The sequence below is a fragment of the Panthera onca genome, chromosome B1 (assembly GCF_046562875.1).
Source record: "Panthera onca isolate mPanOnc1 chromosome B1, mPanOnc1 haplotype 2, whole genome shotgun sequence".
In the NCBI taxonomy this organism is placed as follows: domain Eukaryota; kingdom Metazoa; phylum Chordata; class Mammalia; order Carnivora; family Felidae; genus Panthera; species Panthera onca.
Window position 1 is genome coordinate 60,048,340 of NC_138342.1, and position 72,089 is coordinate 60,120,428.

At 40.3% G+C, this 72,089-nt stretch overlaps 1 pseudogene; it reads right to left on the bottom strand.

Annotated features, from left to right (window-relative positions):
• Positions 1-6,770: 6,770 nt before the first annotated feature.
• LOC145715423 (uncharacterized) lies at positions 6,771-37,824 on the bottom strand (annotated as a pseudogene).
• Positions 37,825-72,089: the final 34,265 nt, after the last annotated feature.

Sequence of the window (72,089 nt, forward strand, 5' to 3'; positions counted from 1 at the left end):
GCCCTTAAAACAAAAAGTTTATTAAACCATTGCAGTGGAGTAGAAAGAAAAAAAAAAAACAACTTACTTTCATAACAGAAATAATAATCTTAAATTTATTGAGTACATAGTTATCCCACAGATCATTCTGAGTGCTTTACACATAGTCACTCATCGAATCCTCATAATTTCCTTCAAAAAGTAAATACATTTTATAGATAAGTTATGCTAGGTTCAGGGGCACCTGGCTGGCTCAGTCAACGACGCATGCAACTCTTGATCTCAGGGTTGTGAGTTCGAGACCTGTGTTGGGCTTAGAGATTACTTAAAATAAAATCTTTTAAAAAATTAAAAAAGGGGCACCTGGGTGGCTCAGTCAGTCAACCATCCAACATTGGCTCAGATCATGATCTCACAGTTCATGAGTTGTATCCCCACATTGGGATCTGTGCTGACAACTCAGAGCCTGGAACTTGCTTCGGATTCTGTCTCCCTCTCTCTCTGTTCTTCCCCTGCTCATGCTCTGTCTCTTTTTCTCAAAAATAAATGTTAAAAACAAAAAACAAAAAACAAACAAAAAAAAAACTCAGGGGCACCTGAGTGGCTCAGTAGGTTAAGCCATCCAACTTCAGCTCAGGTCATGATCTCATGGTTTGTGGGTTTGACCCCGCATTGGGCTCTGTGCTGACAGCTCTGAGCTTGGAGCCTGCTTCTGATTCTGTGTCTCCTTCTCTCTCTGCCCCTCCCCTGCTCGTGCTCTCGCTTACTTTCTCTGAAAAATAAATAAAAGCATTTTTAAAAAAAGGCTCAGAGAGATTAAGTAATTTGTCTATGGTCACACAGCTAGTTAATGATAGAGTCACGTGTTCTGGCTTCAAAGCTGACCCATTTAAACTCCCTTCCTCTACTACTTCTCCTATAGTAAAGTTTAGTTTAGGTCTAAACTGCATACTAATTTAGTGTGGTTTTAACTACCATTTGTAAGAAATCTGGTTTATTTCTTGAAGACTCAGATGACACTTTTATGTGTGCTGCCTTCACAAAACTTTCCAGGCTATACCCTCCCTTGCACCATGCACCATAGAGTTAGCCCACCCAAGGGAGAAGAAAGCTGGAATATTTATATGTAAATTGTATTTATAAATTTCAAAATAATTGGCTAAGAGTTGTTTCTGGGGTGGGGAAGATTAATTCCCTGGAACTTCTGGCCAGCCTCGTGTGTAGGCAAAATGAACTCCAATGGTCAAAGGAAGGCCTCAGGTAGTGAGATACAGGTGGGCTGTAGGTAGGACTGATATACTGAGAAACAGAAATGACTTAGGGTTTATAGAGGGGACACAGTACTCATCTGCTAAAACGGCTGGTTTCTGGCTGGGACACCTGGGTGGCTCAGTCTGTTAAGTGTCTGACTTTAGCTCAGGGTCATGATCTCACTGTTGATGGGTTCAAGCCCTGTATCGGGCTCTGGGCTGACAGCTTGGAGCCTGGAGCCTGCTTTGGATTCTGTGCCTCCCTCTCTTTCTGCCCCTTGCCCTGTTCATGCCCCCCCACCCCCTCTCTCTCAAAAATAAGTAAAGACATTTAAAAATTTTTAAAAATAAGATAAAATGGCTGATTTATTGTGCAACAATTTAGTTCTTATTTCTTGGCCACTTTGTCATTCATTCAATAAACAATTACAAATAATTATTAAACTAAATTGGGTACCAGGCAGGTATAGAGTAGTAAAAAGCAACATCTCATAAGTACTAAGGAAAAGCATTTGCAAAGTTAACCACAAAAGGGGAAGGGCAAAGTAAAAGATTTAGATGGTGCCAAACTAGATAATAATTCTATTAGTAATTAATAATTCACTTTGTTTGATAGATTTGACCCTTAAGTGTTATAACTAAAGTAATGACACTGGTTTCCCCCATGGCTTAGAAATCGACATAATTACTCAATAATACCTGATGCAAATACACTCACATTAATTTCTAATCCTTCAAATTACACATATATATTATGTGTAATCATTAGTTAGTATTTATTGAACATCTACTGTAAGCAGAGTGATGCTTTAGACAGTACAGCCCAAACTTCTTTCGGATTTCTCTGCGGAGAGCAATTATGTCGTAAATTTCTCTGGGTGTGTATGTGTATACGTGCTGGTGATGAGGTCATTGGCAGCTTGGGTCACGGAGTCATAATGCAACGCAATTAGAAAACTTTAAAATGAGGGGCTCCTAGGTGGCTCAGTCAGTTACGCATCTTGATCCCAGTTCATGATCTCACCGTTCAGAGTTCGAGCCCCATGTTGGGCTCTGTGCGGACACCTCAGAGCCTGGAGACTGTTTCAGATTCTGTGTTTCCCTCTCTCTCTCTCTGCCCCTCCCCTGCTGGCCCTCCATCTGTCTCTCTTTCAAAAAGAAATAAACTTTAAAAACAAAATTAAAAATGAACTTTAAAAGGACAGAAAAAAAAAAAACTACTCTATGTCCAGACTCTAACATAATATAAAATCTCTTGAGTTAGTTTAAGAAAAATTATAAAATACTTAGAACTGAATTAAAATTTTGCATCAAAATTTGTGAGGCACAGCTAAAATAGTACTGAGTAGACAATCTGTATATTTAAATATATTTATCAGAAAAAAAGAAGAGCTTAAAAGGAAAACAACTTAATCTAAACATTTAACTCAAAATTTTGAAAAAGACCAATAGAATAAATCCAAGGAAGATAAGAAGGAGATTTTTTTTTTTAACGTTTATTTATTTTTGAGACAGAGAGAGACAGAGCATGAACAGGGGAAGGGCAGAGAGAGAGGGAGATACAGAATCCGAAACAGGCTCCAGGCTCTGAGCTGTCAGCACAGAGCCTGACGCGGGGCTCGAACTCACGGACCATGAGATCATGACCTGAGCCGAAGTCGGACGCTCAACCGACCGAGCCACCCAGGCGCCCCAAGAAGGAGATATTTAAAATAAGGGCAGAAATAAATGACAAAATCATTGGAAAACAAAACCAAAAGGCTATTATTTGGAAATACTAATAAGATAGGCCTCTGTTAAAATTGATCAAAATAAAAAGAGGATATAAAAATAAGCATAGAAATAAAAATTCAAAAGTATATTCAAAAAATTGCATCATGAAAGTAGAGTTTGGGGCAGGAATGCATGGATGGTTCAACACCAGAAAATCTATTACTGATGTATAAAAAAAAAAAAAAGGCAGTTTACACAAAAGACAGTTAAAAAGCATTAAAACTTTTTTTCTTTTATTTTAATTCCCATATAGTTAAAACATTTTTTTTTAATTAAAGGCAGAGAAAGCTTTTAAATGCAAAATTTACTTATAATTTAAAATAATTTTGGAACTAGGAATAGAATGCTTCCTGAGCTTGGTAAAAGCTATATATACTCGAACTTACAACAGAATTTATACTTAGTCACATATCTATAGATCTGAGACAAGGATGCACATTATCACTACCACTAACCACTGCTTCACATAGTACAATAATTCTGATCAAATTTGTAAGAAAAGAAGCAGAAGAAATATAAGAATTTATGGAAGTGAAATAAATATTTTCTTGTTGCAAATAATATGATAGTCTACCTAGAATAACCAATAGAATTAATATGCCAATTATTACAATATATAAGATAATTTCATGGTATTGACAGACATAATGCAAAATTCCAAAATGAAGAGTATTCTTCTTCAATGACAGATTAGCTCAATATTAAAATAAAAAAAAATACCATTCATAATTTCTAGCAAACTATAAGATATATGTGTATGAATAAATACATGGTATTTCATTTAAGGAATAATTAGATATCTGTTAAAAGAAAACAAAAAAAAAATCTGTCATGGAGAGAATCTCTTCTTTCAGACTTCGGAATGTAAACAGGTTAATTTTCTTCCCAAATACTCTTTAAATTCAGTGAAGTCTTAATTAAAATTCCAGCTGGGTATTTTGAGGAACTTCCTACATCATATTCTAAAATTTTCTTGGGAAAATTTCATGAAAATCTGCAATTTTGAACAAATAGAGCAAAAACAAAGACTTGTTTATAAAGACATATACAAAGTAAATGTAAAATAGTGAGGTTTTATACAAAGTAAATGTAAAACAGTGAGGTTCTGGCATAAGCATGGACATGAGTATGAACAAATAGACTAGTGAGTTCAGAGATGACTAATTATGTGATAAAAACAGCACTATAAATTAGTAAGAAAAAAATGGACTGCTTAACAAATGTTGTAGAGAAAAGGGGTCCTCGAATGTGGAGAAAATTAAAATCAGATTACCTTACATCACAGTCAAAGGCAGATCCCACCAAAGATTAAATATCTAAACGTGAAATGCAACACTATCAAGTTAGCACAAAATAATGCAGGAAAATACACTTGTGAATTAAAGTCAGGGAAGGATTAAAGCAAAATCCTACAATTTAAAGACATGACAAGAAAAACTGTTTTTTGGTTGTGTCAAACTTCAGAAGTTCTGTTAAAAGAAGAACGTCATAGACAAATTCGACCGTTGACAGAATTGTAGAAGAAGTGTACAATGTCTGAAACCAAAAAGGGATTATAATACACAAGTAATGACTAAAAATTAACAAGAAATTACAAGACCTTCAACGTAATGGAGGGAGAGGATATGAGCAAGGAATTCCCAGAATGTGAAACCTAAGTGACTAATAAGTACGGGATCTGGACTAGTGCTAGCCCATACGTTGCTTTGGTGAAAATTATCAAATGTCAGCCCTTTCTGAGGACAGCTCTAGTTCCCTACCAGGGCACGCAGAGCATGGCTTGGATCTCAGCTCCCACTCACATTCTTGCCTGGGCACTCTTCTGTACATAGTGTCCATTCAAACATCATGGCCCTGCATATAAAAGGATGCTCAAACTTATTAGAAATGACAGAAAAACACATCCAAACAATCAGATACCACTTTGTACCCATGAGATTTGCAAAAATAGAGAGTTAATGTTGGCAGAAGCTGGCAGACGTAGATAACCTTAGACATTACTGACTGGAGGTTGGCCTGGAACTGTAATTATGGTGGTGCTTAATCAAGTTCAAGGTAAATACACCCCATTACCCAGGGTGACCATATCAGAGACACGGACGCCCACAGAGGGACCTGCATGAGGATGTTCATTGTGGTGTTGTTTACGATGTGGAGAATTAGAGGCGATCTAAGTGTCCATTACCGGATTCCACAAAAGTCAAATGGGGTGAGAACAAACTCGAAAACATGGTTCAACCATTAGAAACAAAGTAGGCACACTCATAGTAATTTGAGTAGATTTAAAAAACATCTTTTTAATGTTTATTTATTTTTGAGAGAGAGACAGTGACAGAGAGAGACAGAGTGTGAGCGGGGGAGGGGAAGAGAGAGAAGGAGACACAGAATCTGAAGCAGGCTCCAGGCTCCGAGCTGTCAGCACAGAGCCCGAACTCGTGAACCTCAAGATCATGACCTGAAGTCCGACACTCAACTGACTGAGCCACCTGGGCACCCCTCAAATGTATTTTTTTAGGTGTTAAAATTTTTAAAAATGGTGCTGAAGCAGGTTAAGACATAAACCGAGACAACTCCTATTTCCTTATGTTAATTAACACACATTTTACAAAGGTCACAAATTGCTTCAATTAAGTAACACTTACTTTAATTAAATATAAGAAGGTCACATAAAATACAAGGGTGAGGGAAGGGTGCTGGGAGCAGAGAGATGGCAGGGAAGATATTGAGAATTAACTGAATCAAACAACGGGAAGTCTGAGAAAAGTGTTGAATTTAAACCTCTGCACCTGAGGTCAAAAAAACAAAAACAAAAACACGACAAGGAATAGAAAAAAAAAATGTGCATAAAATGGTGAGAAATAAATGAAGGTAATAAATATGAGGCTTACATTATAACTTATGGGTGTGGGGGAGGGTGTTGTAGACCAAATGGGAGGCCTCACTGAGGACATGTCATTTAGTCCTTTAGAAGAGCAGTGAAAAGTGGGACACCCGGTAAATAAGACAAGAATTAATGTGGGAAGGTGGCCCCTGGAGGTGCTGTGATGGAAAAAAGTGAGGGTGGTAATTCTGGGCCAGATCCTTCTGGGGGGCGTTGGAGTTTAGATTCTTGTGTGAATCTATGAATCAGGGAGAGCTATGGAGTGACTTAAAAGTGGAAAGTCTCACGTTTTGATTAACATACCATATTGCTATGTGGAGAATGGAACAGAGAAGAACAGGGAAGGAGCAGAGAGATCAACATGAGCCAACACTTTCACTGGGGCGAAGGCCAGAGATAAAAAGGTAACTTGAACTAGGGCGGTGGTCGTGACAGTGGAGAGAAGTAAGAAACTGTTGGAAGAACACGAAAGACAGCCCGCAGGACACAGAATTTGGGGAAAATAGTAACTCCAGTTAAGTGCCTAAATCTTATCAGTAAAAAGAATAGAATCATGGGTTTCTCCTGCTATCCAGAAATAGAGCATTACCATAAAAACTTTCCTAACCCCAAATGGCGTAAACTGAAGAAGCAAGTAACATTCATTTATATGGGAAAAAAAAAATTTTGTGACTAAGACAGTTGAATGTGCGGTTTTCATATTTCACAATACAAATACAAGTTGCTTTTTTTTTTTTTTTTTCTGTCCCACTACTTCCTTGCCAAAACTATTCTCTCTTTGATAGGAAGGGGGAGCAAGACTTCCCTGTCAGGGTGTTAGAAAACAGAGTCACAGCATCATGATCTCCTGGTGAAGTAAAATGGATTAAAGATGTTCCTGTCTCTCCTTATGTGTCTTGTTGAGTCATTCCCTGCAGAGTGGGCACCATCACGGGACCGGCGGGAGGACTCATCACTGGGATACCAGGAGTCATTGGCACATGGCCTCCCATAGGTGCCCCTCATTCCAGAAGCAGGGCCCCCTGGCATCATCACAGGAGAAGGAGGGCCCATTGCTGGCATCACGGAAGGACTCCCCATGGGAGGTGCTGGTATCATACCAGGGTGAGGAGGACAGGGACACTGGGGGTGGTGGGCTCATTGCCCCTGCAGGAGGAAGAAGAGAGAAGGGAGTAGAAAGGATCTTTCCTTTTTGAAATGCTGTGGTTGTTTTGTCAGGTCAGACTCTGAGCCTACTCTTCTGTCTGTTTCTGGTAGTCGTTCACATTCTCTTTGTGTTTTCTACCACTTTGCACGGTGTGCCTTTCTCACAGATGGAGAGACGTGGGTGAAGTATGTGATGCAGGGTCACAATAAAACTTAGGCCTGTTGCTCTGCAGGCTGCTGGCCACTCCATCCCATGCCTCCAGGAAATGGTGCACCAAATGGAAAAATGTGTGTTTCCCAGACCCAAAAAATCACCTCTCTTAAGCTTCTCTAATACCTTAGGACACATCTAACAGATGCACAAAATAAATCAAGAGAAGCCCAGATGTTCACAGACACAGTTCAAAACTATGGTGGCTGGATGCTGAGATGCTGAGTGTAGTTGGGGGAAGGAGCTTAGTGGGGCCGCTCTCACTGCCCAGGATGTGTTCTGCCTCTGCAGTGTGGCTCATTACAAAACAAATGATGACTGCTACTTTTCCTTTTTGCCTTTATCTCTAACAGGGAAAATCCTTTCCAGCTTTCTCTCAGTGTAAACAGGTAGGTCTTTCTAATAGCAAAGTGGTATAAATCAAACTTTTGGAAAGCAGAGGATACCCATACTCAGTTATTAGAGAGAAAATGCAGTATCTCTATTGTTCCAATCCTTAAGGGTTGACTTTGCTGAACGCAAGTAAGGAATCCCTGACAATAGACTTTGCTGCCGCTGAATTTCTGGATCTCAGTCTAGGAAATCATTTAAGCTAAAACTGTGTCTGAATCTGTGGTGGTAGAGAATAGGGAACAGCAGTGAAATATGGGTAGTGTGCAGAAGTTGGACTAAGTGACCGTTATGGTCTCTTTCAATGTTAAGTGGCATTCATTCTATGAGAAAAGCAGAAATCTAGATAGGAGGAGACAGTGATTGAAACCCCAAACCTCTAGCCATCCTAGTTTGCTGATTTTTTTTCCTTTTCTTTCTTTTCTTTTTTTTTTTTTTTTTTTTTTTTTTTTTTTGCTGTGGGTCTAACTATAGGATCCTCTGGGATCACAAAATCCTTTGAACATAAATGAAACTGTTCCCCACTCATTTATACTTGGTTTGTGGTTTCCAATTACAGGGGCCCCACAGATTCCTGGAAGCCCATTCATTAACCACCGAAGAGGAAGAGTCTGTGGGCCAGGATTAAGAAACTCTGGATTAACAGGTCCTATGTGCCTTGATTTTTCTTTTTCTTTTTCTTTTTCTTTTTCTTTTTCTTTTTCTTTTTCTTTTTCTTTTTCTTTTTTTTTAAACCCTTCAAGATACTCAAAGCTTGTTTAGTAGTCTCAAAGGCTAAACCCCAGTTCTATTTGTATGCAAATAACAACTCCCTGCATCCTATCCCTAGCCCTCCTGCTAAATTACAAGAATATTTGGTGGAACACAAGACACAGGTTTCTCCATGCATGGGAAGAGGGTGGTTGGAGGAAATTTCTGAGACTGGAATGGCGGTTGGAAAAAATAAACGAGTTTAGCAGTTTCAAGTACCAAGAAGGTGATGAAGTGGAGGAGGAAATAAGTGCAGAAAGATTGGCAGGATAAGCATGGTGCCGGGCTCCGGAGGCATGAAGAAATCTTTCCTTGTAGTACCGAAAACGTGCAAAGCACCTTTCAGGGATGGACAAACAATTAATTCAAAGATCGGGAGTGCCGACTTGAATCCTGCTTCTGCCTAAACAAAGACCTTTTTACAAACTGTTTTCTAATGTTTTTATTTATTTTTGAGACAGAGACAGACAGAGCATGAGCAGGGGAGGGGCAGAGAGAGAGGGAGACAGAATCCAAAACAGTCTCCAGGCTCTGAGGTGTTAGCACAGAGCCTGACGCAGGGCTCGAACTCACAGACTGTGAGATCATGACCTGAGCTGAAGTAGGCTGCCTAACCGACTGAGCCACCCACATGCCCCCTAAACAAAGGCCTTTTGAGGTTCTGTAGAAATCAGTGAGTTCTTCCCACACCTTGCCTCTCTTTCCCCACTCATTTGGTGTATATTCTTTCCGGGTAAGGAGAATACCTAAAGTCTTAAGATTCTCATTCTGTAGGCTGAAGATTGGGTGGAAGTATGCTTTGCTGTTAAGAAAATAACTGGACATATATGCTCAGAATGAACCTAAGAGTCATCATGTTGCATATACAAATATGGTATTTCTTGGAAAGCGTTTTATATTATAGGAGTTTAGCTTTCATATATAAACATGAACATAGAGGTACATCCATACACATCCCAATTAGAGGTAACACATACTTATTTCATCTCAGAAATATTAACAAGGGTGCAATAGAACAAATCACTCTATGACGCTTAAGGTACCTCTGTGATCCTTACCCACAAAGGAGGAGGAGACATGAGCAAGGGCCTTTATTCTAGGACACTGGTTCCTAATCCTCTACCATACCATCCGGTAAACATAGAGGTCTTACTACTGCCAGCCCTTGGCTAGTAACTATTTAATCGATTGAATGATTCTAGGATCCCAAGAATGACCTGAAGTCAGTGGCCCATTAATTTTCAGGCACTTTTCTTAATCACGGGTCACCTGCAACTGCCTGGGCAACCTCGCTGAGTTCCCCTGAGGATTATTTCTAGGACATGACTCATTCCATGGACGCTTTTAGAGCCAATAATCTCAGGACTAAGGACAAGGACTAAAAATGTGGCTCACTAGGTTGCCTTCAACTAGGAGTGAGCAGGGAGAATCTTAATTGGCCAAGATTTGATTAGAGATGAATTGGGGACAAGGAAAACAAAATACCTAATTCAACCTCAATCAGCTGTCTCTGTCACTCCAGTCCCCAGAGGACTTCACAGAGACCAAGCAGCTGACTGAGCTGGACCACCATGGGCCCAGCGCTCAGGTATTTGATTGGCACCCTCTTCATCCTGTCCTGTCATGTGCTCACTGCAAGGGCCACTTGTGTCCCTTGCTGATCAAGCCTGCTGTATGATTCTGTATTTCTCCCTTCTGCATGTCAGTTTCCCTCATTTATAAAGGTACAGGCCCCTCCGCTGAGAGAAGATAATGCTTGTGTGGCACGTGCCTGATAGCTACTTTGGACAAGCACACCCTAAATACCCCCGTTAATCACTATCTTGGGAATATAGAGAGCCCATCCTCCCTCTATATTCCCATCAAGCGGAATGTGCAGAAGAACAAATTGTTCGAGGTCAGGGGCTCTGGGGGTTGCCAACCCAGAGCATCTTCTTTGTAAGTAATAATTTCCGGATGGCAGGCCTTGAATCCCCTTGGAACACCGGCCATGCAAGGAGAAGGGCTGCAGGGAGTTGCGAGGCTAAGTTGCTTCACTCTAAAATCTTGTTACAGGGGACCTGGGTGGCTCAGTCAGTTAGGCGTCTGACTCTTGATTTCAGCTCAGGTCATGATTTCACGGTTCATGAGTTCATGCTTGGGATTCTCTCTCCCTCTCTCTCTGTCCCTCCCCTCCACTCTTTCCCTCTTAAAAAATAACTAAACTAAAAACAAAAAAGGTTTGTTGCGCATAGATTCCAGCAGCAGATGCTTTGTCCAGATGCTCCTGGACTCCCTGTAGGTGAGTTCCCTCAAGAAACCTATGTGGCATTATTATTGCTGTCTCTGGATCTGTTCTTGGGCCTCACTGGACCATCACCCACCCTTGGATTAGAGTCTGCTGGGGTGTGCTATACAACACAATCTGTAAAATACTGTGAACTTCACAGAAAAGAATGCTGGAAAGAACACAGAACCCTGAGACAGGGAACTTGGGCCTGGTAAACAGGCTCTTTGGCCTCTCCTTAGCTGTAGGGCCTTGGGCAGGTCCTATAACACATAGCTTAGGTCTCAGCTGGAGATGAGGCCCTTAGAATAGATGTTCATGAGCTCTCTTTAAATACCGAAATGGTTATTTTGGCACAAATTGAGATTAGTTATTACCACTCAGAAAAGAGCCCTATAAAAATTCTAGAAAATGTAGTCAGTCTTCCCAGTTAGTTGGGGATCAAGTTCCTCTATATCCTTTCAAAAGGCAATTTCTGAAAGCTACCTACGTGAGAATTCTTTATTTTAGCTGAGCCGGGACTGTGACTCTTCCCTACAGTATATAGAAGAGCACTTAAGAGCCCATGGTATACACCCAATACATTTTATTTTTAATATGTGAGTAGATGTATAAATGAGGCCTTTTTAACCCATGCAGAGGGAATGAATGACTTCTTGACCATGTGGAATATGTTACAATTAAAGCTTGGACTGAAAGTGAAGTATAGTGAAATGAGCACTCAGTTTGCCATCAGATACCCTAAGTGGGGGGTCTGAATGGTCTCTGACAAAGCGTGTGGATCCTCTAAGCTGCAGTCCTCTCATTTGTAAATGGAGACAAATACCAATATCCACCTTATTTGCCCCACAGGATTCTGATAAGAATCAAATAATATCTGAAAATGCTTTGTAAACAACAGTTATAAAAACACATGATGTCATAATACCTGAACAGTCCAATTATTTGTGGTAATGGGTTAATTGCCCCTGTATTTCCTTCACTGTTAGCTATTAAGTGTTTCATTAGTAAGCTGTAGCTTTAACTCATAAATTAAGAAAACAAAAGTTTCCTACCAAACTTCATCTATTGTTTTTAAATACAATATAAATGATCACTTTCTCTGAAAGACATTTTAATCTAATGTGTAATGAATAATGTGTATGTGTATATTATGAATAATGTGTATGTGTATATTATGATGACATCAATATCTGAGCATTCTGCATTTCCTAGGGGCATCTGACAAGCCTTGAAAATCCATATCCTTGGTCCTTATCTGTGACTGACTGCCAAATTAAAAATCTCCAAAGGCCAACTTTTGTTTTGTTTTGTTTTTATTTATTTATCCCAGCTGGTGAGACTATTTATTCATTTCATTACAGAAGCATCAGAGTGTGATTTCTTGTATTGTCCAGTCCAGCTGGAGATATTATGGAAAAACAAGGAATATGTAAGGTACTACCTTTCTAAAATCAGAAGAACTAAATTTCATAGCACATTTAGTTTCAAAGATTTATTACCAGGGATGGTGGGCCCATGCTATCAGAAGCAAAGAATGAATGCATAACAAGAATAGCAGCCCAGGCTGGGGCGCCTGGGTGGCTCAGTCGGTTAAGTGGCCGACTTCAGCTCAGGTCACGATCTCGCGGTCCGCGAGTTCGAGCCCCGCGTCGGGCTCTGGGCTGATGGCTCAGAGCCTGGAGCTTGCTTCCAATTCTGTGTCTCCCTCTCTCTCTGCCCGCCCCCCACCCCGCCCCGTTCATGCTGTGTCTCTCTCTGTCTCAAAAATAAATAAACGTTAAAAAAAAAAAAAAAAAATTAAAAAAAAAAAAAAGAAAAAAAAAAAGAATAGCAGCCCAGGCACTTTAGAGACTAATTTTCTTCCCGGAAGTATATTAGAACTTAACCACTACAGTCTGTGTTGGCCTGCTGGGGAGCTCTATTCATAGCCTGATAGTACTTGAACTTCCCACTGAAAAGTGTCCTTACAGACAGCCTCACATTCCTTCGAAAATCCTCAATGATAGCAAATCTTCATACTTTTTTATGGATTACATTCTTGAAAGCAACCCAAATCATCAAAAAACAAATCTGGGGAAAATAGTGGGCGTTCAAGTTGGGCAACATGTTATCATTTTTGTGGTTGTTATTGTAAAAGATACATCTGGATACAGGAATAGTGACAAGATGGGAAACAAGTAAAATAGACTGTAATTAAGTCTTTTCACAACTAACAGGATCTCTCAGATAGTTTACAATTGTTATTTTATAAGACTTAATGACTATTAGATCTTCTTGATAAATTCTGTGTAAACAATAGGATCATGGAAAAACAAGCATAAAACATTATTGCCTGGATATGATAACTTTTATATTCTAGAATAGCAGAATCTACATAGATTTTTTTTTCCTGAAAATTTGCTTCCTGACATGTTTTAGTAACTAGTACTAAACTTGCTTTCTTGCTGTTAACAAGTAGAAAACTAGAAAAAAAAAAATGAAGCAACTCTTTCCAGACTATGGACAACAGATAGTGCAGGACTATGATCCTTTAGAAAAGGAGAAAAAATGAGATGAGCCTTGCTATCATTCTGAAATTCTGCCTGGAAGAACTTCCTGGATCCCAGCACAGGGAGGGAAAAGCAGATTATGGAGTTCTCATTAAACTGAGGAGTCAGAGATTTGAGTACAAGGTGGCTGGGACAGCCAAAGTTTCCTGGTTAGAGTACCAGGGAGATTTCAAGTCCAGAAATCTGCATAAGGTCTCCCTAAGCCTTTGACTGAATACTAATCTGTGCATAATTAGGATGAAATTCCACAAGACCCAGTAAAGAACAACTTCTGGATCTGTGAATGGAACAATTCCCAGGGCTCCAACCGGAATGGGAGACGGTCAAGTTCATACCATCCATTGTGGAGCTACCACACTGAACGCTCAACAGAGACTTCACTAAGACATGTCTTCTCTCTAGAGTAGAGGTTTCTCTAAACAAACCCCAATATATCTTAAGAACAAGTTGCAAAAGCACAAAACCAATTTAAAGTAATATAGCTGCATACTAAAAAGAAAATAAAATCTTAAAAGGAAGACGACAAAAATCTAGACATTCAAACGCATAATACCAAAATCCAGTCAAAATTTTTGGACATTCAAAACAGCATTGTTTTGCTCACATTCCTATAAAAAAATAGAACAAAAAATGTCATGTTTTCTGTTTGTGCTTATTTATATATTGACTTTTCCTCCTAATAAAACTTTCCTTCAGAATAAACCTTTATTTTACACTAAAATTAATGCTTCAGCTCTCTTGTCATAGTTAACAATCCATTTGAATGGATGATACCTCTGACAATCTTAGCATCTTTCTGGATTATCGGGTTTCTAACACTAAGGTACAACTGCATATGAACAGACTTGTGCGAACATGGACAGCAGATCATTTACATATACTCTGTGGCTCCCCAAACTCCTATTCTGGATGGTACTTTCTTCTAAAGGGTTTTATTTACATACCACCAAGATCTGTTTGACCCCAGTCAAAGATAACAATAAGATTCTGTTCTAAATAATATACATTACTACCAAAACATGAAGTACCGTGCCCTTCCATTCCTCTTTGCTATTTTGAAGGCTTCTGGCTTCCCCAGAAGCACAGTGGGACCATATAGGCTGAAGCACAATGCAAGATGTCGCTGGTATGATCATTTGTCCTAAACACTACCAAAGACTGGAGAAAATTAGCCTCTATTTCCTTGTTTTCTAGTCTTACCTCAAATAAAGTGCCAACAGATATATATTCCGTGATCTAGAAATATAATTTGTGAAGAATAAGTTATGCATCCGCTCTGTAAAAAAAAAAAAAAAAAAAAAAGTGTATAGAAGTAATTTTATTCAACTCATTTTAAAGAACACGTATTGATTACCTACTATATGCTGGAAGTCCTGATACACAGTGAACTTAAAAGCAAACAGAGCTTAGTGTTCCATTTTATAAAGGCAGTCCTGAGTTCCATGCATTTAACTCTCAACCTCCACTTCTGTGTGTTATAAATCAACATCCTTGAACTAGTTTTGATAAGCCTTCTTTGGACGCTAATGCATCCGTTGACACATATTTCACGTCACGGTGTGGCAGAGTTCCCTGTCAGTGGAGAATTCAGATAGGAGTTTATTGCCCCTGTGGTTAGCATAACAGGCCTTATTTGTGCTATTATTTAAAGGTTTTGTTGTAGTGGCTTCCGAACATAAAAGTGGGAGAGGCCTCAGAATTACATCGGGGGTTGAGTTAGGGGCGATTCAGTGAAGTTCTATGTGCTCTATTCTCATTTTGATTAGGAATCTCTGCTTCCATTCGTTTGTTGAACTGGGCTTCTACAACTTAAGAAAAATTAAAAATCACTAATACCGTTTTACATTTTTTTATCATCAGCTCATAAAATAAATGGAAAACGGATCAAAATCAACAACTTATCTAAGTCAAAGATAAGTTGACTTATGTTTTATATACAAATAATGTATATCCATTATTAGGCTGCCAGAGTGGCAAATTTTTAACACTGGTCAGACAGTTATTATGGTCAACCAGTACATTGCTTTTATTTGGGAGGAGAAAAAGCAAAATTAATAAGTACCATCAAAACCATATAATTTCATTCATACGTAGAATTTAAGAAAGAAAACAAACAAGCAAAGGGAAGAAAGAGAGAGTGAGAGAGACCAACCAAGAAACAGATTCTTAACTATAGAGAACAAGCTGATGGTTACCAGAGGAAAGGCCATTGGAGGGATGGGCATCTTCCCCCTTAAGTGCATTAAGGAGAGCACTTGTCATGATGAGCACTGGGTGTTGTACAGAAATGTTGAATCACTATACCCTGAAATGTTTATTTATTTCATTTGATGAAAATTGATGTACCCCTGAATTGATGTTATACTGTCTGTTAACTAACTGGAATTTAAATAAAATCTTTAAAAAAAAACAAACAAAACTATTTAATGAGGTGCCTGGGTGGCTCAGTTGGTTAAGCATCCGACTTCGGCCCAGGTCGTGATCTCACGGTTCGTGGGTTCGAGCCCTCCATCAGGCTCTCTGCTGAAAGCTCAGCAGAGCTGTTTCAGATTCTGTGTTTTCCTCTCTCTCTGTCCCTCTCCCACTCATGCTCTATCTGTTTCTCAAAAATAAATAAACATTAATAATTTTTTTAAATCTATTTAAAAGAAGAGGCATAATTATAAGTTTTGAGATATGTTTTTACTTTCTTGGAAAAAAACCTCACATAGCATATGTAAGTCCCTGTTTGATTTTGATAACTTCAAACTCATTTTATGTTTTCCTTTAAAGTAAAAGCAGGAGGGGCACCTGGGTGGCTCAGTCAGTTAAGTGTCCAACTCTTGATTTAGGCTCACGTCATGATCTTACTGTTTGTGAGATCAAACCCCGCATTGGGCTTTGTGCTGCCATTGGGCATTGAGCCTGCTTGGGATTCCCTCTCTCCTTCTCTCTGTCCCCTTCCCCCACTCACATGCAAGCACGAGCTCTCTCTCTCTCTCTCTCTCTCAAAATAAATAAATGCACTTGAAAAACAAACAAACTTGGATTTAAAGTAAAAGCAGGACATATTTTAACCAGGTAATGAAAAAGTGAATCAAAACTATCTTTATCGAAAGTGTGTCTTCTCAGTTGGAAACAATAAATCATCTCTTCTTAGGAATGATGTCCCACTAGAACTCCTTTTGGAATGTCATCCAACTGAGCTCTCTGGAAATCATGAAGATGATCAACACGCCTCCCCTGGAAGAAACAGCTACGGGAGAGGGGGGAGGGGGAAAAGCCCAGAGATGTAGGGAGACATTTCAGGGAAAGGCACTGTTTGAACATGTTCTGGGAGGGCCCAGCTGATCAGTTAGATTACCTTTCCAAACACAACAAAAGCTCTTCAGGGTAGAACTGCAGTCCCTGGGTAAAGCTTCCTATTTAAAAGCAGAGATTGCCTGTGGCATTGGGGCACACCCAAGTCCTCTGAGGACTGGTTTCAAAGCTCGAGGAGGTAACAAAAAAATGGGACTGAGGCCATCAAAATGAATTTTGATTTCATCAAAACTGTAGACCTAGCCTCTAATAGAGAGAAGAAAGAGGTAGGGGTGGGAGAGGGAAAGCGGGAGGAAAACAGATCAACTAGGAAGGAGGTGTGGGTTAAGAAAGCAATCTCACCAACTTGAACCAAAGTTGTCCAAAGAAACCACTTCAGTTCTAATCCCTTTTGTAGTTCATTGACTTTCCCGGCTTCTATTTTCTCCAATTTGTCTCACTATTTTCCTTCAGATAGCAAGGGAAGAGTATGCACTAGCTTTTTAAAGGGATGGTTTCCTCCAAAATAATAGTTTTATTGTCAGCCACATCTGAATTATGATCTCAAATCTGATCCCTTTCCAGCTAAATGACCTAGCTTAGCCCAGTAGACTTCCTCACTGGAAAACTGGAGAAACGATGGTTACCACCCAAGATGGTTGTGGTTAAATTCCCCGCACACAGCAGACACTCAATAAATATTAGTGAACTCATTGAAACCCTAAGCCAATGGACTGGCTGAACAGGTTTGCATTGTTGTTATTAGCTGCATGCCCGTGGACAAGATAGACCACTTTGTGAAACCTCAGTTTCCACAGCTAGAAAAAGGGGAAAGTTGTACGATGGTAAATGGCCTACTTTTGTGGTTGTTTGGGGGATTAAATGGAAAGGAAAAAAATATAAAATATATATTCCGGGACCTGACACAGTAAGAATTCACTGAATGTTAGCACTTATTACCTCTTTTCTCTATAAATGGCTACTGATGAAGTATTCTTACCAAGGACTCAGTTTTTACCCTTTGAACAGCGTAATAAATAGGGTCACCCAAGTAGCATATTACCTCACTGTATGATATCAAATGACACGTAAATGGTGATAATGAACTGAGGACAGAAGGTGAGTCAGAAATGCTCACGTTTCAATTATACTCACTGCCTGAAAATAGATGAAACCGAAAATAAGAATGAACACACACTTAATCTTCCTGCACAGGCATCAAGATCGGTGGCTTGCCTTTTAAACTGTCCCCGAGTCCCTAATTTATTTAGAAATCGAACACAAATGATAGAATTACTTCTTTATAATGTACTTCAGTGATTGTGAAAAAAGCAGGATTTCTTGAGATCTGGAAACTAAAAAAGACAGTAGCAAGATATTAGCAAGACCGAAACCACTCATAATCATGTTCTGATTAAAAATGATAATATTGACAAAAGAGAACTTTTCTCTACCTGGTTACTGATTAAAGATGGAAGGGAGGTAGGATCAGATCTTTGTATAGAAAGAATACAGCCAGAAGCTTGGTCTTTCGCTGAAGAACTACTGAGGCCTGGCTATGGTGGTAGGTGCCAGAGAGGCAGATATAAATAAGATACCATCCAGAAGCCCTCCCCTTTCAGAATACTAAAAATATAATAGCATATAATGGATACAATTATTTTTTTTATTTATTTAAAAAAAATTTTTTTTTAACGTTTATTTGTTTTTGAGACAGAGAGAGACAGAGCATGAACGGGGGAGGGTCAGAGAGAGAGGGAGGCACAGAATCTGAAACAGGCTCCAGGCTCTGAGCAGTCAGCACACAGCCCGATGCGGGGCTCGAACTCACGGACCGCGAGATCGTGACCTGAGCCGGAGTCCAACGCTTAACTGACTGAACCACCCAGGCGCCCCTGGATACAATTATTTTAAACTTTAGGAAGAAAAGTGCTACATACATACACAGTATTAACAAGCTTAATACATCTTTCTACCAGAATTTAATTTTAATAATCTAGCGATGACTAACTACAAATAATAAAATGGAGTCGCAAAGCCTAAAAGCTGAGCTTAACAGTGACAAATGCTCACTGTTCTCTGCTATGGGCCAGACACTAGCAGGAGAGAAAGGCTTGCACACAACTGCGTATAAACCAACTGTAGAGCTCATTGCTTAGCATTTAACTGTAACATCTGAGAGCTTGTTAGGAACACAGAATCTCAGACCCACTCTAGACCTAATGAATCCGAATCTGCCCTTTAACAAGATCCCCGGGGGAGGCATGTTCACATTGTGTTTGAGAAACACTGCTACAGCAGATGGATGAGCAGTGGGCTCTGGGAACTCGTAGGAAGGGATTCCCAGCTTCAAAAAGACAATGGCTTGAAAGCTGCGTCAAAGCCTGAAGGTAGCATATGACATAAGACATCAGCACACCTCTTCACACAGGTAGATATTTGCTTGGTGAAGAATAGGTAGATACATTACTTAGGAGTACCGAATTGACAGGTATATTAACTAGTACAGTACCACACACTGGTGAGAAAAATGACAATCAGACATATTTTTGAGCTCATATATGCATGTGCTTATTAGCATAGACTTACACATTATGGTCTTTAATAACATGTTTGTTGCTCATTTTTGTTCAGTGAAACGATTGATATTGGTGACCATCTGAATTATTTAGACTTCCACAGAAAAACTTTGTCAATTGTCTCTTCCTGATGTCCAGGATTACTGGGCTTTCCATTGACCTGATACTCAGAGAGACAAGGGATTTACACTTGATCTTAGCCAAAAGGCTGGGAAGCAATTCAGAGAGACAAGGGATTTAAATGGTAATATGCATTGGAATGCCTGGGTGGCTTAGTCAGATGAAGCGTCTGATTTCGGCTCAGGTCATGATCTCACAGTTCGTGAGTTTGAACCCAGTGTCTGGTTTTGTGCTGACAGCCTGGAGCCTGCTTAGGATTCTGTGTCTCCCCCTCGGGGCACCTGGGTGGCTCAGTCGGTTAAGGGTCTGACCTGCTCAGGTCATGATCTCATGGATCGTGAGTTGGAGCCCCGCGTCAGGCTCCGTGCTGACAGCTCAGAGCCTGGATCCTGCTTCGGATTCTGTGTCTCCCTCTCTCTCTGCCCCTCCCCTGCTTGTGCTCACTCTCTCTCTCTCTTTCTCAAAAAATAAATAACCATTTAAAAATAATAATAATAAAATAAATGGTAATACGCATTGAGAAAGATTAGGGAACAGACTTTTCCCTCTTCTGTTTGGAGAAATTGGCCAGTTACATGATTTAACATAACCAGGCTTCCAAAGACATATGGATCATGCTGTGGGCCAGACACAGACTGTGACTTGTAAAACAGCTGACTGGTGTTGATTCCAGCCCCATTCACCCCCACATCTAGCCCATTTTTGTGTGACCTATAATGAGAGATACATACCTTCAAACGCTATACTCTACTGGTTACCAGTGTTCACCTAGTGAAACAATTCTTCCCTTTCTTTTATTTTTTTTAATGTTTATTTATTTATTTTTGAGAGAGAGCACAAGCAGGGAGGGGCAGAGAGAGGGAGACAGAGACAGAGACAGAGAATCCCAAGCAGGCCCCATACTGCCAATGCAGAGCCTGACACAAGACTCAAACCCACGAACCGTGAGATCATGACCTGGGGTAACATCAAGAGTTGGCCCATTAACTGACTGAGCCACCCAGGTGCCCCTCTTCCCTTCTTTACTCATGGACAAAAATGGCTTCCACTCTTTCATGTACCATGCAGAATGTTGTAAAGATGGGCTGAGGGAAGCTATCAGCCAAGAGACAACAGTGATCCTTCTTTTGGGCAGCTACCCTTAAGCAGCAGGCTAGAGTACTCAAAGCCCAACTTAATAGAATGATAATAATGAATAGGTTTCCAGCCCTTTCTGGAAGCCAGGCTATGTTCTAAGCTTTACTTGCATTAGCTTATTTAATCCTTACACTGAGATGAAAACTATTATTGTAGTCAGCTGAGGAAAATGAGATCTAGAAAGGCTTAGAAATTTCAACAAGATGACTCAGACCTGAAATTTGAATTTATATTCTGAGTTTAATTGAAGACAGTATCAAGTAAAAGGGAAAAAAATGTTTGAAAACATTCAACTGAAGAGTGTTATCTCACACGAAACATATTCTCTACTCATGCATCTTGCCATGTTAGATTAGCCAGAGCAACATACTGATGGAAACTCGACAGTACTTAAAACTGTCACAGTGTTTAAAAACATCACAATATGAAATGGTATTGAGTATATCTTTAGTGCATTGATGCAAATAAGCAATAATATATAGGTAATCACAGAACTGGATTCCATTGAATCATAACAAAGCCAGTTTATATCAGATATGGCAACTTTCTTCTTTGCCTATAGCTTAGAGTAATAAAAACAGCCACATCGGTGGTGAATAAACTATCATCCAGGCATTTTTTGAATGTTTTATGTAACTTAATTTTACTTTTTTTTTTAATGTTTATTTATTTTTGAGAGACAGAGAGAGACAGACTATGAGCGGGGGAGGGGCAGAGAGAGAGAGAAAGACACAGAATCTGAAGAGGCTCCAGACTCTGAGCCATCAGCACAGAGCCCAACGCAGGGCTTAAACTCACGGACTGCGAGATCATGACCTGAGCCGAAGTCGGATGCTCAACCGACTGAGCCACCTGTTTTACTTTTTTTTACTTTTTTAGCAGACTTCAAACCCAGTTTGGAGCCCAGCGTGGACCTTGAACTCATGACCCTGAGATCAAGATCTGAGCTGAGATCAAGAATAGGAAGTTTAACCGACTGAACCACCCAGGCGCCCCATTTCTGAAGTGTTTTAGATGTATTATCACCTTACTGAATCACCATCACAGTCCTACGAGTAGGTATTATTCCCCATCTATAGATGAGAAAGATACAGTGGTAGAGAGCTTAAGTAATTCAAGCAAGCTGTCATGGTTAACAGTAAGTGGCAAAGTCAGATATTGAAGCTGGAAGTCTGATTCCAGAATATGTACCTTTAACAGCTACATACTACCACACATGAGAAATGAATCAAAGTGCCAGGTTTGGGCACCATGGTGGAGGGGAGTTTAGCTCACAAGGAGATTCTCAAAGTCTATAAAGAGTGCTAACAGAAAAAAGTGCCTTCTTAGAAAGAACTTCGCCCTGATGACTGAGCTGAGACAGAACTGCCCCTGTGGCCATGTTCTAGTTAGTGTTCTTCCAAATGTGGCCCTTTGAACCATCCAGTTGTATTGGGTCTTTGGATCCATGTGTTGATACGGCCATCTTTGGCTCCCCCACCAAGTTCTCATCACTTCTTGCCCTTGATAGTATTGGATTGGCAGCCTCTGAACAATTAATGGGGTAGGCTGTGGCATTTACCCCTAAAGAGCCTCACTGCTGGGATGTTTCGGTGGCCTTATCCCTCTTGCTTTTTCTCAATGTATCCCTGCCCTCTGGTACACCACCATGCAAATTCCCAACACTGATGGCATCTCAGGGCTCAGGAAAGACCAATCATATCTGGCCTAATGCCATGTTGCACAATTAATTTAAGGAACTGAAGGAATTAAACAATCTTTTCCAGGCACTGCTTTGACTCCCCTTCTAGCATAGCTCCCCCTCCCCTGTATCACCAATATTTCAGAATCCTTATCTTTTCTTCCTTAGTGTACTCTACTAGCTAGATAGACTTAGCTTGAGTACTTCCTTTCAGGTTCCCTAGGTCGTTTATGAGGTGGAGACAACTTCCTCTCTGAGCCACAGATACATTCCTTTGTTCCATAGACCAAGTTGTACTGCTCATAGATCTGTCAGACCTTTCATGGACAAAGCCATACTGACAAAGGCATGCTGGAATTCAGATGGGAGAAGGGAATCAGCCAAAACTAAGTTGTCCCAAGGGGGCTGGTCAAGGTAAATATTGACTGTGGAAAGCAGGTTCTAGGGAAGCTCATCATCCAGATTTGGGTCTGGTCTCAGTATCCCTGTCCATCGATCTGTTGGAAGAAGATGGGCTGGACGGAGGAACTCTGAGACATTTTATTGTTTTTAGCACTAGATGAGACTTTGGCCAGTTATGCAGGGAGGTGTCAGTTTGAGATGACCACAGGAACATGAGAAACAGAGAATCAGGTTTCAGCTGGGTCCAGCTTCCCACAGGGAGTCAGGGAAGCAGATACCGGGATGAAAGATGAGCCACATAACAATGTGGGTAGAGAGAAAGGCTGCTTGCCCGTCAGTCCTGGATTAATCCTTAAGCTTGATGAAGGACGGGAGAAACGAATCCATGCCCCACTTTCAGAGAATGGGAGCAAGCTCTCTTTGACCCAAAGCCTAGGTGGGGCTGAGTCCACATCTGGAACAAAACAGGAAGGAAGCCAGGGCTGGACAGTCCCCCAATTCACACTGTCACTGATAAGCTGGCCTTCTTTTCTACATACACAACCTCAGGGTCATACAGGCTCACTCTGAAGCCAAGCCAGAGATTTCTGAGTCCAGCCTCATAAACCTTCTAGCCCTCTCTTCTCATTTCCTGGCCCTTGGTTTAAAGCTTTCCGGGGGAACTTATTCGTGCACTCTAGATTTGGGTCTATTTATTTTACTTTTTTTGAGGGGAACACATACCATCTCCAAAAATGTTGGAGCTTCTTCTCCAGGACCTCTCTGTTTCTTCAGAGTTGGCTTTTTCTCCCCAAGCTAGCCAGCTTATGTCAGACTTGTACTGCTGTCTCCTGTGGACAGTCAGCACATCACTCCAATTCTCTTTTGTGACAATTCCTCTTCATACCTCGATGTCGGGATGGCATCTGAACGAGTATTTCCCAAACAGAAGAAATCACCTTTATTCCCAAAACTGCTGTGTTCTTTATTTCTGTTCACCGCTTACTACATCTATGTTTCTTCTCTCCTTTCTTTATTGAATATTGAATCAAAGTCATACTGAATGCATCAATATAAAACTTCTTTTTTTCATTTTTTAAATTAAAAAAAATTAATGTTTACTTATTTTGAGTGAGAGAGAGAGAGAGAGAGAGTGCATGAGAAGGAGAGGGGCAGAGAGAGAGAGAGAGAGAGAATCCCAAGCAGGCTCTACCCTGTCAGCACAGAGCCAGACTTGTGAGGCTTGAACTCACAAACTGTGAGATCATGACCCGAGCCAAAATCAAAAGGCGGACGTTTAATCAACTGAGCCAGTCAGGTGCTCCCAAATAAAACTTCTTAGATTTGTTGCCTATTTTTCATCCCACCTACTTTTGTGTAGCCCCAATTATCTCTTGCTTAAAAAGTTGCAAAGTCATTCAATGAATGTCCAGCACCTTAACCACTTACTGCTCATGCACATAATTAATCTTTCATAGAACTGCCTGATTAGTATTACTGGAACAAACCACTGATCATATAATTTCCTGCTTAAATAGCCAATGCTGTTACTCTCCGACGTTTCTTCAATGACTACACATTCCTGCATACTCACGATAGGCCTGGCAACCTGCGATGGAAACAGATGTCATCCTGGGAGTATATGCCAATATCATTTTGGGGACTCAAGCTGTCATTTTCTTATAGATGAAGTCCATCATCAATACATGGCAGAGAGAATATTAAGATTTTAAGTTGCAGCCAACATTCCCATCCTCAGCTATCTCTGTGTGGTCTGGATAATCTGGCTCCTGGAATCAAAACACAGCTCCTTACCCAAGCATGCCCAGAAGTTCTTTTTAGGCAATGATTTTCTAAGACAAGCGTGGGCTGGAACAGTAATACCAGGTCAATGTGACAAATTAGCCTTAGATTGTCTATTCAACAGCTTCGCAAAGCTGTTTTACCAGGACGGCAATTTTTAAAAAATTTTTTATTTATTTTTTGAGAAAGAGAGAGAAAGAGCTTGGGCAGGGGAGGGGCAGAGAGAGAGGGAGACAGAAAATCCGGAGCAGGCTCCAGGCTCTGAGCTGTCAGCACAGAGCCCCACCCAAGGCTGAAACCCAGGAACTGTGAGATTGTGACCTGAACACAAGGTCGCTCAACTGACTGAACCACCCAGGCGCCCCTATGAGGATGGTAATTTTAATAAGAGATCCAGAAATGTTCTGGGCGCCCTCCTTCCTCCCCACAACTCTCAGGAAGTGCTGCCATCGCGGTATTTACCAGCCCTGAGAGATTGTTCCCACATCATCAGGCAGTCGATTAATCAAGCCAAAGCACTTTTGTCTTTAGCCTTATGTGTGCATATATCTAAGCCTACTAGTACCTTTTTAACCCTTAATCATATCAGTGATGTGGGAATCAATGTGTTGCAGGAAATGCATTCCCAAAGCCAGGAGGGGATCGGGGAGATGGGGAGAGAAAAGATCCTATGATCTGTACAGTTTTATAGAGGTAGTTAAGACACCCGTAAATCTGGGCAACTTGACAGCTTGAGTTGATCTCTTTCCCTTGCCAACTAAAATGTTCTGCAATTCTTAAGTTGTTGACAGGTTGTTAAAGAAGGGCAGCATGCCCTCCTCTAACCTGCCTCAGCTGGAGTCTTTGCCCATGGCCCTGAATCCCTGGCCTTGCTCAGGGAAGGCGTGGTTTTGGGAGAGTGTACCGAGTTCATAGTCTTTCAGTCATAGAATAAAAGCCATCAAAGGGGTTGTGCTCTGAAGCATGGGCACAAAAAGCAGGGCCTGGTAGCTAGGAGGTATGCCAAGGCTGCAAAAGAAGGGTTTGAGAGAAAAAGAGAGAGAGAGAGGGAGGGAGAGAAAGGCAGGTCAGAGGCTATGTTTGGGCACATTTACTTATATTTATACAGTGAAGGCCACTCTAGGCCAAGAGCCATCCAACACCAACAGTCTTTGCCCTGGTCCAGTCATCATTTAATTTGGAGAGAACACATAGTTTTGGCTTGACAAGCTTTGTTGATGATGGTGATGGGTTTGCTGCAGTGAGGTTGGAATTGATGTAATAACCTTTTGAACATAAACACGACAGCAAGGAAGACAAAAAACAAGATTTTTTTTCTAAACAAAATGAGGACCCCATTTCAAATCTGCTTCTGGTGGAACCGAAAACATATAGACAAAAGCCTTTTCTAAAGCTCTACCCTTTATACAGTCACGTAAGTAAATTCCATAAGAATCAGCACAAAAGGCACATATAATCCAAATACTGTCCAGCCCCAAATGAAGTTGCAATGATACCAATACCCATCGGGGGGCAGCTACATAATTTGTGGAGCCTGCAAAGTGAAAATGAGAGGCTGCTTATTCAAAAAGCAGGAGGAAAAAAGTGATATTAAGGGAACCAAAATACAAAGTTTTTCATTTCTTCTGTTGTCTTTTTCTTTTGACTTGTAATGGTTTAAATGTCCCTAAGTAAAGAAACCTTAAAAATATATATATATTGTGAGCTTGACTTTACGTCTCATCTCTATATTGTGCAACATGATTTTTAAAAGCAAATGGAGTGGTACTTCACTTGTTTGCATAGTCAGTGACATTACCCAATTCTTCCTTTGCAGATCACACATGCTCATGCAATTCTCCCTTTCCAGAATGGTGGAAACACTGGACAAAACTCAGCTGGTTTTATTCCACTTCTTGATAGACATACATTCTGCCAACACTTACCTTCCGCTTACTGATAGGTAAAGAGGGACGGAAAGACAAAAAACTGTGGTTGGCCCTGTCTTTCCTTTTCCTTCTATGTCATTATTTTCAGTGTAAGTGGTTGGCCAATGCAAGGAATTAATGCAAGAACAAATAGGAGGTTGTATATCATGCTGGGTTCCTGGGGATTCAAAACTATCCCACATACTAGCAACTTAGTTATGATTATTAAAAAACAAATTAAAACCAAAAAGCACTAGTTAAACTTAAAAAATACAGTGGTGGGACGGGTATCACCAGCCAGTATGATATGCTAAGAAAGTAGTAGGGAGAATGGAAGAATTTCAGAGGAGAGAGAAAATACAGTGGGAAAGGTCCACTTCATCAAACACATCCTTAACAAATTTTAAATAAAAAGAAGTAAGAGTCTCTTATGTGGGAAAATTTGAACCATGGTTGGAGTTTGGAAAAGTAAAAGTGGAAAGAAAAGCCAAGATTAGAGCCAAAGTGGTGAAAAATTAGGCTAGAGACATAGTCCCAGATCAGAGGGCAAGACCCTCGCTAAAGCATGTTAGCTTTATTACTATAGCCATTGTTATTATTAATGAGGAAATAATAAAGACCGACCATCTGGTGATTCCCTACTCCATGCTAAGAACTATGAATTAATCACAGTTATGAATTAATTAACTCCTTTCATCTCCATGGCAAGACATGAGTTAGGTACCATTAATCAGACTCATTCTTACAGAAGAGGAAATTATGTTAAATAACTTGCCCATGGCCTCACAGCTGGCAAATGGAAGCACCAGAGTGTTTAAGGATAAATAATTGGAACATTTGAAGCAGAGGAATGACGGAATGAGAGATATCTAAATCTGTCAATGATGAGCAGGACCCACGAATGGTCCTGTCTGGTGGCACGTGTTAAGTCAAAGGCAATACAGAAACAGATACACGTGAAATTTTAAATGCATGGACTAGTCTTTAAAAGAAAGACTTAAGGGGTGCCTGGGTGGCTCAGTCAGTTAAGCATCTGACTTCGGCTCAGGTCATGATGTCACAGTTCATGGGTTCGAGCCCCGTGTTGGGCTCTGTGCTGACAGCTCAGAGCCTGGAGTCTGCTTCAGATTCTGTTTCCCTTTCTCTCTGCCTCTCCCTGGCTCATGCTCTGTCCCTCTCTGTCTGTCAAAAATAAATCAAGGTTAAAAAAAAAAAAAGAAAGAAAGAAAGATTTCAGAGACAATACAATAGAAAAAAAACAACAGGTTTGTAGTCTGGGTATATCATTGGCTAAAAGACAGCTAAGAATCAAGAGATTGTCAGTTAATACCAAGTGTGTATTCATCTAGCTCGGTCACACTTTGTGTGGATCAACCAACAATTTTAGTGAAGTAAGGAATTGACCTTGAAACATCAGCACTTCCTATTCATCTTATACTTGTTCACGTCTTTATTTATTTAATGAATATCTGTTAAGTGCTGCACAAGTTACTGGAAGAACCCACATTTCAATGAACAGTATTTTATTGATGACTTAAACCCGTTAGGTACTAGGATTGCAAAGTGAATAAGGTAGATAAGGTCCCTACTCTCAAAAACCCTGCAGGCTATTCTAGAAGAAATCAAATAGAAATAAATAGGAAAAAAAAAAAAGATAATACCAAATGTGATAATACCAAAATGTCAAAGAATAAATAATATGAAATAAAACTTGAGATGATGCCAGAAAATATAGGTGCTATGAAGAAAATCAGTTTAAAAAAAAAAATTTTTTTTTTAAATTTTATTTGTTTTTGAAATAGAGAGAGACAGAGCATGAACAGGGGAGGGTCAGAGAGAGAGGGAGACACAGAATCTGAAGCAGGCTACAGGCTCTGAGCTGTCAGCACAGAGCCCGACGCGGGGCTCGAACTCATGGACCGTGAGATCATGACCTGAGCCGAAGTCTGACGCTTAACCGACTGAGCCACCCAGGTGCCCCAAGAAAATCAGTTTTAAAGCAAAGTGATGAGTTGGAGAGTGACCAGCACATTTAGGTGGAGAGCAGCACATTTAGGTAAGAGTGGTCAGGGTCATCTGAGGACGTCAGCTGGGCAGCAATTTGAATAAAGAGAAGGCAGAGGTGAATGGCTTTGGTGCAAAAGACCCCCAGAGGAAACGAGTTTGGTATGTTGGAGACCCAGAAAGACCTGGCTGGCCGGAGGCTGGTGAGGGAGCAGGAGAGCTGATGGCGCTAACCTGGAGGCATGGACAATGGCCAGGTCACACAAAGCTAAAATACCCAGTTTCTCTACCCAAGCAGTAGAGAACTCCCAGTCTAGTTCAGGAGACAGACATCTAAACAGACGTTGCCTCTGCGCTACAGTGTGGTAAATGCTCAGACAGGAACCTGCATGGGTGATAAGGGAGCATAGATCGGCTCTACCTCCTGGAACTTGACAGCGTCCGTGATGTTTCCCTGGGACAGACCACGACAACCACACAGTACCCTCCTGCCTCGTGGTTCTCAGGCCACCAGCACTCCCCACTTCATCCGCGTGTCCCTCTGAACTGGCAAACAAAAATTGGGCTTGTTGCCCGTAAACTACTTTGAGCCCTTGGGAAGAGACACTCAGTAAACAAGGCCTGGGATTATCTCAGTGATGTATGAGATCAAAGCACTTTGCAAACATTAACTAATTGAGCATATCGTGTTGCAGAATGTCAGTGTTGTAATGAGTCTCCGTTTCAGCTCTGTATTCTTTCTAAAATGCCTAACTACTCTTGGAAGTTATGACTTTCACATTGACTTCAATGGGCAGAAAAAAAGCCTTTATTTGTTCCTCCTTCTTCACTCCTAAAAAGAAAAACCATCTCAGCTTGGGGAGTGACAGAGGCATCAGGTTCCTTACCCCACAGCCAATTTGAGAATGTTTGAGTTAGAGATCTCTGTTAATGAAACTGAGACTACGGAGTCCAGCCCTTGTGGTCCTGACCCTTTACCATGCTCTGTGAACTCAATGACACCTCTAGTCTGGGCCAATTATCTCACAAGTAGATTTTGTTGCAAGGGACACGAGGAAAGAAAGCACAGATGGATCTCTGCTTCGGAACCACTTGTTGGGTTGTTGAAAATGCAGGTTCCTGGAATTCTCTCAAGAGCTCTTGACTCAGAATTCCAGGAATCTACATGTAAAAAGCTTTCCAGTTGTGGGTCACCTGGGTGGCTCAGTCAGTTAAGCATCCAACTTCCAGAGCAGGTCAGGATCTGGAGGTTCTTGGGTTTGAGACCTGCATCAGGCTCTGTGCTGACAGCTCGGAGCCTGGAGCCTGCTTTGGATCCTGTGTCTCTCTCTTTCTCTCCCCCACGCCCCACTTGCACTCTGTCTCTGTCTCTGTCTCTGTCTCTCTCAAAAATAAGTAAACATTAACAAGATTTTTTTTTAAAAGAGCTTTCCAGTGGCTTCTTATGCACGTGCGATTGAGAACTGCAGAAAAATCAACTCAAATCTCAGGTGAATTCAATTCCATTCAGTACATATTTATTAAACACCGAAGGCACTAAGCAAGTCACTAAGCCAGTTGGTGCTGAGGAGACAGAAAAGGAAGACCTACTTTCAGCTCAGGAAATAGATATTGCAGAAGGAAGACAAAAACAGATTAAGAAAACAGGTGATTTAAATACAATACAGAGCACGATAAAGATATGCAGAAGGATATAATGGTGTTTCAGAGTAGGCAGGGGTGCTACCCATTTGGGATCCAAGGAATGAAGGGTGCAGCCCTTCCAGCTGGACTTTGAGGGATGACGAAGGTTTCGAGTGATCGTATCCTCATGGTCAGAAGCACAGGCATTGAAGCGAAAAGGTCCTGGATGCCCTTTGTGGCTCTGCTATGTCACTGTGTTATCTTGGGCAAGTCACCTAACATTTCCAGGTTAGTTTATTCATCTACAAAAGGAGGTGGCTGGCTAGATGGTTTGAGGTTGTTTCTACTCAACAACTTTGTTTCTCTGGGGTGGGGGATCCAAGGGTAGGTAGTACGATCTAGGAGTAGGTATTAACGGCTTTGCAGACCCACTGGGTAAAGGCCATGGGACATGGGACGCTGTTGGCAGTGGCCGTGTGCCAGGGGGAGAGTTGTGTTGAAGCCGGCACCCCCTTAGGCTGGGCTCCCAGACAGGTTTGGTGAGAAGGGTCCGTCACTGCAGGTTCACAGTTGTTCACCTCTTCTTAAGTACTCCCCATAAGGGAAAGATCTGGAGTGCCGTTTGCTGCTGCCACCTCATGATTTCTTCTCCTAGAAAGAAACCGATTTACTCACAAGAAAGGCCAGGTGGGCCTCCACAACTAAGACTGACCTAAGAAGAAAATGAAGGTTGGGAGGAAATATTCTGAATGGGACCTTCATCCTGGGACGACGTGGACCTCAAGGGGGGCAGGGCTCAGGCATACAGAGACTGGTTTGCCGGGTGGTGGGGGTGTGGGGGGGTGTTGCCCTGGCAGTTTCTTGTCCCTAAGTCCGTTCACCACCCAGATCATGGTGATCAATATTTTTCTTCCTGCTTTCATTTCAGGGACGGAGGCTTTGCAGGGCATGGTAGGGGAATTTATAAAGTAAGAATCTGGCCGATGGAGTCTCCTGGTGGCACTTCTGAGACTTCTGGAGAATGACTGCTATCTTCCTGGACCTAAGTGTTTCATCTATTCCTGGGTGACTGCTCCTTTAGGAGAGGAGAGAGTAGAAGTCAAGCCTTCTGACTTTCTCAAGGTAGATCGTGTGATTCGAAAGCCTTTGAACAAGTTTCAAAGTTTCTGTGTTCGCGATTTAGAATGCCTTGAGGCCAGTGGTGTGCAGATAAACGTTAAACTGGCTGGGGGAGCCTTGGTTTGTAGCATTTGTTGATTTCTCTGGTGTAAATATTCCCACCGTGGCCGATTTCAGTAACGGGAGGTCACTAAACTCAGGGTTGGGGGGAGACGTGCTCATCGGCGACCAGCTCTGGGGAATGAGTCCCACAAGCTCCAGCACACGGCTGCAGAAAGATATTTCTACTGTCCTTTCCTGCACAAAACCAGGTTAACCGCTTAGCTGACAGACCGAGCTTCTGGGAAGGAACAAGCCAGAATTACTTCTAGGTAGGTACCCACTAGGCCTCTTAAATAGTAGGATGTTACATACTTGCAGAGTCCAGTCATTCTGAATCAAGCGCAGCTTGGCTGAGGTCAAAGGTCACAGGTGCCACTTAGCCAGCAGTCCCATGAGCTCTTCTTTGGAAACTTCATCTTTACCCGGTTCTGGTCACTGCTGTTGTGAGTAGTCACTGTTCTTGTCCCAAAATTATTCAGAGGAACCGAGTTGGGTCGTAAGGGACAAGGGAGCCGGCTGCATCTGTATGTGGCATTGTGAGGTTGAGAGCCTTGTGGAAGACTCTGAGCTATCACAGAAGCAGGTGGAAGTTCTTTAGCATGAACTCCAGAAGGGTTACGAGATACGGAAGTCTCACTTTGTACTTATTCGAATGTGCCATAAGGGATTTCAGTATTTGGGCAACGTTATGTATCCATTCTTTCTGGATGTATTTCTTTCGTTTCTTTGTAAATTTCAAAACAAAGCGATAAACGCTCATGAAAATAAAAATAAAGTGATCCAGAGACCTATGACGTAAAAGCCGTATTTTCCTTCCTGCCTTCAATCACACACCTCAGAATTAACCACTCTTAACAATTTGGCGTGTTATCATTCCAGGTTAATTCCTATTCCTATTCAAACACAGATTCAGGGCTTTTGTTTCTGGTTTTAGTGTGTTTTCTTGATAGAGAACAAGCGAGAACATAAGATGTATGGTTTAAAACTTGCTCTTTCAATGAACAAAATGCATAGTGGGTGTCTTTTCAATTACTCATTCAGCTGGATCTAGCGTATTTTAACGCATGCTTAACGTTCCAAGAAAAAGCTTGGAAGTGGTGCTGTTTAGCTGGCTTCATTTCCCCCCCCCCCCCCCCATTACAAACATGCTGAAGGAGTCTGCTTGGTCAGGTGGAGGTGAATGGTTACGTTTGGCGATTCCTTGGGAGACAGATTGCGGGAGTTCAAATCCTGGCCTGCTACCTACCATCAGTGTGACTTGAGGCAAGTTATTTATCCTCCACATTTCAGAATCTGCAAACTGAGGGTGATAATATTAGCGTCTCACGTTGTCAACAAGATTAGGTAACTTAAAACACATGCTTAAAACAATACCTGGCATAACCCCCCCCCCCCCCAAAAAAAAAGCTCAATAAATGTTAGCTTCTATTAGATGTATCTGTGCACGCTCGTGGTTAGCGTATCAGTTTTCTAGATAACCTAGGAGTGAGTCAAAACGCACACAATCAGCTTTGGAAAGTTTCTGACTGGCTCCAGGACTCCCCTACTGACGGGCTTTCCTAGAGCCATACCCAAAGTGTTCACGCTTTACATTTTGATAAATAATGTCAAATTGTTCCCAGGTGTCAAGGGTGTACCATCTTGAAGTCCAATAACAATGTCAATTTGTGCCTTTTGTTAATGCCAGAGGTTATCAATCTTTTAAAATGCTACCAGTTTCTCACAACACATATCATGAGCTTTTTTTTTTTTAATGTTTATCTCTCTTTTTGAGAGACAGAGAGAGACAGAACGTGAGCAGGGGAGGGGCAGAGAGAGAGGAAGACACAGAATCTGAAGCAGTCTCCAGGCTCTGAGCTGTTGGGACAGAGCCCAACGCAGGACTCGAACTCAAGAGCCCTGAGATCATGACCTGAACCGAAGTCGGATGCTTAACCGACGGAGCCACCCAGGTGCTCCATATCATGAGTTTTGATTCAACCAAAAGAACAAGTTATTTAGGAACTATAGGTACTGAAAAGAATCATGAGGAAAGGGCCAGGGGAAATGGAGATAAGAATCCCTTATGCCCTTTTTATTGGGGACAGAGATCTTCCGTACTAGGAGGGCATTTGCTGCTACTGTACATTTAGCTTGTTTCCAGTTGATGTTTTTGGGTGAGACACCTTCTTTCATCCATTATTTTCTAGGGTCTACGTGCTTTGTCTGGAGGCAGAGACAGGTTACAAGTGGTTTGGGATGATTTTGCTAGGCAAACATTCTCCCAGGCACTCTTCGCTAAGGCAGTTTGGCCAGCCAGGTCATAACTGTCACTCATCATACTTCCCACATGTGTAACTTTTCACTTCTATTTTGTAACGTGATATTTGAAGTGTGCGGAAGAAGGAAAAATTGTATATCCTAGCATCCACTCCAGAACTATGTTCTGGACCTAAACTATAAACTGGACCTAAACATATAAACTATGTTCATGGACATAATCCCCCGAGGCAGTGCGACATTCAAATGCTTTTGGAAGTCCAGGATCGCCCAAGAAAGGAGGCCACGTTCTGCTGAGATCAAGGTATTATTTGAAAAGGAAATGTTATCCTTTGCCAAACAATATAATCTCCTTTCTCATAGTAATGTGGCAATCTCATTCTGAATAATAGAGCCTTAATTAACAAATCAGACATCACCAAACTGTGGTTCACAACAACGTACCTAGAAATCAGCTCTTATGGCAGTCATACAATAGAAAGGGAGAAGGTGAAATCTTTGGACATCTGGCCAAATGAAGTGACGTGTTTTCTGGGATACATCACCATTTCACCTAATTACATATGCTGTTAGAGATTGGATTGGAGCTATCCAAGATGTGTATATATGCAAATAAGCCATAATCCCAGCTGTAATCCAAGCGTGTCCAACTGAAGTGGAGATCTTGTAATTATCCCAAATTAATGTAGACGATCTGCAGGATAGAACAACAGACAAAAAATAAATATATGCTCTTTGTAGCTTAGATTATCTGTTAAATACCTGAAAAACTGGTTGGATAACAAATCTGCACTGGACTTTTGCACCAATAGTGTCTGTACAAGACTGGTGACATGAGAGCATATAATCACAATAACTCTCCATTTTATACCTTCCAGAACACCAAAAGGAGGAAATTGTTCCTTTACTTTCCATATCTTCCCAGATTAATAGTTGGACTCAGTGTCTATTAAAAGTCATTGACTAGTTCCTAGGCATTCAAGGATTCTCCGTATTTTTTAACATTATTTGTTCCCCGGGAATTAAAAGTAAGAGAGAAGAGCAACTGCATCATGTAAAATTAAAGGAATATGTGGGCCACCTGGGTGGCTCAGTAGGTTAGGTGACCAACTCTTGATTTCAGCTCAGGTCATGATCTCACAGTTCATGAGATCGAGCCTGAATCAGGCTCCACACTGACAGTGTGGAGCCTTCTTGAGGTTCTCTCTCTCTTTCTCTGTCCCTCCCCTGCACGCACACTTGTCTGCACATGCTCTCTCTCTCTCAAAATAAATCAACCCTGAAAAAATTAAATTAAAGGCATGTTCTGTTACTGATTTGGAAAAAATTATTTCCTTAGAGATGACAGAGAAGTATATTTATAGATATGATAGAAGGGTTCAAAGCCAGGTTTTGTGTAAAAACACAATTAGATTCCATGGGGCGCCTGGGTGGCTCAGTCGGTTGAGCATCCAACTTCGGCTCAGGTCATAGTCTCATGGTCTGTGAGTTCCATCTCGCGGTCTGTGAGTTCAAGCCCTGCATGGGGCTCTGTGCTGACAGCTCGGAGCCTGGAGCTTGCTTCGGATTCCATGTCTCCTTCTCTCTCTGCCCCTCCCCTACTTGTGCTCTGTCTCTCTCTGTCTCTCAAAAATAAATAAATGTAAAAAAAATTTAAAAAAAAACAACCCACAATTAGATTCCTATTTTTAGGGTAAGTTTGAGGAACTTCATTCTACAGCGCAAAGCACCCAATTATCCCCTCCTTTCTTACCAGGCTGCATCTCTTTTTCATCCAAAGTCCCCTTTGAAGTCAACTGTGGCTCAGCACAAATAACAGACAAAGTTTGGGGGATAAGAATCTAGCCTGAGAGGTATAGCAGACTCTGCCCCAGCCTCAGGTGTCAGGCAACCAGAAAAAGCTAAAGATCTACCAAAACCCGACAACAAAAATGCAGGGAATGCCTGAAAAGCAACAGAAGCTGAACAGAGGTTTTCTCAATGGCATAAGGCGTCTTAACATTGATAAACGCATCTCGCTGCTATTTAAAAATGTTATCTTTCTCTGGACTCACCAAGCATTTGGAGAATGGAGCCTAGATTCCTTTCTAGCTTGTATGTGCAAGAGTCTAAGTCAGCACCGACGAGAGAAGCTTGTCTTTTCCCCAAGCACGTAGAAAGCTCCATTCTCTTGTATGTAGAATTTCATAGGCGTATGAACTCTCTGACTCTCTAAAAAGCAACTGTGAGACATATTCAAATGAATCCAGCTAATTTCTTTATCTTGCAAGGGTATCAGAAAAGCAAATCAAAACAGAACAGCTCGGGTCTCCACCCATACCTGCTTGCAATTATAACCTGTTGTACCAGGGCAGTCCTCTGCTTATGTGTAACTATATTTCACGTGTGGACACTGAGCTTCTAACCCACGGAGAAGTGAGGCTTGGAAAACACAAATGCATTCACAGATTTAATTTCAGGAAAGATTTAATGATCTCCCAGGGGGTTCAAGTGTAATACTGAATTCTGGGGATGGGAAACTGCACGAGAGACTCTTGTTATAGAAGATCTGCCAGGAAAAAGAGAGATTCAAATACTTACAATTCAGTGTAGGTTGTAGTAGGAAGAAGGGCTAGTTAACAGCAATGATCATGAGCTATGGATTTAAAAATAGCAACTAGCATCCATTGGAAAAATGTTTGGCCTTCCTTTTATAAAGACAGAGCCCCCGGTTTTCATGGCTTTTGAATAGCCTTACATGCTCCCTGTATTTATGCAAGCTGTTTAACTTTTGGCCGATATGTTTACCTACTTGCAAATCAAATAGTTTTCATAACAAACTCTGTCAGAGATGCACGCTATTTTAAGATTTAAGGACATAGGGTTGAAACATAGGATTCTCAGTGAAAGCTTCGGTGCAGCCTGCAGTCAGGATGCTGTGCTCGACTGAGTTTACCATTTGGGTGGCATCGGCCACAAATACTGGAAACAGAAAGGTAAATTCCAGTGAAGTTCCCAGAGAACACCGCTCTACTCCTATGACAGAATTAGCTGTGGGCCCTTCTTTTCTCTTAGAAGCTTGCTTTCCATTTAAGCTCCCAAGAAATCCAATAGTTGGATCTCCTTGCTGCTCCGGGCCTGTGGCTCTCCAATGGCAGTGTGCCGGAAGCATGGCAAACAATTGTGGTAATATGTCACTGGAGTTGTCGGTGCTTGCTAACCTGGAAAAATGTCAAAGCACATGCACATCACTCTTTGTACCTTCAGAAACAAAGAGATAACACATGAGATCAAGACGCTTGTAGTGTTTCCACTTGAAGCAATAGACATATCTTATATAAAAAATCTTGGGGCGCCTGGGTGGCTCAGTCGGTTAAGCGTCCAACTTCGGCTCAGGTCACGATCTCGCGGTCCGTGGGTTCGTGCCCCGTGTCGGGCTCTGGGCTGATGGCTCAGAGCCTGGAGCCTGCTTCCGATTCTGTGTCTCCCTCTCTCTCTGACCCTCCCTCGTTCATGCTCTGTCTCTCTCTGTCTCAAAAATAAATAAACTTAAAAAAAAAAATCTTTATTTTGGTGGCGCCTGGGTGGCTCAGTTGGTCAAGCTTTCGACTATGGCTCAGTTTAGGATCTCACAGTTTGTGGGTTCGAGTCCTGTGTCAGGCTCTGTGCTGACAGCTCAGAGCCTGGAGTCTGCTTCAGATTCTGTATCTTCCTTTCTCTCTGCCCCTCCCCCGGCCCTTGCTCTCTCTCTCTCTCTCAAAAATAAATAAATATTAAAAATTTTTTTAAAAATTTTATTTTTGATACTAAAACCGCAATATTATATTCTTGAATTTGTCTCACTTTGTCTCCGCATTTCAGGCTCTTTTTTAATGGAAAACATCATATGACACCACAGTTCGGCCAACACTCACTGAGGACCTACTATGTGCCGGGGATGTCTCAGAGATAGGTGCTATCCATAATTAACTGAAAAAGGTCTTAAGTGGCTTGAGACTAAGAAGGACTCTGTCGTCTAGTGTAGAATCAGTAGTTTGGGGCTTGGGAGGGAGTAATGCCAGTGTATTAGTTGAGATTATTCTTTGGTTTGAGGGAGGGGTTTTTGTTTGTTTTTGTTTTTGTTTTTACATTCTTGTCATGGTGTAATTGGCAAAGTTGAGACAAGTTTCCTACCTTCAAGCGGTTTATAGTCTAGCTGTCTAAAAACGTGTTTGGGCCCTTATACATTTGTACATTTATTTATTCATCCACAAATGATTTCATGTTTATCTATTATGAAATAAATGAAATATAACATATTAAAAGAGTAGGGAGGAGAATTTTTTTAGTGAAAAAAAAAAAATAGAAGACACACTGTTTTCCCAGGAAAAATATATAATCTAGTGGAACATCAACTAGATCATATATACATGAAACGAGCGGAGGTTGGTTTTTTATTCTTCAATAGTAGTATTATCTTTCCCATAAGAGCTTCTGCAATGTTCACACTCCTCGTGTAGGACAGAAATATCAGGTGTCACTTATATCACTTAGCATCATAAAGATAAGGGTCCGCAGGTGTGCTGACAACTTGTGTGTCTTGTCATCCGTATTCTCTGAAACGACTTACCGGTCATCTTTATTCTTCTTTTCCTTTGTGCTTTCTGAACACATTGTTCTTCAGCTGCTTTCCTTGGTCTTTACATTTCTCGCTAATATAAACAAAAAACATTCATTGGGGGGGGCGCCTGGGTGGTTCAGTCGGTTAAGCATCCAACTTCAGCTCAGGTCACGATCTCATGGTTCGTGGGTTCGAGCCCCATGTCGGGCTCTGTGCTGACAGCTCAGAGCCTGCTTCCGATTCTGTGTCTCCCTTTCCCTCTGCCCCTCCCCCACTCATGCTCTGTCTCTCTTTCTCAAAAATAAACATTAAAAAAATAAAGCAAAAAGCATTCATTGCTAATGTGCATGTTGATAAATGCCATCTACATGCCTAAACCACCAAAGAATTACGTGACAAGGGCCCAAATCCAGCTTGTGTTCATTGTTATATGTGCAGCCAGGTTTCTCTATAGTTTATTTTTATTGTGTTACATTAAGTCCACTTTTTAAACTGTTTTTCTTGGCCTTCCTGACAAAGACAGAATGGAAAAAAGCTAAGCCACGAAATGAAAACTTTTCTGAACCTCAGGCTAACCTTGTCCCCAGCCTTCTGCAAATGTAATTAACTAAATTCTGCTCTTAATGTCTAATTGCTAGATCCCTCAGTTTATACACACTTTAAGGATCTTGAGTACGTAATGCTTTTTAAATAGATATCCATGGGAAGGAAAGCCTGTAAATGCCATTCTCAACTGACTTGTGTGCCTTTTATTGAATATTAAAGTTCTACTGACAACATATATAGTACGCACTCCACTTGCCCCATTTGTCAATCTGTATTTGTATTAACTAAGTCACCGTAATGCATTTTATTTGATTCCTGAAATAACCAAGCGTTTGCATCTGATTTGTTTCCTCTCCAAAATTAGATACACGATATTTTTTGTGTGGAAAAAAACACAGTGTTAAAAATCTTAGCTTAGTGGGATATTTGGGTGGCTCACTCGGTTGAGTATTTCACTTCAGCTCAGGTTATGATCTCCTGGTTCGTGAGTTTGAGCCTCACATCAGGCTCACTGCTGTCAGTCTGTCAGTGCAGAACCCACTTCGAATCCTCTGTCCCCCTCTCTCTGCCCCTCCCCCGCCTGTGCTTTCTCAAGAATAAATAAATATTAAAAAAAATCTTGGCTTAGATAGCAGGAGTGTATAGTGGAGATTCTTGGAGAACTAGATATGACTGAGTGGCTTATAGGAATTGAAGGATAAGCAAATATCCCATCTCTTGGAAATGTGTATTTCTGAGAATGGACTTTAAGGTTGCATCTCAAGATACGCATCATAAGCATAGATGTGCGTGAATGTAGTTATTGCTCCTGCAAGTTCATTTGGGTTACAGCTATGTCCATGAAACTGAAATTGAACAAGGATTTTTTTTTTTTTTTTTAATTCTTGAGGGAGAGAGAGAGAGAGAGACAGAGTGTGAGCGGGGAGGGGCAGAGGGAGAGGGAGAGGGAGACACGGAATCCGAAGCAGGCTCCAGGCTCTGAGCTGTCCTCACAGAGCCCGATGCAGGGCTTGAACCCACGAACTGTGAGATCATGACCTGAGCTGAAGCCGGACGCTTTACCGACTGAGCCACCCAGGCACCCCAGAACAAGGATTTTCTTAAAACAAGTCTCTGTAGCCAGGAAAGATTGGATTGGGGAGTCTTCATCTTCTTCTTCTTTTTTTTTTCTGGATCCTAATGGAGCTTCTATTTTTTATCTTGCTCTTTGGCTATCTTCCAAGTAAGCATGTTCATTGCTGTTCTTTCTTTCCTAGATTTAGTTTGGAGTCACACTTGGCATCTGACAGTCATGAATTTACCTTTGTACCGCTCAACGTATGAAGCTGTATCCATCTATCCATCTACTTATTCAGTCGGTCAATCATTTAGTCATTATTTGTCCATTCATTCCACAAACATTGATTGAGGGAGTTGTATCTCCCAACTAAATGCTGAGCTTATAAAGATAAATAAGTTGTCAGAGATATGACCTTGGGATTTTTTGTTTGTTTTTTTCCTTCAAATATTTTAGTATTTTAGAGGGATTATTTAATCCTACTATTTAACATTGTATGCTTCATTTGGCTATATAATTCCAAACATTATACTTCATATTGACTTGTTTTGGGGACCACCTTAATTAAAATTTGAACCTAGAAGATATTCAGTGTCTTCACAAGATACGTTGATAGTGGCTGCCTAATAATGGCTTTGAATATATATCATCTCATCCAATTCTCACAACACTCAAGTGAGGTAGATATCATTATTACCCTTATTTATTAACTCTATTATTTCTACTTTATAGATGAGAAGCAGAAATTCAGGGAGGTTAATAAATCTGCTAAGATCATATGGCTAATAACTGTCTGAGTTTGACCTCAATTCTAGTCGTCAGGCTCTAAAACCATCTCCTGAACTAAATCACTGGGTTCCAGAGTGAGTTCATTAGGGTCTTCAATATACTGAGTAAATTTATCAAAAGGTTACTTATTAATTTTAACCAGCAGCTATCAGGCATTTTAATGGAACTGGTGCAAGGAACGTATAGGCTACATCCTAAATGCTGTCCATTTGTTCTCTCCCCCAAATGCCATACAAAAAAATCTCTGTCATCTGGAAGACGAGTGAATTCTCATTTCGGTTTGCTAGATAGAATCATGTGAGGAGGGAGAAAGCCTTGCCGAAGGAGAAAATAAAAACATTTCTTTCTTTGGAAAACAATTATTAAGGCTAATTGATGCAGAGGTGTGTTCATTTAAATATTGTATAAAGCAATGTTTACTGTAGAACCATGATGAAAGCCTAGATGCTATAGCTGAAAACTCTTGGTTTCATCACTTATTAGCCATGTAAATTTAAACTAAAAGTTGTCTATCCCCTTTAAGCTAATACCCTCATTTTATCAATGTAATGGGACATAATAAATAGTTACTTTATGGTTTTTGAGAAAGTTAAATGAAATTATATGTGTAAAACTCCCAGAACAGAGCTTAGCAGAGAGTAAATATTCAACAATGTGGCTTTTATTGCTATTTTTGTGATAAATGTTGTTGAGCACGGGTCTGCACTTCATTTCTTGTTCCCCTGGAAAGGGTAGTCGTACAAAACCAGATCCTATGGGAGAGAGTCCCAGCTATCTTGAGCTTCATCTTATCCCTGCCTTAGTCACACTGGCCTTCTCCAACTGTGTTTTGTCCAACGCCACTAAGTGATTAACTCAATTCTGACACTATCTACCTGGAGATAACATCAGATTCCGCAGGTTAAGGCCCTGTCCCGTAAGACTGATCCCCACTGCCCATCCCCCCCCTCACCACTTCAGATGACAGTTACAAGTTCAGATTGTCACCTATGCTTCTGACCAACCAGCCACAGAAGGGAGGTTCCCGCAAACCCCTCCTTGGGTTCAATTAATTTGTTAGACCAGCTCACAGAACTCAGAGAAACGTTTGTTTTCTACATAACAGGTTTAGTCCAAAAGGATATAACTCAGGAACAGACCAATGGAAAAGACGGATAAGCCAAGGCAAGTGGGAAGGGTCTTGGAACTTCCAGATTTTCTGGGCCCACAACTGTCCCACGTGTTCGCTATCCCAGAAGCTCCCTTAACCCTCTGGGTTTTTATGGACGCTTTGTTACATAAACACAGTTGATTAAATATCACTGGCCATTGATTATAGAATTCGGTCTCTAGCCACTCTCCTCTGACCACAGGGAGATGAAGTCATAACCTTCTAATCACCTGGCAGCCTGCTGCCATCCTTAGGTACTTTCCAAAAGTCATCTCATTAACATAAACCTAGGTGTGGTTGACAGGGGCTTGCTATGAATATCAAAAGACAACTTTATGGCTGTTAGCTCTTAGGAAATTCCAAGGGTTTTAGGAGTTCTGAGCCAGAAACAGAGACATGGATCTTATATATATATTGCTTAGTCTAAATCACAGTATCACAGCTTCTTATAATTCTTCAGAGGGTCTCTCCATCCTTAGCCAAGTCTCATTGGCCTACCTTCCTCTATCCTTCATCTCTTGTCTGGATCCCTCTCATTCTTCAATCCTCAGTTTAAATGTCACTTCCTCAGAGAAATCTTCCTTGACCATGAGCCCCCAGGCTCTATGAGGTATCCTTGTAACATTCCCTCAATGCTTTCTATTATTTTTCCAAATATGTAATTAAGTATGTATTAGTTTAACATCTGTCACTCTAGCTACACTATATGGTCCGTGAAGACAGGAACAGTGCTCTCATGGTAACTTGATGTGTCAACCTGTCTAGCCATCGAATGCCCAGGTTAAACATTATTTCTCTGCCTGTGAGTGTTTCCAGATGAGATGAGCATTTGAGTCAGTGGACTCAGTAAAGCAGACTGCCTTCCCCTGTGCGGGCGGCCCTCATCCAATCTATTGAGGGCCTGGATAGGACAAAATGGTGGACGAAGGAGGAGTTTGCCCCTTTTTCCTGCCTCACTGTTTGAGCTGAAACATCTCATCTCATCTTCTGCCCTCAGACTGGAATTTATACCTGGGATTCCCCTACTTCTCAAGCCTTTGGACTTGGACTTCATGAATTATACCTCTGGCTCTCCTGGGTCTCCAGCTTGCAGACAGCAGATCTTAGGATTTCTCAGCCTCCATAATGCATGAGCCGATTCCTCAAAATAAGTCTCCTTTTATCTAATATGTAAAAATTCACTTACCTGTTAATAAATATATTATAATGTATGTATATATTTATTATATGAAATTTCTTTCTTTCTTTATTATATCTGAGATTACATATTCTGTTTCCCTGGAGAACCCTGACTAATATAAATGAACATAACAGGCATTCAATATATACTTTTTAATTTTTGTTGAGTAGAATGAGTGAGTGACACATGGGGTATTTTGAAACCATTTAGATAAAGCATGTCTCTATATCTCTCAGGATATAACCTTTATTTGGTTCCAACTTTTTATTTGGTTCCAACTTTAGATCTCTTAGTTTTTGTTTCGTTATCCTACCTCTTCCCAGAACCACAAAACCCACCTCAAATCTGTTTTCCATTAATCACTCATAATTTAACAAGTGAAAACGTGTTTTAAGTATGCTATGTTAGAAAAATAGTGTTTCAAGGCAATGGGGAGCATCTTCATTGTTGTGCTTAAGATTGTCTCAGCCAGCCTCAAAATGCCTTAACATTCCAGAGAGAACCCTATGACCAAGCTCACTCAGACATCAAAACTCAACAGTAATCCCCATGCATCCCACAAATCTCATTCTTCTGTTCTTTTGGGTCAAGAACAATTGAATACAATCAGAAAACAGTTAAAACCAATGCAAACAAGAATTATACAATGCTAGATTTTTCCTTGAAAAAAATCTCTCTGACTTGGGTTTGAAAATAGGAAAAACAGGTCATTTTGCTGTAAGTTATGGTTACCACTGCCAAGTCAATGCTCTGTGCAACAAACAAAAACTGTGATGGTTGTGGGAAATTATAAGGAGAAGAAATGAATGATTGCACCTAAGTACAGAGGTCGTTCCTTTATTAAAAGCAGAAGAAATACATAGGAATCAGACCTTTTAAAAAATAAACGTAAGGACAGCAAGAGGATCCTGTTTCAGCTATTTAAAAACGTTTTAACCCAATGATTAACTACAAATTGGAAAACTAAGGGAGAACAGTAGAATCTGGTGATTGCATAAGAATCTGTTCTTACATAGTTTTATGATTTCCAGGCAATCCTGAGTACCTCCCACCTCTGTAACCCTATCTCTGAAAGCCAAACTTTTCTTACGATATGCTATAGTCTGTCTTTAAAAATACCTCTATATTAATATTCTTATTGACAAAACTCAAAAACTGTCTTAGATGCATAACATGTTAACCATACTTTATCATGAAGACCTCCCTAAAATCCCTTTGACTCAAGAAAGTACACCAGCTTAAAATAAAGGTGTTTTCCCCCGAGATTTGAGTTTTTTGACATATGCGGTTGGACACTCATCAGGCATCCTCCCACTAAATAGGGGGAAAAAGGCTAAACCCATTTTTATTTGACTCCATTATAAATAAAATATTTATTATCTGCTTAAGGTTTGTTTTACCCTGTTCCATTTTGTAAAATGTAGGACGAGGTGTAATGGCATCCCAGTCTTCCGTGCCCTACAGCTGTGTCTGGGAAAGCATGAGATCACAGTCCTGGCTGCACTCGAGGTCTGCAGAGTGAGGACCAGGGGTGAGAGAGGGATTGCAGCTGTGACATGAAGCAAACAGGATACACAACGTTGGGAAATAGGAGAGAGACAGACACACAGAGATAGAGAGATAGAAAGAGATTGAGAAAGAGGACTGAATCCATTTAAGAATACCTGGGTTGAAGCCCCTGGTAGGTAGGGGACCAGAAAAGTATGGAGTCAACTGGGACAACTTCTTTCTCTTGCCTGAAACGTTTCTTTCTCCTCGCTCATGCTTTTTCTCCTCCTTCTTCTAAATAGAGGTGCTCTAATTGTATTTTCCTTCTTTCTTTCCTTCCCTTTTTCAGACCACCCGCTTCAGCAAGCCTGTCTGGTCCCATCATGTCAAGGACCCCATCCATGGGGATAGTGACCTGATCTCTACGTCCAGCATACACCTCTCTCCTTGGAGATAGCCTTGCATATTCTGACTCCTCCACATGGATCTCACCAGTCCTTCCAAGTCAGTGTGTCCAAAACTATCTTGAGGTATTTTGCACAATCTACTTTGCATTATTTCTATATATATGCAGATGTCTTCTCTTCCCTAGAACTATGAGCTCCCTGTAAGATCTGAAGCACATTCAGTGTTGGGTTCCCTTCAGCACCATGCTCAATGCTCTGCATTTTGATGACCAATGAATTACTACAAGTTCAACGTGCCCCTAAAAGATATGTCAAAGGGTAGAAATTGAGAGTTAACTTCACATGGAAGTGTTTGCCATAGGAATTAGGACTTAAGAGACCCCTTCACAAAAAAAAAACCTATTTACTAAATTCTACTATTAATAATAATAGCCAGTGTTTATTTTGCTAGTTTCTTCATACAACAATATCCCTGCAAGTTTAATATAATTGTCTTCATTTTGCACATGTAAAAACTGTGGTTCAGAGATGCCAGATAGCTTGCCACAATGACTGAGTTGCAGACAGTTATTTTGCACACACGCTGACTGTTAGAAAGCTCCTAACATTTCCATCACCCTAGGATGCATACTCGGCCGTTCTCACCAAGTTTAAGTTCTGAGAGAATATAGTTCAATTAAAGTTGAATCATCGTTATGTTCCCAGGGATGAATACCCACGTTCTTCTTCAGCATACAGTTAACTAAGCCATTGCATATTCTGTTCTCTGAGTTTATCATTTCTGTACCTGTAAGTGGTCATGTCTCATATAACTCAAATGGTACGTTGTGATATTTCCTCCAAATTAGCAATTGATGGCATCATAAAAGGCAATCGGAAAATTTCTGCGGGATTTTCCTTTGCAGCGTGACTCTTACACCCACATAAAGAGCTTTCAGTTGATGACCCACAAAATCCACATGAAGTGTTTGTGGATTGTTCATCATTTGTGGTTTAGAGGAAATACAGCATGCAACATCCCATGTGTGTGTTTAGGCAAGCCAACGCATTAGACTCTTTCCAGCTACACTGTTTACCGGGCCTTCATGAGAAGCTGACTGAAATTAATTGGGAAGTCATAACTGTTGATAAACACTTCATGAGGAGGGAACAAACATGAAATTGGGTGATTTCAGGAGAATAGTCATTGATCTCTTTGAGGCAAGCTTTTAGAGTAGGGCTGTCTAGTCAACACGCGAGAGCTACATATGGAATTTTAAATATGCTGGTAGCCACACACTATAACAGGTGAAAAGAAACAGGTGAAATTACTTTGAATAATGAAATTTATTTAACTCAATATATCTAAATTACCATCTAACATGTAATCAGTATATAAATTATTAATGAGATATTTTACAATCTTTTTTTCATACTGGATCTTTGAAACCTGGTGGGTATTTCATTCTTAATGGACATGTCAGTTTTGATTAGCCACATCCCAAATGTTCCACAGTGACGTGTGGCTAGTGCCTGATTCCAAAACTGCTGGACAGCAAAATAGATAGACTGGATTCTGCTCTTGGTTCACTTCCAGAAGAATGTTTACCTTCAGTCAGTGGACTTTGGTCCAACCATTCTCTTCTTTAGCTTTGGGGTCTCTGTGGGATTGCAGCAGATTGCAGAAGTCACATAATCAGTAGCTTCCTTCAGAGGCCAAGTAGTATGAAAATTTGCTCCAGCTGGTGATCCATCTTGGGCCCAGTCTCACGTTTTTATTCAAGTAATACATGTTATGATATCCTTTCTGACAGTAGTTTTTTAAATGTTAGAAGAACTGAGAAATTTCTGTGGGATTTTCTTTTGTCAGTTGTTCTGACCAGACCAAAACCTTGCCCCAGCATTACCTGAAGATTATGATTGGTCAAAACTTGACAAAGGCATCATCGCATTCAAAGCAAGTGAATAATTTTCTTGCAGCAAAATGGGTTGTGGGTTTGAGCCTATGCATCACCCATAAATCTAACATGTTTTTTGCATGCAAAGGAGTGACTCATTACCACCCTCCATGTAATAATTGCACACCCTAAAAGCATTATTAGCTTGAATTATGTGTTTTACACCAACATAACCATTGATATAAAATGCCAAGGGTCTCAATTGTTCAAAGACCTTACATGAATCCTATTTTCTCTTCTAGGAAAAAGTAGAGAGACTATTTCTCCTGTAATTATGCTAAAGCAGCAGAAAGGCACAAAGAAGAAATGACCCCTCATTAGTCTGCATCTGGTGAATGAAAGAATATCAAGGCATCTGCACTACGTGGACAGGCAGACAGGCTGTCCCACCCAAACCAGTCTTAAAGGACTGTCTGCACCAAAAACTTCCTTGGGCTAAAGAAGAAGGGCCTCACACAGCTACAGAGGACTCAGATGCAAAGCACACATGCTCGCTAGAGATGCCAGGGCCAGTGGTGAATTAAGAGGCACATTTATCTTCCAATGGAATGGGTAAAAAATGGCAAGAAATTTAAAAAGAAATTTAAAACTTTCTCCTCCAGGGGCATCTGGGTGGCTCAGTTGGTTAAGTGGCTGGCTTTTGATTTCACATCAGGTCATGATCTCATGGTTTGTGAGGTTGGTTGTTTTTTTTTAAGATTTTTAAAAAAATGTTTATTTGTTTTTGAAAGAGAGAGAGACGGAGTGTGAGCAGGAGAGGGGCAGAGAGGGTGCGGGGGGACATGAATATGAAGCAGACTCCAGGCTCAGAGCTGTCAGCACAGAGCCGGCCTCAGGGCTGAACTCATGAACCATGAGATAGTGACCTGAGCCAAAGACAGCCCCTCAACTGACTGAGCCACTCACGGGCCCCTCATGGTTTGTGAGTTTGAGCCCTAAGTCAGGCTCCGCACTGATAGTGTGGAGCCTGCTTGGGATCCTCTCTCCCTCTGTCTCTACCCGTCCTGTGCCTATGCTCTCTCTCTCTCAAAATAAATAAGTTGAATCTCCTCCATATGAGGTATTTACTTCTGGTCCATTTCAAAGCCTGGAAATGTTCTAAACCATAGTCAGCTGACCCTCAGCCTTTCTCCTCTTTCTTTCCAACCCTGTCGTCTCTCGTCTCTCTTGCATTCCACTCTTTATATCTGTCCCCCCACCCCCACCGACTGTTTTGTGAGAACACATGAAGCATATTCTCATCTTCTCTTTTCCTGCCTCCCCTCCTTATCATTATTCTTAATAGCCCGGATGTCTGTTGAAATCCCAGTACTAGGCACTATGCATGCAGCATCTTATTTAAACCAGATGACATTTAGTGGTGAACATTTATTTATAGCTCCAGCTGAGGGATGAGGAAATGAAGTCTCTGAGACACAACCTATTTAAAGTCCCACAGCTTAGGAAGTGGCAGATTTGGGGATTTAAACCGAGTGTTGTTTGACTCCTAAGCCTATATTGGTAACTGTGGCATTGCATCACCCGTACCCTCTCCCTCCATTCAATCTGTGCTTATTAAACACATGAATGCACAGCATAAGTAAATAAGTACACTTACAAAGATAGTAAAACCTTGGATGGTGACTAACTTGTTCTGCGCGTGTTCCTCAAGATGCGTAAACGTTCCTAATAAATTTTAACGCGTTAAACGAGCAATGCCTTGCAATACACGTAGTATGTGATGCCAAGGGTCACGTGAGCACAACCGCGTGGATGGTTCTTGAAATTCGCTTTGATATACGAGTGCTTTGGATTACAAGCATGTATCCAGAATGAATTATGCTCGCAAACCAAGGTCTTATTGTACATATATCTATTTTCAGATTTGTTCACTTTGTCTCCTCGGTGCTTCTTTGGGACAGCACAGACAGTATGGGGACCAGCAGAGATCTCAGCCCCAGTCCCAAGAGATGTGTCAGATGGTGAGGAGCACAAACTTTTAGTGTATTTAGCTCATCCGGACCTTGGGGCCTGACTCGTGAGGAGGCAGCGATAACCTCTAATCAGATGAGGACTGTCAGAACCCAGATGACACAGCCTTTGTCCGATCCTTCAGCTAGAGGTCCTTGAGCTGTCAATGTCATAAGTAGGAATAAACAATGACTGCAGAAAGTTGCCACTAAATAATTTTCAATAGCCTAATGCTATTATGCTAGTTTAGCAACTGCCCCAAAAGACAGTGACTTAACCTGGAGGCCACCATTCCTACCTCTTCCACTTCTGCTCTTCAGCTGCTCCCATTGTAGGTCTGGCCTCTGCACTTACTCTCATTCTGGACCTCCACTGGTAGCTCTGCCCGGGCGGAGCCCTCTATCTATCTGTCCCTGCCAGTGTGACTCAAGTTATCCCACTGCTTCTCATCACGCAGCCTTATCACTGTGTACCCTTGAATTTCCTGAGCTATGCCTCTGCTCACTTTCACTTCTTGTCCACACCATTTTACATCCCATGGGTGGTCCTTTTCAGTGGCTGGCGTGATACTTTGGAGAAGGTGTGAGAGAATTCACTGCAATGCATCAAGGCTTTCGAAGGTGAGAAGGAAGACTCCTGTAGGGATGCTCACTGAGGTCCTTCTCTCCCTGCCAATTCTGGAAGAATAGCTCTCTTTACGTTCATCATTTCATGCACAAGGGTACCTACAATGAACCATGGGAAATGATGCATTTACTTTTTTTCCTGTAGGCACTTCTACTTATCTAGTCCCACTTTATGTTATGCGTGGAATTCTGCTACATGTACTGATAAAACCAAGTGTCCTGTGTTTCCTTGGAAATGCTGTGCTGTTGTAGCTCCATGCACCGATGCATGCTGTTTCCTATTCCTGAAGTGCTACCCTTCCTCTAATTTTATTTGATTAATTCATTTTCATGCCTCAAGACTCATCTCATCTGCCTTCTCTACCAGGTAGCTTTCCCTGGGTTAAGTGACCCTGCTAAGTTAACCAATACATATTTCTGTAAGTGTAGGTGCCAATTAACTTGAAATTATCTCTGTGTGCACCTACGTTTATCTTTGGATTGTAAGCCTCTAGATGGCATAGGAGATGTCTTGATTTATTTTTGTACTATCAGAAACTAGAACAGTGCCTCGCACATAGTTGGCCCTCAATAAAACTTGTTAAAATTTGCTCTGAACTGCCTGACCTGATCTGTAATCTGTCCCTCAGCATCACATTTATAAGTTAAACTTGCACCTTTTTTTAAAATTTCTTTTTATTTGAGAGAGAGCGAGCACATGCAAGTGGGGGAGGGGGAAGAGGGAGAGAGAAAGAGAGAGAGAGAGAGAGAGAGAGAGAGAATCCCAAGCAGGTGCCACGTTCAGTGCATAGCCCAAAGCAGGGCTAGATCCCACAACCCTGGGAACATGACCTGAGTCAAAATCAAGAGTCAGATGCTTAACTGACTAAGCTCCCCAGGTGCCTATAGACTAGCTGTTCTTTTAACCTTTGGTTGGAACTAGAACAGAGTCAATGATTGCTCTCACTTTTTCATATGCATCTCAAAAAAAAAAATAGTCTTAGTTCAGTAGGTTACATATTCAGTCTCACTTATAATCAAACCACATCTAAAATTAAAACACTTCCCTTCTCTCAATTTAGGCTTATTGCCACATGCAATGTAGAGAGAGGTAGGATCAGCTGCTTTTCTCTTTGCCCACATAGCAATGTTTCTCTTCTTCCAGGTGTTTTGACCTGGGGTCAGTATAGTTGTGGAGGTCTAGCATTGGTGATCTCTGGGCCCAAGAGATGTTTAAAGCTGGCATGTTTCTCTCATGAGGAACCTCAAGGAGAAGCTCTGCATTCCTGGGGATCTATCAACTGCAATTCCCTTGAGCTATGCAAAGGCATCTTTTTCTAGCTTGTTGCTTATGACTTATTCTTAACTTCTGAGCATCCAATAGCTATACCTACTGATTATTTTCATTATAATTACCCTGCTTTACTAGGTGGTCCTCTTGGACAATATCCAAGTAATCCCATCCCAGTCTTGCACTTAGCCCACATCATGGCCTTGATAGACACTTACATATGCTTTGTTTCAACACTCCCTGTATAACCATCTCTCCCTTCACTTTGAATTTATAAATGTGACATCAGTCCATTGTGTCACACACATTCCTGGAAATAAGTATCACACTCTCTTGTCACGTTAGAGATCTTTAACCTAGGGTTTAGCTGAGTGAAAAGATCTTCCCCTCTTCCACAAGATGGCAAGTAGACTCAGCACATCAATACTCTCTTAAAAATTCTTCCTTACTATCTAGCTCTCAATGTTATGTCCTCAAGTTATGAGAGAAGTTTAAAGCAGTTACACCCACCTCCTTTACAGATACAACAAAGTGGTTTCACATCTCATTTTTAAAAGAATGTGGCACCTGTTGCTTTCTCAAAACTGAGACTAAAACGTCTCTGTTTTAATGTCTATTATATATCTGTTATATATGTTCAAAGCAGATTGAATTGATAAGGAAAAGCAATTAGAGAAAAGGAATTATATAGTTATAGAAGTAAAGTTAAAAAAAAAAAAAAAAAAAAAAAAGAAGTAAAGTTCACCAGGAAGATATAACAATTCCAAACACAAATGTTTCTAATAGCACAATTTCGAAATATAAAGCAAATATTTAAAACTATTAAAAGTAGACACTGACAAATCTGTGGTCATATGAAGCAATTTTTATATATCTTTCTGAGTAATTAATAGGTTATGAATTTAAAGCTGTCTGTAACGATACAGAATGTTCAAATACAATTAACGAGTTCAATCTACTGGAAATATAATGAACTATAAACCCAGCAATTAATTTCCTAAAAAAAACACATTTCTAATGTTTCAAAGTTGACCCTGTTACTAGTCATAAAACCAGTTACAATAAATACTAAAGGATCAACATTATACAAAATACAGAGTCTGATTAACTGCAATTCAAATATCACAAACTAGTAAAGTTATATATATATATATATATATATATATATATATGTAAAACTTTATATATATAGATAGAAAGTTTTATATAAAGTATATATATAAAGTTATATATATATAAAGTATATATATATATAAAGTTTATATATAAACTTTATATATATAAAGTTATATATATATAAAGTTTATATATAAACTTTATATATATAGAGTTTATATATATAAAGTTATATATATACTTTATATATATATATATATATATATATATGAATTAAAAACATACTTCTAAACAACTCACAAATCAAGGAAGAAATTCTAATAGAAATTAGAACATATGGAGGCGCCTGGGTGGCTCAGTCGGTTATGATTTCACAGTTTGTGGGTTCGAGCCCCACATCAGGCTCTGTGCTGACAGCTCAGAGCCTGGAGCCTGCTTCGAATTCTGTGTCTCCCTCTCTCTCTGCCCCTCCCTTGCTTGCGCACTCTGTCTCTTTCTCTCTCTCAAAAATAAATGAACATTAAAAAAAAAATTTTTTTTAAAAAGAAGTTAGAACATATGTGGAATCAAATGACACTGGTATCCAAAATGCCACGAGCTAAGAGTTAAAAAGCTAATCTTACACCCTAAAAAGCTGCACAGAGTAGTCCAAATGATAGAAAAAGATGGAATGTTTCCTAAATAATCTTATTAACATAATCTTGAAACCAAAACCAGAAACTGACACTTTAAAGAAAGAGGTTTAAAGGCTAGTCTCTCTCATGAACATCTCAAACAGAATACTAGCACTATAAAAGTATAAAATACATTACAACCAAACTGAGTTTATACTAAAAATGCAAGTATAGTTTACACTGAAAGGTGTTCATTAAATGGATGAATTCACTCCTTTACTAGATTAAAGGTTAATTAAGGAATGGATCAAAATAATTAAGGGGATCAAAAGATAAAAAGAGAAAAGAAATGCAATTGATGTAAAACAGACATAAACATTTTGTGAAAGATATTAAAATACTGGGTATATATATATTTATATATACATATAAAACACTGATGCACACTTACTATTCCTAAATAAAAAATGGTAATAATTTAGCCAACTAAAATATAGAATTTTTTTTTAAAAGAAAGACAAATTGTGGTAAGTACCCTACCAGATAACAAGACTTATAAAATTATGGTACTTAAAATGATGTGACTTTTGTAAATCAGAAGTCTTTCACATTCTTGTTTGTGCTATTTGCTTATAAAATTTATTTAGAAATGTGTTCTTCTAGGGGCACCTGGGTGGCTCAGTCGGTTGGGTGGCCGACTTCGGCTCAGGTCATGATCTCGCGGTCCGTGAGTTCGAGCCCCGCGTCGGGCTCTGTGCTGACAGCTCAGAGCCTGGAGCCTGTTTCAGATTCTGTGTCTCCCTCTCTCTGACCCTCCCCTGTTCATACTCTGTCTCTCCCTGTCTCAAAAATAAATAAAACGTTAAAAAAAAAATGATGTGGCACTTGGATGGGGGAAGAAACAGTAGACTAATGGACAGAATAAAGAACTCAACTAAATGACCATTGGCATAAGAACATTTTAGAGGTAGTTTTGGAAGTTCAAGAAGAATGATAAATTATCCAATAAATGATGCTTGGAATTTCGGTTTTCCATAAAGGAAGAAGTCAAATTAGAGTCCCATGCTAATATGAATCACAATAAATCTATTCTAGGTGGATTCAAATCTATATGTAAAAAGCACAACTTAAAAGTTTTAGAAGAGGGGTGCGTGGGTGGCTCAGTGGGTTAATGATCGGCTCAGGTCATGATCTCATGGTGAGTTCCAGCCCCACATCGGACTCTCTGCTGTCAGTACAGAACCTGCTTCAGATCCCCTGTCACCCTCCCTGCCTCCCCTTCTTTGCCACCCATCTCTCTCTGCCACCCAGTCTCCCTGTCCCCCACCCCTCACCCCCTCCTTCTCCCTCCCTCCAGCTTAAGGATTCTCTCTCTCTTAAAAATAAGTAAACATTTTTTAAAAATTTAGAAGAAAATATGGTAGAATACTTTTACTTTTATAATCTCAGAAAAAGGAGGGGTTTCTTAAAATATAAAAAGAAAACATAAATAGAAACATTTATTGATATCACTGCATTAAAATAAAATATTTTGTGCCTCAAAATACATAATTTTCAAAAAAGGAAGAACGTAAAGTCTTAGTCTGAGATAAATTATTTGCAGTATATTTAATCAACAAAGGGCTCATATCCAGAATACATAAAGAACACACAAAAATCAATAAGCAAAAGAAAAAAAAAACCTAAGATAGGCAAAAACTATGAACAATAGAAGGGAGGCTCAAGTAGCTAATAAAAATGATAATATGTTCGTTTCACTGGTCACTAGGAACATTTAGGTTAAATAATAATATTGTGCCATTTGGCATCTATGACACTGACAGAAAAGACCTGAGAAACATTGAGGACTGTTTTGGTTTTTAGAAGATCCAATAAATGACCCTGTGTACTCCACTACACTTAGTTGATAAACTTAGTATTCAGGAAGATGGGAAGGAAAAGATTGCCTTCAGAGGTGATCGTGTACGATTGAATTCTAATTTCCCAATTTTTTACTTCTTCCCTTTGATGGAATTATACATTCCCGTTCATTGTTATGTGAGTTGTTGAATCGTCTGGGGAGAGTATATGTCCCTATCCTACTGACTTTGGGCTGAGTCCTGGGGCATGCTTTGCCTAGTGGAATGTGCATAGATGTGATATTTGCATTTTTGAGAAGAAGTTTCAAGACGAATTGTGTGGTTTGCTCTCACCTTTAGAACAGCATTTGCCAGATAAGGGCCACTACAGCTGCCCGGGGCTCTGGACTAAGAAGACACATGGGACCAACGCAGCGGAGTCCAGCACAGGCAGAGCTAAGCAAGGGGACAGCCAGCCTGCAGCCCGTATGTAAATGAGTGAGAACGGAATATTTGTGGTTGTTTTCTGCCACAGAAAAAGCCAACTAGCACACTAAGAAAGCTGAATGGTATTTTACAATGCAGCCTAGTGTTAAAGCTATCTTTCACCAACTAGGTAACTTAGGTCACCCACCTTCTTGGGAAGGAACAAAGGGTGACTGGCCAGCTGTATTCAGACAAATCCCTTCTCATGGAAACCAGAAAAGTTGGGAACAAATATGCATCCATAACATGCCCAAATCATAGCTATTCCACCTGGGGGAATAAGTGAGCAGTCTGGTAGGGTGACCCTCTTTCCATCTTCATGGGTTTTTTTCCCTCAATAGCAACCGCTGTTCCTTTGTGTATTCCCCCACAACCTCTAATAGTGTTGAACTGGCTTGGAGGAGTCACTAATTAAATTAACTTCAAGGTTATGCTCTGCCCAGTAGCATCTTTGCCCTCTTTGCTATGTTGTTCCTGACATGCCAATTCATGTTGTCCAATATAGATTATTAATCACTCAATAAATTAAAAAGAATTGAGACTATTCTATTTGACTCCTCTATGTCAGATTCCGAGGAAGAAATTCAAATTAAAAAATTATAGCTTCAAAGATTTTAATGTCCAAAACAATGAAAACCAGAATTCAGGTTATACTGCCCTTTGATCTAAATATAAAAATGAAGTTCAAATTTTCTTTTCTCTATCATTGCTAAGACAGTGGGACTCTTCATTATACTTGATCTGAAGAATGGCTGGGTGGTTGACTTTCATTCCAGAGATTCAGGTGCAGGCAGCAGACCGAATAACACAATCCTCAACTACATCCTTATATAGCCTTTTCAGCAAATAGAGTCAAGCTACTCAGTCAGCCCTGATGAATGGCGTTAAGCTATAGAGATGAACCATTTAAGCGGGGTATTGTTGCTCTTAGTGAGGAAGTCATCCCCTTCATTTCTTTCTAGAATCACTGTCCTTACTCCTTTGCCCAGTTTGAATGAGGAGTGAGTCAGTCATTTCCAATTGGGGGTGCTACCATCCCAAGGCAATGTCTGCAGCCTTATGCTCTGGAAGGTGCTAAGCTTGCTCACACACAGTCCATGCTCCATGCCTTGGAAACACCAGGTGTCAGCTTACGAATTGAAGATCTGGCTAGAGGTTTCTGGGAAATTGTTGAGTGAAATGTCACAGAACAAGCAAAATGAACCAGAAGATATCTGATAAGACTGTGTTCTAACAATCACCTCTAACTCCAGATGTTGGTTTGCATAGTCTCATATCTAATCTCCGATTTTTGTGTATTACCCAAACAGACTCTTCCCTCAACCCAGGGTCAGATTCCTTCGGGTAGAATTCCTGAATCACATCACTTAGGAGCTCCCTCAATATTCCTGTGCTGTTCCCTAGTGCCCATGGCCACGTCTAAGCCCTGAAAGGTTCTTAAGAGAGCTATTTAGGCAAGGAACCCACTCTGTATCATTTGCGCCATGCACTAGTCATTGGTATACTCTTAATTTTTTTTCCTAGTCATCTCAGTGCTGCCACTCATCAAATGCTACATAGGCCAAGTGTGTATCCCTCTGGTCGTGGGCAGTTACAAGAGTGACTGGGAATTCTTGGGCAAGGTGAAAGGCTGCAGATGTGTCAGTTTTCCGTTAGCCTAGATGGGATGGAGAGGGGTGGGGGTGGTGGGGAAGAACAAAAGAGAAAAAAAAAGAAGGGAGAAAGATGATGTGTTTACTCCTTTCCTGTAAATTAATAGTTTTCATAGATCTTATGCCTGGGCCCCGTTTGTCTTATCTTAGTCTGGGCAGCTCCCAAAGCAGATGTAGACTCATGAGTAAATAAATTATTTAGAAGGTGATTGCAGAAAGCCCAAGTGAGGGGATGGGCAAGGTGAAACAGGAAAGGGAAGAAAGCCAATAGATGTTACATTAATGGTCAGGTTTCCTCTGTGGACAAGTGGGGCTCAGTCCTCTGAGAGGCCAATGAAGTACTCTATGGAATGCATCCCAGAATTGTTCCACTGAGGGCCAGAGAGGCTGGAGTATTTGTCCACTGACTCTGGTGCCACATCAGTGGATAGTTGCTCTGGGGCATTAAATCCTAATATTTCCAGACTGCCTTCTGGGGGCTGAGCAAGCATTCGTGGTGGTGGAGAAAGTGAAGAGAAGCAGGAGCCTGTGGCAGAAAGCTATCAGCACGTGTGGGAATTGTCCACCACAGCCACAGATAAATGTCAAGGCAAAGCTGAGAGGATATAGAGCCAGGTATTGGCAGCATATTCTCTCATTCCTGGTGATTTCTTCAGGCTCAGTAGCTTTTGGTGACTCAGTTCTTGCCTCCACCATTTATTGGTTCTTAGGCAGTTTGGAGAATTTTGAAGTATGTATAAAATTTTAAGTGTGCCTGGAATGTCTATACTCAGTGGCTACCCTGGGAATGAGAACATAGCAGACAACCCAATCTGTTTGCTATCTGGCATGGGCCTTGGCACATGGATTTTAGTAACACCCCAGAATTCCTGGAATTTTTATCTTACTTGGATCCCTTATGCCCAGGGGGCATTGGGCTACCTTTTAAACCAGGTGATTCCTATGCCTCAGTTGCCTGAAATACATTGAGTCTAGAAATTCCATCAAACAAGTAAAGTCCTTGTGTAACTTTGTATTTGCAGGAGAACAAGGGGTCAATAGACTTTCTCAACTACCCATAGGCTTTTTCTTGAGGATCTCACGAGGTGCACATCTTATTTCCTTAGATACTTATGCCCTAGTCCTTGTTTAGATCAACAAAGATTCTCAGCTTGGTCCTTTGCCCATTTATTGAGAAACCTCATTCTTTTATTTGCTCTCCACTCACCATATTTGATTGAGGTAGTATGTATTAAAGGTGAAATGTTTGTTAGAACATACACCTGTCTCATAAAGTCTTCTAACTACTAGCCTATCTTCTGAGTCTATGACCTTGGGGACTCACCATTTTCAAAGTAGTTGTTTGGTACTCTGTTGGGAAAACTTTTCTTCGTATGGTGATTCATCACAATCATTTCTTATTGCTAAAATAAAATCTAGTTCTTGGCCATTCCTTGTCATTTGTCCTCAGAGCCCTCTGGTTTCTTATAAAGTTCTAAGAGAAACAATGAGCTACACAATACTACTATAGAATCACTTAGTGTGCCCATTTACTTATTCTACTATAGCAGATCATTATCATAACTGGGTTTTGGTCCCAAGTATTTTATACCTGGATGCTTCAAATTTGACACGTAGTCTAGCTTATGTTGGGAATATATCTCTTTCCTACACTCCATCAGCTTCTTTTTGATAAAAATTTTTATCCATGACATCAAACTACATTGTCAGGATTGATCCATGGAAATAGAACTAATAGGATATTAGAAGATAGATAGATATCTATAGATGATAGATAGATAGATAGATAGATAGATAGAGAAGACGTATTATAGGAATTGGTTTATACAGTTATGGAGGTGGAGAAGTCCCCCAGTCTGCCATCTGCAAGCCAGAGAACTAGGAAAGCCAGTGATGTAATTCAGTCTGAGTCTGAAGGCCTGAAAATCAGGAATCTAACAGTGTAAGTTCCTGTCTGAATCTGACAGCTGGAGAACCAGGAGCACTGAGTCCGAGGGCAGGAGAAGATGGATGTCTCAGCTGAAGCAGAAAGCAAATTTGCCCTTCCTTCATTGGCTTGTTTTATTTAGGTCCCAAATGGATTGGATGATGCACACCCACAGGGCTGAGGGTGATCTTTAGTCTACTCTTTCAAATGCTAAGCTCTTCGGGAGGCACCCTCACAGATACACTCAAAAGTAATGTTTCACCAGCTATCAGGGCACCCCTTAGCCCAATCAAGTTGACACATAACATTAACCATCACACAAACATAAGAATCTCTCGGGGGTTCTAACTTGGTCATAGACCCAGTTGTTATCCTGACCAGTGTGTGAGGGTCATCTATCAATATCTCATGCTCTTTTGGGAGTCTGACTCCAAGAGTAAATGATATGAGTTCATTAACTTCTCTGGACTGATGGCCCTGTCCTAACTTAACCGCTGGTAAAATCTAACACATCTGAGCTCAAAGGCCTTGCTATGCTCCTAAATGCATAGTCAGGATTGGTGACAGAAACAAGGCTCCATTTTTTTTCTTTCCCCTCTAACTTTGCTGTTTTAATGGTAACTGGTTCTGATTCCTGAGTATCTGCTAGGGCCCTTGATGTGGCCTCATACCAATTTTAACACACACTCCCGGCATTTATATGAACCACACTAATTCTTAAAATACTTGTATTTCTACCAAATTTCGAACAGTCATTACTCTAGCACATAGTATTTCCTTAAATCTGTTGGATTGCCTGCCTAATGGATGGGTTGTTGAGGTTTTATGGGAACTCAATGTTAGGCGCATGCTTTGACTATAGTCTTGCCCAAACTATAGATTTTTATGGAAGTTTGTTCAGAGTCTAAAGACAGACTACATGAGGCAATGTCCTTGTTTACTGAATTTCCTTATAACATCTACTCACCTGAAAACAAATGGAAGAGGTTTGGGTAGAACTAGATCTGAACATGTGGCACCCACATCCTCATCCACGAACTGCTAAATCATCCCAAGTAATGTACAAATAGGACTTTTCGCATCACCAGTGTTTTATCTCAACACAATGAAGCACCCAGGAGGCATAAACCACGGGTATTTTTTTCTCACAATATATTTGTATTAGGCCTATGACTACTGTAAGATATGAAATCATGGCGGTTTTTACTGAGTAAAATATTATTAAATTATTATAAAGTATAAATACGAAGGCATAGCTTCAATTTTATAAAAAAAAAACTTCCGATTTATTTTTAAATGAAAAAAGATTATTTACCAAGTTATATGTATACACCAACATAGGTGGACAAAGATTTGAATGAAATCTAAAACAAAACAAAACAAAAACACCAGTGTATTGGTTGGTACCATGGAATTATGGGTAAATATGTTTAAATTAAAAACGTTTCAGGGGCACCTGGGTGGCTCAGTCCATTAAGTGTCTGACTCCTGATTTTGGCTAAGGTCATGATCTCATGGTTCATGAGATCAAGCCCTGCTTCTGGATCTGTACTGACTGTGTGGAGCCTGCTTGGGATTCTGTGTCTCCCTCTCTCTCAGCCCCCACCCCCACCCAATCTCTCTTTCTCTGTCTCAAAAATAAATAAACATTACAAAAAATAAAAACACATTTCAGTTATTACTGTAATTATAAATTATAACAATAAGCAGAGAAAACCAGGCAGCATCTTGTTGAAATAATTCTGTTTGATTATAATTAAACATAAAGAGCAAATTCATTAAGTATAGAATCTGGGTGGTTGAATGAAAATTCACAAAAAAGATTTTAGAGGTTTATATGGATAGGGAAGTATTTTAAAGCACCAGAGCAAGTAAATGGCACCAGTAGTTATGTCCTTATACTGATGAAGGCACAGCATCCTTATGTATCTTTTTGGATGGGACCATATACACCTAGTTGCTAATCCTGTCTCATGGAGACAATCCGTGGTGGGGACGAACCACAAGTTTGAAATCTGTGCATGGAAAAGCTCATTGCTTATATTTGCTAAAGGGACATGCCAGATTTAGGATCTCATTTTATCATTTATTCTATTGCTCTCCACCAATTTTTTTTATATATGAAGTTTAAAAACTCGAAATTTGTTTTTCTTGGTATCCAAGCAACTGAAAGAGGAAAAAGCTCATGACCACGGTCATGATAGTTTGAACCTTGCAAATGGCAACAAACATCCCTTTGAGAGTCTCTCAGAGTGAGTAGTGTGTTAGATAAGAAAATATACTCTAATAGATTCTTTTTATGGTTCTGTCAGAGAACAGCAAAGTCTCTTATTCAGAGAACCAGAAAGATCTATTTCTTATGGGAATACATTTTTAATCCTATTATTCTAAATTTGCAAAGAGAATCCCTGTTACTCATGAAAAATAATATCCAGAATCACCTTTAGTCTCTCCCACACATTACTCTAATTTTCTGGTGAGACAAACCCATCTTAGTCTTAACCTCAACATTCCACAGCATTACCTCTAGAAGATCATGCCGTTTGTAATGACTAACATTTATGCCGATTGAAAATCAAATTTCCCAGGCCTAAAATGTGATGTAGTATATAGAAAGTGAAAAGATGCTTTTGTAAAGAAATCCTTCTCTGGAATCTACCTATATTGATGTAAGTGACTGGGAAACATATGGTAAATGAAATAATGTTGCACATTTCCTGTTAATATCTTTGTTGTCCTGTGTGTACATAGTTTATTCTCACTATTACTTACAAGAGAGTAAAAAGCTGTTTGGACAAGCCAAAGAAGGCCTCTAACCCAAATGGCTAACCCAGTTCCAACTTTGACTCTCTTCCTAAAATAATCGGCTTTCCAAAATGATCAACAGGTGACACCATCAAGTTGGTAATTTGGATATGTTCAATAGCTGCATGACATTGCCACAGAATTAATCTGGTTAATATATTAATAAAAAACTTTAAATCATAAGCTCTAGCATTTTTTGATGGATTCAGTCCATATGCATGGTAGCAGGACCCACTTAATATATTCCAAGGTGGATTGGACCAAATATCACAACCATCCTTTTTTTTATCTGTGCAATTTCATGGGAATCTATTGTGAAACCCCATGGCATGAAGTGTGGATGGAGATATTAACTACAAGTCTTTGTCTTCGTTGCTTAACTTGGCTGGTCAGAACATAGCACAGAGGAAGACAAGAATGTGGTAATGATCACAGGAAGGATCTTATCTACATGAAATGACACTTTGCTTTTGGAATACTTTTAGCAATTAAAGTTAAGGTGAACATATAAGTCTAGGAATTAATTTCAAACCAAACAAAGCCGCACCATGAAACCTTTACACAGAAGGTGTGGCAATGTTGCCTTATTCTTCCTACTGCCCTTCAGATACTCCTCTTCTGTAAGACTTCCCCATTCGTTTGGGAAAAGAGAGAAACAATACTTAATACTCAAAGTATTAAATTCTCTCTTGCTCCTTCTGGCTCCAACTTTTCTCAATGGGATGACAAAAATAGGTTAATAATAATGATATCATCTTACATCTATTGATGTACTACATCTATTGAGTAGATGTACTTACATCTATTGAGTACTTACTATATGCCAGCATTATATTAAAGGCTTTTTTTTTTTAAGTCTATTTATTTATTTGGAAAGAGAGAGAGAGAGAGAGCAGGAAGGGCAGAGAGAGAGGGAGAGAATCCCAAACAGGCTCTGCACTATCAGTGCAGGGCTCGAACTCAAGAACCATGAGATCATCACCTGAGCCGAAACCAAGAGTTGGCCGCTTCAACAACTGAGCCACCCAGGTGCCCCTATATAAAAGGCTTTAAATGCTTTCTTGCACTTGGTTCTAACAACACTTTCATGAGGTAGAGAACTGCTGTTACACTGAAGTTTCAGGGAGGTTGAATAAGTTGCCCAGGATCACTTAATAAATGACAAAGCCAAATTTCAAACCCTGTCTGACTCACGTAAACAAGACTTTTGTGTTTAATAGCATTTTCTGGTGCTAAGGCAACTATAAAAAGAGAAACTTCTAAAACTACATCAATTCAGGAAAAGTTTAAAGTCCCACTCTATCCTCAACTCATATACAATCACTTGACCCTCACCACTAATCATTTAAATATTTGTTTCAGATAAACTGCACTACGTACTGGTGACTAATGGAGTGTTGATAATGACCTTCTGGTTAATGAGGGAAATGTACTGTTCTTTGAGAGGATGATGCTACTGAGATGATCCAACCATAAAAGGGCCATGAACCTTATGTTGATTTCCTAATTTTGATGATGCATTAGCTTTGATTTCCCCTGAACCATTCACTTTATTTTATGAGCATATAATCCTTTCTGTTTCCATTGTTGATACAACTGTGCAAGGTTAAAGTAAATGAACTGGCCCTCAGAGATTCTACCTACATCTTTGCCCTCCCCTGAACTGTGTTTTGAACGACTGAACTGAGCAAAGTAAACCAAAGAGTTCTAGTTAAAAATTCCACTTACTACCCACACTCAGCCTGAGAGTTTTGCAAGAGAGTTTCTAGTGTAATTTCAGAGATCATTGTTATGAAACCTAGAAACATTGTCTCCGTCCATCCTAGGACTGAGAGTGCACTGTTGACGTCCATTCTCTATACCTATCAAATATGAATCCATTTGTTTTAGAGCCTTAGGATGAACTACAGAATGACTCAGCGGTGATCAATTTCAGCCATTTAAATTATCTCAAATACCGGATCAGTGGGATTACCAAAACAAAAGGCAAATTTCTTCTTTGGAAGGAATACTGGAATTGAAATGGACTTTACCACCCAAATTCAGATGAGGTCATTTTGCCTGTTACTAGCTGCATTATCTTGAGTAGGACCTAAGGGAGATGTCTCAGCAACCGTTCAGCTATAAAATGAGTATGGTAACTGTCTCTTCAGATAACCACAAGGAACAGACGGACAAAAGGCAGAGAAGTGTGGGAAACACCATAAAGAATTAAAGGAGACTATTATCATATTAGCTTGACCAATTGTATTGCAGCTTTGGGAATTATGAATGAGTTTAGGGATCTCTGAAAACCGTTTACTTCTGGCATAACCTTTCCAGTTAATATGTACCTTCCTTCCCATATGCTCCCTTCAAATCTATCCCTTTGAAAAACAGACCAAGAAGAGTTCATGAGCTTTGGCCTTGGTAAGAATTCCAAAGAACTATATATTTAAAAATTTTTTTTAGTGTTTATTTTTGAGAGATAGCCAGAGAGAAAGAGACAGAGTATGAGTAGGGGAGGGGCAGAGAGAGAGGGAGACACAGAATCCAAAGCAGGCTCCAGGCTCCGAGCTGTTGGCACAGAGCCCGATGTGGGGCTTGAATTCATGAACCATGAGATCATGACCTGAGGCGAAGTCAGACACTTAACCGACTACGCCACCCAGGTGCCCCTAAACAACTGTATTTTAAATGCTTTCAACCAAACAGCTTTTTTAGCCCAACCTTATTCACAGATTTTTGAAAATCCTTAACATAGGTCAACAATTTGGTCATGGTATTTCTGTATACGAATGATGAGTATTCCTATTCAGGTAATTCTACCCTCCAGAGAATGAAAGAAATGGAAAACATTGGAATTTTTTATTTTAATCTGTTAAGTCTGATCTAGCACTTTGGATTTCCTACATCAAATTTCCATTATTATTTGACTATTTATTGGGATATATTTTGGTACTGCTGGTAGTGGTTGAGACTATGTGAGGTGTGAAAAAAAAAAGACAGAAAATAACGTACTAACACTACAGGTCAAATTTTACTTTTTTTGGGTCTAGTTTTTTAATTCAATTTTTTCAAGATTGCACTTTTAAAAATATACTTTCTTGAAATGGTCAACTAAATAAAACAAAATGGATTTTGGTGTGATTTGAGGGCACAATGTATACCTAGGTAATAAAGGCTGAGATTTTTCTAGAAAAGAGTTTAAAAGGGAGCTCTGATTGCTTTAAAAATAACCTCTATTCAGGCCCACTTGAAAGTGTGGGAGAATGACCGCCAAGCTACTTGCCTTGTCTTTTGATAGTTTTGCAATGTTTCTTGCACTCCATTCGGATTAAACTGCCTGTTCTCTAAACACGCTGGTGGGCCTTTTCATCTGACGTTCTTTCTGTGAGAAATGCTTCTCTTCACTTCATTGCCTCAGCAACCTCTTTCTTCAAACCCCTGTGCTGAAGGATTCTCGTTTCTCCAAGGCAACGCTTCCATACCTTCAATGCCCTTCATACATATTTCTATTTTGCAATTAATTTATCCATCCTTCCTTCCATCTGTGCATTCATCAAGCATTTTTTTGAGTACCTATCATGTGATAGGCACTGTGTCAGGTACAAACGGACACAAAACAAATAATACACAAGCTCTATTATAAAAAGTCTAAACTGTTATACAGAGTCTCTTAACCTGGGCATTTCTTTCTTTTTTTTTTTTTTTTTAACGTTTATTTATTTTTGAGACAGAGAGAGACAGAGCATGAACGGGGGAGGGTCAGAGAGAGGGAAACACAGAATCTGAAACAGGCTCCAGGCTCTGAGCTGTCAGCATAGAGCCCGACGCGGGACTCGAACTCACAGACCACGAAATCATGACCTGAGCCGAAGTCGGCCGCTTAACTGACTGAGCCACCCAGGTGCCCAGCCCTGGGCATTTCTTAACCCAAGTGAGTGTTTAGGGTTCCATTTAGCTTGTCAAAGTTTTATGCACAAATTGATGAGTATATGCCCATGTGAACCCCTCAGCAAAGGTGGTTTTAGATTTCGGAAAATTCTAGAGGAAATCAGAAACCCTAAGAAGGTTCAGATTTTGGTTTAGTGGAAAAGACAGAAAATCAGTTGATTACCATGAACCATTACCATAGGACCAAATGTGTTGAATGTATGATAGAAACCAGCAAGTGGTGGTGGGAAAAATTGGGGGAAGGGGTGCTATCTGGCTGAATCCTCAAGGATGTGTGTGTTATCTATCACACTTTTTCCTCACTGGCAAATGTCTGTAACCCTTTTACTTCCCCATCACTCATTTATCTTTATTATTGTTATTGTTATTGTTTTAATTTCATTTATCTCTTAATCCTACAGAAATCTTGCATCCAGACCCACCACTGTACTGAAACCACTCTGGTAAAGGTCATCAGTGATGTCTTTCTTCTGAAAAACAACTGATTTTCTAAAACTAAGTGGCAAAATCAATTCCAGTTTCAAATCTTTAATCTCCAGGACTTAACAGAGCATAGTTTGTCTCTTGTTCGTGTCATAGCCCCATTCTGCATAGCTCTCCTCCAAACAGCGTTTGTGGGACTCAGGCTGCTTCCATCATACAATTTCTCCTTCTTGGAGTCCTTTCTTTCCAGCTACAGAAGGGAAAGAGAAGGCAGATAGTTAAGAGCATGGGTAGCAGCACACGTTATTAACCTCCAAGGAGGTTGAAGAAAGTGACAAGAGTAAATGGGATATTTGTGGAGTCCTACCTGCCACTACCACAATATTTAATACTTTATACCACATCAGCTATCGTGTCCATATTTTTCTTCCTAATTTAGCAATTTTCTGGATTCTGTTAACCTGGCTAACTGCAATTTGAGTAGGGATTCCTGCTTCTTTTGTAATCTCCCATGTAAGAAACGGAGAAGCAGGGGGCTATGTGTGTTTGGGGGGCCATTACCATAGTGGGAAATACACTTCATTAGAGATTTAGTGCCAAGGCAAACAAAATTTCTCTCATGTTGAGGTGATCAGCTCCATTTGATTAGACAATGAGAACTGTATAACCCATTATCTTTCCATTTATCCTCAAGAGCTCCATTACATCTACAATTATAAATAAATCAGACTTGAATTTGAAAAGTCATATGCCTTTAATATGTTTTTGCAATTCTCACAGTTACATAAAATCCAGGAGATATATCAATTATTTTACTGCCAATTTTGTCTGAGGGCCCTTTTTCCATTAAAACTATGCCTACTAATACATGGTAACTAGCTTATAAGATCACCAGCTAGAACCCTTAAAAATTAATTTTTGACCAAATATTCCCTATACACTTGTGCTTAAATCAAATTTATCTTCTATTGTTATTTATCAAATTCTTACAATTTCATTAACGGGCCAAAAGTTGGGTCTCATCATCTGCTAAGGACAAATACCTTTATCTGATTGATGGAACAGAAGATTTGAAATCAGAATTTACAAGAGGCAGGCATTTTTCACATGTCTGGCTAACTTCAGCAAGTTAATGCACATGCAAGTTAAATTCAATGAGAATCCCCCCCTCCTTTTTTTTTTTTGGTCTCAAAACCGTGATGGTGTTAAAACCTAGGTTATAAGAAAATTTTATGTATAATGGTTAAGTTAAAGATGGAAAATTTGGGGCACCCGGGTGGCTCAGTCCATTCAGCGTTCAACTCTTGGTTTCGGCTCAGGTCATGATCTCAGGGTTTGTGATTTGGAGCTTCACGTTGGGCTCTGGGCTGACAGTGTGGAGCTTGCTTGAGATTCTCTCTCCCTCTCTCTCTCAAAAATAAATAAACTTAAAAAAAAAAAGATGGAAAATGTTATTGTGGATGTGCCTCTTATTGGTGCAGACAAGTTCACAAAGTCTTTGAACTCACTTTGATCTTTCACACACCCCGGGTGGGCACTCTGCCCTTGTGAAGGTGTCATCCAATCGCCTTATCTTATTCCTCCTCCCCCTTCCAGAAAGAAATGGCAAATGACTGTCTGGGAGCTTCCTGAAATCTGTCTCCTCTTCCACAAGCAAACTTGCTCTTCCTGCCTTTGGAGGTAAAACAGCCACCATTGTGACAGAGCTCCAAAACAGGTCACTGGATTTTACAGTTTCTGGAATAACTGGCCTGCCTTTGGGACCAGGAAGCTATCATTCCTTGCTGACGCTATGGCATTCGAATAAAGAAAAGAGCAACTATATTTTATTCCCCCAAATGACATAAAAGAAAACATCAACAAATCTGTTTCCCATGTGGCAGCTTGCACAGTGAAGGCCATTGTTCCCTGGGAACTCCAACTGGCACACGCCTGGCTCGCTGTGCCGGATAAACTGGCTTGTCCCCAGTTTACAGGAGTGAAGTCACAGCAACGAAGGCCCCATCCCTTGGGTGATTTTCCTCTTTGGTTGCACTGAGCTCTTTCCTGATGTACCTGATGTACCTGAATTCAAAGCCATGAAGACAGAGAATCTTGCTGATACCTTTCTTTTATCCTTGGGAGAAATAAGATCTGAAGAAAAGAATGGTTATGGAAACTGGCTCACAGGTCACTTACAGATAAATCACCCAGGCAACTAACAGTGGTTTGGCCTGTTTAGTGTAAAATAGTTAAATAATAGATGTAGAGTAAATTCTAACAATATTGATTCATTTACCCATAAAGGTAGAACTTAAGAGAAGTATTTATGCTGCTTAAGGGATGCTTTGGAGATAAACGAAAACCTCTGGGGGAAACACATCGAACAAAAGCATAACAAAGTTTTAAGGAAATGAACACTTGTTGGTGTGCATGCCTGAGTCATGTTTATTAGTCAAGCCAAACAAATGAGGCCTATTCCCTGTGAGGGATGAGTTCCCAACGTCCACATGGCACCTCCCAGGCCTTTTTGTAGTAAGAGCAGATCTGTGTTTCAGGAACTTATTCCAATCTCCATTTATTGACTTACTGTCTAATGAGTCTTTCTTTCTTCTACACCTCAGGACCAACAGTAAAATGGAGTAAAAATAAACGCACAATTTCTGTTTCAGTTCTACAGTCATGGGCAGAGGTAGCCCATGGTAGGCAGGGATTTCTCTTTCCGATGTGTGAACAGATGATATGATAGGCACAAAGAGAGATCGGTCCCATCACCTTATCTCAGCACCTCATCAATAAAGCTTAGGCCTAACTATCTACTGCACATGTCAATCATGGCCCAGGTGTGATGCTATGATACAAGCATGCAAAAAATTAACACGATCGTCTTAAAATACTTAAAGTTTGATATGCATTGCCATAGCAAATTGCTTTGCTCTGCCTCAAAGTTTAGCTGAAGCAGTATTATTGTTAACCATTAATTATCTGTCTCTCCAGCTTTGACCTTGGAAGTAGGGTTCCTGGGGAGCCTGGGTGGCTCAGTCAGTTGAGCATCAACTTCGGCTCAGGTCATGATCTCACGGTTCATGGGTTCAAGCACCGGGTTGGGCTCTGTGCTGACAGCTCAGAGCCTGAAGCCTGCTTCAGATTCTGTGTCTCCCTCTCTCTCTGCCCCTCCTCTGCTTGTGCTTTCTCTCAAAAATAAATAAATAAATAAACATTTAAAAAAAGTAGGACTTTCATGTTGTTAAAATATGTGACAGAGGCTGGTGCATAGCAGGAGCTCCATTCATGAGTGACAGATCATGAATAAATAAGTTAATGAATAGCAATGCAGTGCATCTTATTCATTATTTAGCAGTTGTTAATTAGACTCTTTCCAACAAAGAGATAGTCCTTGGAGAACAGCGCTAGAAAGTCTTAACAGAGGGCAGAAAAGGGTGAGTTAGAGCCTGAGGTAGCCTTCTTCAAGGACAACTGATCAAGTCTACATCTGTGCCAAAACTCAACCTTACTCATATTTTTGCTGTAAGTTGAATTTGAAAAAAATATAGCTTGTAAAGAAGATTAAGCCTATCCTAACTTCCCATTAAAGAAAATAAAAAGATTTTAGGAGACATCTCTTGGCTTACCAGTCAGTGAAGGCAGTAGATCTGTGCAATCAACAGATGGATTGATCATAGTATTGGCATTTGGAATTTGAAGCCAGCCATATCTTTATTTCTGGCATTAAGTAATATCTTTTTCATTTGTGGCTCGAATTTGTTTGTTCATCTTTGGGTAACAACAGCGTCATCCAGGAGCTCTCCTCTCCTGAACAAAAGCAGATAATGGACCCAATGGGCAAGTATATTTTCCCTGGGGAGCCCTGGGTTTCCACTTTGGATATCTTTCTGAAACTTGCAAAGTCCGGTGAGTTCTTTAGGACAAGAGCCAACCATTTAGCTTGCTGGTCAGCTCGGACTTAAAAAGAAAGCTGTCATTCTCGAACACGCTGCCATCTTTTGGCAGTGAGAAGTATAGCAAAATAGACACATGAGAAAAGGAGGCCTTATCACGTGCTGCTTGGCCCAGTATACTAAGGAAAGCAGCCCCCGCCTCCATTTGTAGAAGTTCTCTGGAACCGAGTAAACAAATCAAAATGTGGCAACACGTCATGAACCAATTACAAATGATTTACCCTGAAACAGTTTCAGTCCACACTGGGGTCTCCATTCTCTAATCTGTTAAGGTACTCTTTAATTTGTTACCTACAACAAGACCTTTAACGTTCCTTTTTTTTTTTTTTCCTTTTTTTTTAATTGAGGTATAGTTGGCACACAGTGTTATATGAATGTCAGGTGTATCACGTAGTGATTTGACAAGCCTACACATTACTCTATGCTCACCACAAGTGTAGCTATCGTCTGTCACCATACAAGTCTATTACAGTATCACTGACTGTATTGCCTATGCTGTATCTTTCATCACAAAGACTTATGCCTTCCATGACCGGAAGCTTGTATCTCCTACTCCCCTTTTCCCATTTTTCCCGTTCTCCCACCCCCACCCCTCTGGCAACCATCCGTTTGTTCTCTGGATTTATAAGTCTGTTTCTGCTTTTTGTTTGTTCGTGCTCCTGTTTTGTTTTTTAGAGTCCACGTATAAGTGAAAACTATATATTCTCATTTTGGAAAGGATCCTATAAGACAAAACTCTACACAGCATAGGCTACCTAAAGGCCATATACTTCTTGAGAATCTTCCAGCACATTTCACAATATCGCATACGCGTGTTATTTATTCAACAGATGTTTTTGAGCACCTCTGCCATACGCCAAGCCACATGCTGGGTGACGGAGACACAGTAATACACAGGAAGGATATGGTTTCTGCCCCCATGGATGTTGCAGTTCAGTGTGAGTGTAAGACCTGTGGAATAAAGGTTAATATGGAAAGGCACAGGATGCTGTAAGAGGAGAATTTTATACATTTGAAATCGACGTTTGCCTGTTCAGGAAGTGACATGTAAAGAGAACCAGAAGGAGGCCAAAAGTTGGCATTGAAAGTAGGTGGGGGTGCTGCTTTCCAGGAGCAAGAATGAATCTGGGTAGCACCAAGCATGGGACCTCATGAATTATCAAAAGGGTTCTTGATTTGTGTAAGATGCTTTACAGTGATGTTTAAAATTTACATTTTTATCTCCTAAAATACGTTATACACTAAGCATAGTTAACTGGAGGAGGTATGGTGGTAGGCAAACCATTTTCAGCGACTTGAATTCAAATCGAATTAGCTCTGCTATTTTCTGTGGCTTACTTTTCTGACACTATTTACCTTTCAAATGGTTACAAGGCTTGCTAGTTTCTGACCAGGTTTAAAATGAGTAAATGTACTTAATGGCCCAACCCAGCAGAGATTCACACACAATGCAGACACTTAATAAATACTACATAGCCTTTCTACTTTGACTATTTTGGGATACTTGAGATCTCCTACCTTTAGGAAGGCTTATTCAATCATCATCATATATGTGCTGTTTAAAAGACCATTTTGATTACAGTCTTGTGATTAGTGTGTAACATGTTAGATGTGTCATTAAAACCCTGACTTATTACTTTTTAATTTTTTTAAATGTTTATTTATTTTTCAGAGAGAGAGACAGAGCACGATCAGGAGAGGGACAGAGAGAGGGAGACACAGAATCCGAAGCAGGCTCCAGGCTCCGAGCTGTCAGCACAGAGCCTGACGTGAGATTCGAACCCACGAATCTCAAGGTCACGACCTGAGCCGAAACCGGTCGCTTAACCGACTGAGCCACCCAGGCGTCCCTACCCTGAATTTATTATTAATAAAATTGTTTGAATGTACTGCTTTGGCAAGTGGTTGGCCAGGCGGTTTTTGTCACTCATTGAACAAAGTTTAGCAGAATGGAAAAGTGGGTGTGTTTTTAATTAGCTTAATGTTTCTTCCTTGATTACCCAGAATGACTCCAATTCACTTAAAAATTATGCCATTCAGTAAGGCTTCACTCTGTAGAACTCATCACAGATCACAGATCACTCCCCAAGTAGCCCAAACTGTGTGAGTGGTGATAGGTGGGGGAGGGCTCAAAGTCAGTCCTTTTACCTATGTTAGAGTATCTTGATGTGTTTTTAAAGTTTTGATAATCTCACAGACTTAACACAAGTTATCAGTCAAAAAAATACAGCAATATTTTAAAACACGATAATAACCCATTGGAACTTAAGTCCATTTTATAAAATTTATGTTTTTTATTAATTATCTCCTGTGTGGAGGCACAAAAATATTAAAGCTGAAAGGGATCTTAACATCATCTCTTTTAGTCTGTTATTCTACAAATCAGGAAACTAAGGAACAAAATTGTCGTTTTCCTGAAGCCAGTGGGTATCAGAACAAGGATTCTTATGCAGGGGTTCTGGTTCCCAAATCAATGCAACTTTTTCATACTGCACCCACAAGGTAGTCTATGAGATGGGCTCTTTCTTCTGGAACAAATGGCATAAGATGTACTCAATTAAAACAGATTCTAAAACAGTAGAAGTATTCTAATTATTAGTTAAGAATAATTTAAGTGGTACTTGTGTATTTCTAACAAGAGTAAATTTTGCCAAGTATTCCTTCAAATAACATTGAGAAGAAGATGGTTAAGCATTCATTTATTCAACAAATATTTACTAAGCATATAGAGTTTGAAAGAGACTGTATTAGGTAATTGATTTCTATCCTATTTTATTAAGCAAGTAAATAAGGGGTAAGGGAAGGCCTGCAGAAACATGTCGTCAAGACCCTCCCCTCAGTTTCAACATATCCTGAACTCTGTTGATAACTGGCCACCTGGAGAGCATTTTAAAGTTTCAAAGCACTCTCTCATGACATGAATTTCTATATCATGTTATTTTAGCCTCTTATGGCTCTTAACATTTAAAAAAATTTTTTTTAACGTTTATTTATTTTTGAGACAGAGAGAGACAGAGCATGAACAGGGGAGGGTCAGAGAGAGAGGGAGACACAGAATCTGAAACAGGCTCCAGGCTCTGAGCAGTCGGCACAGAGCCTGACACGGGGCTCGAACTCACGGACCGCGAGATCGTGACCTGAGCCAAAGTCGGATGCTCAACCGACTGAGCCACCCAGGCGCCC